Source organism: Drosophila yakuba, chromosome 2R (genome assembly GCF_016746365.2).
Source record: "Drosophila yakuba strain Tai18E2 chromosome 2R, Prin_Dyak_Tai18E2_2.1, whole genome shotgun sequence".
Taxonomy (NCBI): Eukaryota; Metazoa; Arthropoda; class Insecta; order Diptera; family Drosophilidae; genus Drosophila; species Drosophila yakuba.
Genome location: NC_052528.2, coordinates 3,492,232 through 3,563,844, shown reverse-complemented (window position 1 = coordinate 3,563,844; position 71,613 = coordinate 3,492,232). Strand labels below are relative to the sequence as shown.

The 71,613-nt window shown below is 38.2% G+C and overlaps 4 protein-coding genes across 15 annotated transcripts; 2 read left to right on the top strand and 2 right to left on the bottom strand.

The window, feature by feature from the left end:
- Positions 1–3,577: 3,577 nt before the first annotated feature.
- LOC6529204 (cullin-2) lies at positions 3,578–9,535 on the top strand. 2 transcript variants are annotated; one of them, XM_002090175.4, is made up of 9 exons: positions 3,578–3,705; positions 3,947–4,124; positions 4,807–5,031; positions 5,090–6,167; positions 6,331–6,448; positions 6,509–6,615; positions 7,797–8,165; positions 8,222–8,335; positions 8,394–9,535. In XM_002090175.4, exons 2-9 carry the CDS (start codon positions 4,006–4,008, stop codon positions 8,523–8,525), a joined length of 2,262 nt encoding a protein of 753 aa, XP_002090211.1. In that variant the 5' UTR covers positions 3,578–3,705; positions 3,947–4,005; the 3' UTR covers positions 8,526–9,535. The 2 variants fall into 2 exon arrangements, with proteins under 2 accessions (XP_002090211.1, XP_039229100.1); XM_039373166.2 differs by lacking the exon at positions 3,578–3,705 and having other exon boundaries at positions 3,927–4,124.
- A 920-nt stretch (positions 9,536–10,455) lies between these two features.
- Positions 10,456–23,428, bottom strand: LOC6529203. Of its 4 annotated transcripts, none has more exons than XM_015196763.3 (11): positions 23,337–23,428; positions 21,662–21,995; positions 21,130–21,309; positions 19,844–20,006; positions 19,146–19,751; positions 17,653–18,199; positions 16,562–17,501; positions 16,375–16,505; positions 11,747–12,064; positions 11,602–11,688; positions 10,456–11,079 (listed from the first exon to the last, which is right to left on the bottom strand). In XM_015196763.3, exons 2-11 carry the CDS (start codon positions 21,856–21,858, stop codon positions 10,946–10,948), a joined length of 3,303 nt encoding a protein of 1,100 aa, XP_015052249.1. In that variant the 5' UTR covers positions 21,859–21,995; positions 23,337–23,428; the 3' UTR covers positions 10,456–10,945. The 4 variants fall into 4 exon arrangements, with proteins under 4 accessions (XP_015052249.1, XP_015052248.1, XP_039229099.1 ...); XM_015196762.3 differs by lacking the exon at positions 23,337–23,428 and adding an exon at positions 22,993–23,252; XM_039373165.2 differs by lacking the exon at positions 23,337–23,428 and having other exon boundaries at positions 11,747–12,061; positions 17,653–18,197; positions 19,111–19,751; positions 21,662–23,253.
- A 351-nt stretch (positions 23,429–23,779) lies between these two features.
- Positions 23,780–27,921, bottom strand: LOC6529202 (eukaryotic translation elongation factor 2). The gene is made up of 5 exons (XM_002090173.4): positions 27,784–27,921; positions 27,097–27,311; positions 26,510–27,037; positions 25,220–25,916; positions 23,780–25,149 (listed from the first exon to the last, which is right to left on the bottom strand). The coding sequence occupies exons 1-5, from the start codon at positions 27,784–27,786 to the stop codon at positions 24,058–24,060; spliced, it is 2,535 nt and encodes an 844-aa protein (XP_002090209.1). The 5' UTR covers positions 27,787–27,921; the 3' UTR covers positions 23,780–24,057.
- A 4,419-nt stretch (positions 27,922–32,340) lies between these two features.
- LOC6529201 (protein madd-4) lies at positions 32,341–71,123 on the top strand. 8 transcript variants are annotated; one of them, XM_039372018.2, is made up of 19 exons: positions 32,343–32,872; positions 40,443–40,530; positions 46,831–46,941; positions 47,013–47,338; positions 48,601–48,775; positions 50,935–51,079; positions 52,169–52,298; positions 53,226–53,328; positions 53,473–53,568; positions 55,672–55,869; positions 55,933–56,207; positions 60,041–61,209; positions 61,272–61,383; positions 61,762–61,888; positions 62,690–62,812; positions 66,646–67,011; positions 68,341–68,697; positions 68,758–68,908; positions 69,925–71,123. In XM_039372018.2, exons 1-19 carry the CDS (start codon positions 32,835–32,837, stop codon positions 70,062–70,064), a joined length of 4,230 nt encoding a protein of 1,409 aa, XP_039227952.1. In that variant the 5' UTR covers positions 32,343–32,834; the 3' UTR covers positions 70,065–71,123. The 8 variants fall into 8 exon arrangements, with proteins under 8 accessions (XP_039227953.1, XP_039227955.1, XP_039227956.1 ...); XM_015196743.3 differs by having other exon boundaries at positions 32,344–32,868; positions 66,628–67,011; XM_039372017.1 differs by having other exon boundaries at positions 32,344–32,872; positions 47,016–47,338; positions 66,628–67,011.
- The last annotated feature ends 490 nt before the right edge of the window (positions 71,124–71,613 follow it).

The window sequence follows — 71,613 nt, the reverse complement described above, 5'->3', positions numbered from 1 at the left end:
AAAATCAGCAAATTATTTGGAATAACAGATCTCCACAACCTGTAAGGTTCTGCAGGCCTCTTAAAATCTAGTATGCAAAGGATACGATTTTTTGAGTTGAGTACTGAACGTATCCTATAGGCTCCAAATTCAAAAGTGGCGCATAGCACAAGCATACAAAATCAAAATAATGTTTCGGAAAAAGACATTAAAAAAATAAAGTGGACATAAATGGCAGTTCCAAGAATAATAATTATGGAAACACGGCTAGAAGAGCATTTCGGAATTACCAATTATTTTTATCAATCACAAACTTTGATCAAAACATTTTATACAATTTTAATATACATAGTTTTAATCACTAGTTTATGTGAACATTGCGTTGATTTTGAGAAATTCAAGATATTTTGTAAAAAAACATTTTTGCTATATGTAAATACGTATCCTTGGTATCCGATGTCGCCGACGGTTCATAAAATATTAGTACGCGGTTGGATGTTTAGGAGAAAATGCTTCAGAAGCAAGGATCAAACACTATAAAAACGATAGGAAATGGCCATAAAATAGCTGATTAAACAATATGGCTGATTATTTTTATAGAGCTATGGATTCCTCTGATCCATACATATCAAGCTTAAGTTTAAATGAAAGGCAAAAAAATTTAAAAAAATAACTCTGCCGGCAGATGCAGGGTTGGCGACAAAGTTTCATTTGGAGTGGGGAATGGATTTGCTTGGACAAACACTGGACAGTAAGCCTCCTGATCCAAGGTATGAATTGCCTTCACGAACCACCTTGAGAAATGTTTTGATGGCAAATGCATACAATTAAAAGAAGTCTAATACCAGCAAACAAAAACTTCGTTTTTGATATTACAAACGATTGTTTTGCTGACTTTAAGCGGAAAAACGTCCAATTTCAGATTCAACAAGAGGGAACGCTACAGTCGAGTTCCCCGACTATCAGATACCCGTTACTTTTCAACACTGACAGTTTTGGGCGGTTTGTGGGCGTTAGAGTGGGCGTGGCAGCATGAAACTACAAACTAACGCTGAGTCAATGTCTCTGGAGTCTGTATGCTTAATATCAACTTTCTAGCTTTTGTAGTTCCTGAGATCTCAAAGTTCTTACGGCCGGACAGACGGACGGAAATACGAACATGATCCCGATCAAGAATATATATACTTTATATGGTCAGAAATGCTTCCTTCTGCCTGTTACATACTTTTCAACGAATCTAGTATAACACTTTACTCTACGAGCAGCGGGTATAAAAACGATACTTATGTTAATAATCTGTCAGGGGTCTTATGGCAGCGAAGCTATCATTTTCGAAACCCGAAAAGTTGAGTTTGCGGACATTTTACGATAACAAATGCGGGTCGATTTCCATACCATTCGCGATACTTTTTTAATATTATTTACGGGACGAATTTGGTATCTTTTGCGATACGTTTATAATATTATTTACGGGACCTTTTTTTGTATCTTTTGCGATACTTTTATAATATTTTTCACAAAACGGATTTGTATCATTTGCGATACTTTCGTAATATAAAAATACTACAAAATACTGAAAATGTTCTAAAAAATAGTAATTTTTTTATTATATTTACTAATAATAACAAATTTATAAATTATAGAATAGTTTTTATTTTTTTTATTTTTGGTTTTCGCCGCCCCAGCAAGTTTATTAATTCTGTAAAAATAAATTGTTAAATTTTAATTATTGCAAACAACGTACATTATACCCTACCAGAATGTTTTTAATCCTCAGCTGACGGCTGTAGGGCTGCCAAAGTTAGAGAGGCTCAGGTTCAGAGTCATCGATATTCCGGTTGTTAGTGGTATTCCACACTATCTCTTAGTCATGAAAACTACACTCCAGACTAAGGTAGGTCGAATGTCAGGGGGTCAATAAAAGATTGGTCGCCGATGAAAATCGTACAGTGACACGAATGATCACATTTTTAGACCCTCGCTTTAAAGAAGAGGGAATCCATTGTTGGAATCCATTTATTTCCTCCTAAGGAGTTAAATCGCCAGAGGAGGCGATCAATGCTCAAACAAAATCTTCTACATCCTCAAGCCCGCCAACACCAGAATCCACAGCAGAGTCCAACCTGTTATTCAGTTTTTTACAAGCCAACAAAAATCAAAAAATTCAGAGCGGTCGCGTGGAGGCCATACTAGCTCTGCGACAATATTTGAATGCTACTAATTTGGAGCCTATACAAAACCCTTTAGATTATTGGAGTTCTAATTTCGTCTTTCAACACCACACCACATTCAAAACATGCATTATGAAATTCTTCTGCGTACCGGCCACCACTATTGGAAGTGAGAGGATGTTTAGCAAGGCAGGACTTGTGAGCAAAAACGACAGGATACCTTAATTTTAGTATACAGCTTTATTCTTTTTTTTTTGTTTGAGAAAAACTCGATGTTATTTTTATTTTCGTTTAAATGGAATTGTTATTTCATTAAAATTATTGTGTTGGACGAGAGATAGTTTTAAGTTTAATTTTGATTATCAAGAAATAAAAACAGGAAACTGTGGATCTCAAATAAAGCCAAATTTTTTAAAATAACTTTTAACCATTTTGATTTGGTTATGGAATAGATTTATAATTTTAAATAGGCAAAAATATATTAAAAATAACACCCTACAAAATTTCAATGTATCGATACATCGATGTTTTTGTCTAAAAATCATGAAATCATCGATGTAGGTAAACATCGATGTTTTTCCAGCTCTTTAAGAGGTGATCACCGAAACTGAGGTATATTTAAGGCAACAGAAAAATCGTACTAATTAAAATTCTATCGATATATTGGAGGGTCGCTGTACCAAAGACATAAGAATAATTAGAATAATTATTATAATGTCTTTGTCCCCCCCTATGGGGGGAACTATGTATAGTAAAAACAAACAATTTTGCCAAAAAAATATTTTTTACTATGGTAGGCCGGGGATTTTTCAATTGACCTGTTAAGTACTTTAAAAGTTTGGTAAATTTCAGTTACCTTGGGCTTAAATGATATTTTCTTTGATTTCTTAGCCTTTCTTAACTTTTTTTTTATAATTTAACGTGTAAAGTTTTTGTTTTCCGCACATCTAGGCACTCAAAGGCTTGGACCTTTAAAACTCGATTCGCTCTAAATTATAACTTTTTTCTAAATTAAGCCTATACTTCTTAGAACCCAAAAATATATTTAATAATAAAAATATATATTCAGATAATCGTCAAGCAGATAATCGAATTTATAATCGGGTTTGAGCAAAATTACTCACATACGTATAAGCAACCGATGAAAACGAAAATAAAAAAGTTTTAATATGCTAATACAAAAAAGAATTAAGAATTTCAACTACAATATTAATATAGTTATATTAAAAATTAATCTATAACGTTTGCGCATATACAGTTTTTTTAAGGGAAACGTTGAGAAGATGGCGTTATCCAGTTCTTAGAAAAGAAGTTCAAATGATTATCTTAGTTTCTCAACGTTGACGTTAACCTAATACTAAATAAAAGATAACGGTTTGGCCAGTGGAGACACGACATCGAATTTTTATGTCGTGTTTAAATATCGATATATATATATTTTTTTTTATATCGATATCGTCTTCGTCTGACAACCAATTTCACGATACCAAAAAAAAGTGCAAAAATAACTAAATTCTCGGCGTAATTATTTAGTAATAGCGTAGTTAAGCAGCAGGTGAGTAGACCGCAAGCACACGTCCTTTCACGTTTTATCAAGGGGTTAACTGGGCCTGGTGTGAAATTGCTCGAGGGCAAGGCCATTTACCTAGTAGTCCACACGCAAAAACTAAGCGATTATGCCAAAAACCAAAGCAGAAGTGGGCTTTGCCAACGTATGACCCTCGGTCGCCCGTTGTTGTAATCGCGAAAACGGAATGAGTTTGACGTTCTAATCAGCCTCCGTCCTGTCCCACCAGGAAACACTTCCAAATCCATCTCCAGACGGACCAAGGATTAGGACTAAGACCCAGTTGTCATGTCGCTCAAGCCCAAAATAGTGGAGTTTGTCGATGTTTGGCCGCGCCTGCGCTGCATCGCCGAGTCGGTGATAACGCTCACCAAAGTGGAGCGCTCGGTGTGGAACACAAGCTTTAGGTACGTATTGGACTACCACGGCAACGGTCGGAGTAATTAGATAGCCTGTAATAGGTTACTAGGGGCTACAAAGTCACTCAACACAGAACAAACACCATAAAGCATTGTCATAATAGTAATTCTAAAAACCTGCTTAATTCACTAATTTGAAACAAAACAAACTTGCAAATTAATGTTAATGCGGCAATCCAACTAGAGAAATGGTTTCCACTACATTATTTTGCATTTTCTTCTGTAAACTACGAATGTACTAGTACGCAACGGTTCAGTTGTTTATTGTATTAAAGAGGAGATTTCACAAATATAGCTGCTGGAGAGCTTCCAATGATTTGGTAAACTTCGTAGTGTTGAGTACCTTGATAAATATGAGTGCATATTTTTTTTAACGTGTAGATAATAAATGCTTGTTTGATTTTAAATATATTAACCAAAACTTTACGGACCTGTCTAGTAAACTATACTCAATTAAATAAATTGATTAGATCAATGACATCTCTTTTACATTGTTTTTAAAATTTTTGTTGTGACAAACGACAACTAATCAAAACGGTTTAACGCAAGCTGATTTTATTCTGACCGCAATGGTTCGTATGTGTGTAAAACGTGAATTGCCAAAATAAAATTTATAAAATAACGCGCACTAATACAACGGTCTATCAAAACACCTTCCTTAAACATATAGCGACGTTTACACACTGTGCGTGGCGCAGCCGGAACCGATGGCTGATCGCCTTTATGGCGAAACAAAACATTTTCTCGAGCAGCACGTCCAGGAGATGCTGTCCAAAAAGGTGCTGATCGAGGGCAAATGCTCGCATTCTAATGGTGGCCCAGACCTCCTCCAGCGCTACTATACCACCTGGATGGAATATAGCCAGGGCATCAAGTATCTGCACCAATTGTACATGTAAGAATACATCAGAATCTGTCATAACGCAATAATGGTTGTAATTTTTTTCCTTTAGCTACCTGAATCAACAACACATAAAGAAACAGAAGATTACCGACACGGAATCGTTTTACGGTAATCTATCAAGCGATGCTGCGGAGCAGATGGAGATTGGCGAGCTAGGTCTAGACATTTGGCGTCTGTATATGATTGAGTACTTGTCCAGCGAATTGGTCCGTCACATACTCGAGGGCATTGCCGCAGACAGAGCTAGCAATGGCACCTTGGATCACCATCGCGTGCAAATTATTCATGGAGTAATACACAGCTTTGTGGAGGTGCAGGACTATAAGAAAACAGGCTCGCTTAAGCTCTACCAGGAACTCTTTGAAGGACCCATGCTGGAGGCCAGTGGCGCCTACTACACAAACGAGGCTAACAAGCTGCTTCATCGGTGCTCAGTGTCGGAGTATATGCAGGAGGTTATCCGGATACTTGAATATGAGAGCCGGAGAGCCCAGAAGTTTTTACATGTCAGTTCCCTGCCAAAGCTCCGTAAAGAGTGCGAGGAGAAGTTTATTAACGATCGGCTTGGCTTCATTTACTCGGAATGCCGCGAAATGGTTTCCGAGGAGCGGCGTCAAGACCTACGCAACATGTACATCGTACTAAAGCCCATACCCGACAATCTCAAGTCTGAGCTCATTACCACCTTCCTCGATCACATTAAAAGTGAAGGTCTACAGACCGTGTCTGCGCTTAAGGGCGAAAACATCCACATTGCGTTTGTAGAGAATATGTTGAAGGTGCATCACAAGTACCAAGAGCTGATAGCAGACGTTTTTGAAAACGATTCTCTATTCCTGAGCGCATTAGACAAGGCGTGCGCCAGTGTTATAAATCGCCGCCCCACCGAGCGGCAGCCTTGCCGTAGCGCCGAGTATGTGGCGAAATACTGTGATACGCTACTTAAAAAGTCTAAGACCTGCGAGGCAGAGATTGATCAAAAGCTTACTAACAACATAACCATCTTTAAATATATTGAGGACAAGGATGTGTATCAAAAGTTTTATAGCCGACTGTTAGCCAAGCGCCTAATCCACGAGCAGAGTCAGAGCATGGATGCGGAGGAGGGAATGATCAATCGGTTAAAGGTAAAAAATGTACTTCACAGTAAATAACTACAGATATTTTATTTAATTAATGTCGCTAACAGTATAATTATGTTAATTGAATTTTTTAATTAACTTTTTACAAAAACTCTTTTGGCTTAAAGAAATCTTGTTTTTGCCTTAAATTCTTTATGAATATTTACAGCAAGCCTGCGGTTATGAATTTACCAATAAACTTCATCGCATGTTTACGGATATATCGGTATCTACTGACTTGAACAACAAGTTTAATACTCATCTTAAGGATAGCAATGTGGACTTAGGTAAGACTGGAGAAATATAATCATTAAAGCTAGTTTATTTTAATGTATATTTTTACGCAGGTATCAACCTTGCCATAAAGGTACTGCAGGCGGGCGCTTGGCCTTTGGGGTCTACTCAAGTTATACCATTTGCAGTACCACAGGAATTTGAAAAATCTATTAAAATGGTACGTTTTTCGTAAACAAATATAGTTAACATAAACAGTAAAGTAACATCACTTTGACAAACCCTGTAAATTTTTCGATTTAAAGCTTACAAAATATGTTTTTACTTGTTTTATTTAATCAATTATTTAAAGAGATGCCTTTAAACAAAATTCAAAATATTATATACGGTTTTAAAACCTTGAGAAATATATTAAGCAGCAAAATAAGGAATTTCTAAAATACTTTAAAAAACTATGCAAATACATAAAGAACTTCATGTATCTCTTAAAATGCGTGACTCTTAAAAAGTTCAAAGTATCCCCCTATTTGAGGAGGAAACTACCTTTAGAGGCTGGAAAAAAGGTCTTCTTACACTCGCTTTTGTGAGGAAATGAATACAGTTCATTTTAATCCATATAATACTTTTAAAGTGCCTGAGGAAAAAAAAATTACGAAAGTAAAAATTGTAATTTAACAAACTTTTCAAGGATTTTGTAAGTCATATCGCCGCTGACATCGTTGATTGTGTAAGTGATGCAGGACAACACATTTTTAGTCTGAAATCAACAAAACAATAATTTTCTTTTTTTTTGTCGTCGAATAACTAAAATGTTTTCGAAATTCAACAAGAGAGAACGCTATAGTCGAGTTCCCCGACTATCTGATACCCGTTACTCAGCTAGTGGAAGTGCGAAGGAGAGTCTTCAACACTGACAGTTTTTGGCGGTTTGTGGGCGTTAGAGTGGGCGTGGCAAAAAGTTTTTTGGCAAATCGATAGAAATTTACAATTCTAATACAAAAATGAAAAAATATCAAAACATTTTTCAAAAGTGTGTGCGTGGCAGTTTTGGGCGGTTTGTGGGCGTTAGAGTGGGCGTGGCAACATGAACCGACTTGCGCTGCTTCTATGTCTCTGGAGTCTGTGTGCTTAATCTCAACTTTCTAGCTAGGAATCGCTCCCTTCTGCCTGTTACATACATTTTAACGAATCTAGTATACAATTTTACTCTACGAGTAACGGGTATAAATATATATTTTGTAAGAGAAGACACTCGCTATTAAATAAAGTTTTTTTAGTATACCAAATCAAAAAGCAACTTCTTGCGGTCCAGATACATTTTAAAACGAGTGACTGTCGTAGATACTTTCGAAATTTTAAATTTGTTGTTTTAATCCTGAACCTTATGTTATTCTTTTGCAGTTCGAGGATTATTATCATAAATTATTTAGCGGTCGGAAGTTGACATGGCTACATCATATGTGCCATGGGGAATTAAAGTTGAGCCATTTAAAAAAATCGTACATCGTGACTATGCAGACATACCAGATGGCGATCATTTTGCTGTTTGAGACTTGTGATAGTCTGAGTTGTCGGGAGATCCAGAACACCTTGCAGCTAAACAACGAAACGTTTCAAAAGCACATGCAGCCTATTATCGAGTCAAAGCTTTTAAATGCCAGCTCAGAGAATCTCGCCGGTGAGACTCGAATAGAACTAAATTTGGATTACACAAATAAGCGTACGAAGTTTAAAATAAGTTCGGCTTTGCAGAAGGAAACGCCACAGGAGGTAAGTCTTTTAGATTTCAAATGGGGCCTGGTTTCCTAACAACATTTTTTGTATAGGTGGAACACACGATTAACTCGGTGGATGAGGACCGAAAACTCTTTCTACAAGCCGCCATTGTTAGAATTATGAAAGCACGTAAAGTCTTAAAACACAATGCGTTAATACAAGAGGTAATACCTATCACGCCTGACTGTGAATTTAAACTACATGCCATATTGTTTTCTATAGGTTCTTTCTTTATCGAAGGTAAGCTTTACGCCTAACATAGCAATGATCAAGAAATGTGTGGAGTCATTAATTGACAAACAATATATCGAGCGAACTGCGAACTCGGGCGATGAATATAGCTACATGGCATAGACTGCGGTAGAAATTTTGTATTTTTAAACCAGATCCTTCCCGGACTACAACCGCCCATACCCACAACGAGGAATTGCTAACCAAGCAGTTTAATTTGTTTGTAAACAAACATTAATGTTAAAAAAAAAATCAAAAGGTCAAGCAATTTTGTTTTGTTTTTGTTTCAAGCAATTTTTATGATCATAGCATATTGGTATGAAAGGTGTGTAAAGATCAAACGATGTTACTGATACTTTTAATTTAGCTTAGTTATCTGCGCCATTTTGATTTAATGCGTGTGTCCTATTCAATTGTAGATATATATTATATTCCTTTTATGTATTGTATATTTATCTGGTTTTATTCACACGCACAAAGCAAAACAATTTGCTACAAAATGTATAATAAATCCGAACAAAAATGTTTAACTCAATGTCTTTCAAATGATTTATGTCTTGTGCGTCAACAGAAAATTCACAGTCGATATCGGGTAGACGGTGTACAGGAATATAAAACGCTTTTCGTACATGTCCCGGAGTCGTGAGCATTTTTAATACCAATCTAATTTTATAGAAATTAATGCTATGCAACAAGCAGTTGCCATTTGAAATCTCCGGAGATCTGTACTTTTATTTGGTCGGCCCGGAAAAAATACTAGGGTTACTAGCTCTTTGTTGTAGTTTAATAATTATTTTATTGACCGTTGGTTTCAAATATTTAATTCCCTTTAAATAATCTTAAAATATTGATTTTATTAATTTCGTTTATAGTATACAATACAATACCATTTAACTTTCGCCTTTACCAAGAAATCCAATATATATAATATGTATATAAGCATATTTATATATGAAGAACACAAGGGCCGTGGATTATATTTGTTTTTAGTCATTTTTATTTCATTTGTGCTACTTTTCTAAAAAATATACATTATAATATTAAATAAAGTAGTTTTACATATTTAGTTAAAATTAAAGACCACTAGTTTATTGAACGAAATAAATAAAAGAATGCTTCTATGTCGTTGATAACACTTCTTTTTTTAATAAAGAACGTGAGAATGGAATTTAAAATTTGTATCACGATATAGATTTTTAGAAAGATTTGTAAAGTTTTACAAATATATTTTTGGCTTTTATTTGTGATTTTGTCGTATATCTCAAGTCATGAATTTAAAAAAAAGGACCCATTATAATATAGTCGACACTTTTAAATTCATGGTCATACTCTGCCTTCAACGGATTATTAGCATTTTGGCTGTAATAGCTGTAACTAATGTAATACAAATTGTTAATAATACTGTTATCTTGTTTTTGGGAAACTCGGCTCCCGCTGATGAAATGATTCCAATATTTATGTTCTTGGCATCTCACTGAGTGCTAATAAAAAATATGTTATCTTTCTTATACATTTTCTGTGGTTCATTTTGTATATTTATTGACTAGTAAACGTTTACATATTGCAATTTTTCTCAAATTAATTTTGCTCAAAATTTTAGAAATCCCTTCTCTGGTAAAATCGCCTTGAGCATATATTACACTTTTAACGATTTTATGGATTACATTACTTTCATTTTTATTATCAAACATTCGTTAAAATGTGGAGGGCTTAACTTCATTCTGTTTCAGTTTCTGGAAATTCAATACGTACCATCAGTTGTGAGATTTTTGTTTGTCATTTCAACTTGATTTTTCTGGGTTGCACTCTGGAGCTTGGTAAAGAACCAGAAGTTCGATTCAAATACATACTTTAAAATTTCTTTATTGCTCATGTCCCGTCTCCAGCTCCTTAAAATCTCTTGCCCAGATGTAAGCAATTTAACATAATAATAATATAAGTAGTGTTGCCTAAAACCCTAAACGGTTTAGTTATAGTCCAAACTATATATGTTTTTGTATATATATATATCGCTCATACATACATATGATTAAATTAATTCAGTGCTTTTAAATTTCTTGTTGAGCCAATGCTATGTGTATTCGGTTGGATTTTTGTTATTCGATCATTGGCCATATAACTACAGTAATAGCTTTAATAGTATTTTAAAAGTTCGGTGTTGACCGTACAATTATTTTACACTGCATTTTCTTTAACTTGAAAGAGTGAAATTTTGTTTGTATTTTTTAGGTTTATTTTATATACTTTCTCATATTTTTAAATTTAATTAAATCTTTCTAAACGCTTTTTTCATTGTCAGTCTTTACGATTCACGGCTTTTGTGCATTTGAATTGTTCAATTGTCTCATTACTATATGACCAATTACGATACTTTTGTGTGTTTCAAGATAAACAAACACAAGCGTTCTGCTGAGTTAATAAGCAGGTGAGTCGTCGGGCTTTTAACCCAAAAAAAGTTAATGTATGTGCAGGGTTATAATACTATAAACATATGGTGTATATAAAGCAAGGGGCAGTGGTTGAGCTTTCAAGGGTGGGTTTCACTACTGATCTAAAGAGGCAGTTTTGGAGCGTTTCCAAAGAGATTTAAAAAGCCCCTTTTTTTTGGGTTTGTTATTGGTGGCCGCCCCTGAGACTCCATTGTCTTTACGATTGGTATCCTTTTGCGTGGTGGATCCTAAATAAAAGAGTTTCGTATCAAAATTCAAGTCTTTTAAACAGGTTTTTTCTAATTTATTTAAATGCTAACTTAAATATTTCAGTGGTCTAACTATCAAGAAGCTGCTAAGGAGAGAAATATAAAGACATGGGGATATTGCACACGAGTTTAACTTATCTGCTGATTATATGGGCCGGCAATAATTTGATTTAGATTTATATCAAATTTTAAATGAGCGTGGCAATATTTTGAAAAAATCGATTTAATGCATACGCGTTATAAGAGTATATATCTTAATTCATTACGCTCTAGCTCCTGGGATCTCGACGTTCCAACAAATATATGTACAGCACGACGCAGGTAAAAAATTAAACAAAAGATTTATCGTCCTTTCACACAACCTTTAAATAATCTAGAATACTCTGCTCTCGTGTATTTAAAAAAATATCTTTACATTATTTTATAAATTGCTTTCGCTATTTTTTGTTTTGTTACTTTAATATAATGTATACTCTTCATAAATGTGTTTTAAAACTTTACCCGTTTCGAAATTATAGAACTGCTTGCTTTTGGTATCATCCATAAGCTCATTGCAGTATGCCTTCGGTTTTCGATCTTTGCTGTTTTCTGATGGGTACAAGAATATCGCTTTATTATTTATTCAGTTCACTTCAGACGAACTCACTTTTCTTGGTTATCAGCAAACTGGTCACTCGCCGCAGAGCCTCGCGGGGTGATTTATTCAAGAAGGAAGGTGTAAGATTTGGTGGCAGCGTTAAGGGCTTACGAGATTGTCCGGTGCCCGACATGCCAGTCGGATTATCCCATACCCGCATGGATGCCAGCCGATCTATGTTTTCGGTGGAAACTGGGCGCATACCCCGTTGCTTCGGATACCATCCTCGAGCCGGGGCCCCAGTCATACGAAGCATTTCATTGGAAGCCAAAGCATGATTTATTGAGCGCTGGCGGCAAATTTGAGATGTACCATAGTTACCTCCTACTGATAGGGAATAAAATAAATTAACACTGTGTAAAATGACAAATCCAGTAATGAATATGGTCTCTGAAGCTGTCGAAGACAATATTTTTTTCCCCATCTTTCTGCGCTAATGGAAGGCAAACAGATTATTGGACGTTAAATAATAACCTATATACATATGTTTTTGTATATATATATATCGCTCATACATACATATGATTAAATTAACATTTGTTACATTATGTTATATTTAAGCTTTTAAAAGCTATTTCTGATTGGTTTGACGAATGAGGTGTTCATACCTAACGTTTACATATATTCATATATTTGGGCAGTCTTTAAGTTTAAAATCTATATAGTTTTATGTAGTACTATAAATTATATAGTATAGTAAAAACAAGAGAGAACGCTATAGTCGAGTTCCCCGACTATCTGATACCCGTTACTCAGCTAGTGGAAGGGAAAAGGAGAGTCTTAAACACAGTTTTTGGCGGTTTGTAGGCGTTATAGTGGGCGTGGCAGAACGTTTCTTGGCAAATCGATAGAAATTCACAAGACCAATATAAAAATGAAAAAATATCAAAACATTTTTCAAAAGTGTGGCCGTATCAGCTTTGGGCGGTTTGAGGGCGTTAGAGTGGGCGTGGCAAAAAGTTTTTTGATAAATCGATAGAAAATTACAAGACAAAAGTGAAAAAATTTCAAAACATTTTTCAAAAGTGTGGGCGTGGCCGTTTTGGGCGGTTTGTGGGCGTGGCAAAATGTTTTTTGGTAAATAGATAGAAAATTACAAGACTAATACAAAAATGAAAAAATTTCAAAACATTTTTCAAAAGTGTGGGCGTGGCAGTTTTGGGCGGTTTGTGGGCGTTAGAGTGGGCGTGGCCACATGAATCGACAAACTTGCGCTGCTTCTATGTCCCTGGAGTTTGTATGCTTAATCTCAACTTTCTAGCTTTAGTAGTTCCTGAAATCTCGACGTTCATACGGACGGACAGACGGATCAAGAATATATATACTTTATATGGTCGGAAACGCTTCCTTCTGCCTGTTACATACTTTTCAACGAATCTAGTATACCCTTTTACTCTACGAGTAACGGGTATAAAAAGCTGGTTGATTTCAAGATCAACTTTCGGTTCTGGTGTTTTAGCAAGGTCCAAATTGTTAATAGCAACGGCGGGTCTGGATTGGGACCGTACGCTAGTAAAGGTGATTTTGGTTTAGGCTAGCAGTTTAGTTGGGAAAGAATAGTACCTATGACCGACCTCAATGAGATTAGATTTGTAAAAGAGCTTACATTAATAAAAATGGGGTAGTACAGTGCCTCCCAACTGAATAGGATTGACTTTTTATACCCGTTACTCGTAGAGTAAAAGGGTATACTAGATTCGTTGAAAAGTATGTAATAGGCAGAAGGAAGTGTTTCCGACCATATAAAGTATATATATTCTTGATCAGGATCAATAGCCGAGTCGATTTGGCCATGTCCGTCTGTCCGTCCGTCTGTCCGTCTGTCTGTCCGTATGAACGTCGAGATCTCAGGAACTACAAAAGCTAGAAAGATGAGATTAGGCTTACGGACTCCAGGGACATAGACGCAGCGCAAGTTTGTCGATTCATGTTGCCACGCCCACTCTAACGCCCACAAACCGCCCAAAACTGCGACGCCCACACTTTTGAAAAATGTTTTAAAATTTTTTCATTTTTGTATTGGTCTTGCAAATTTCTATCGATTTGCAAAAAAACTTTTTGCCACGCCCACTCTAACGCCCACAAACCGCCCAAAACTGCCACGCCCACACTTTTAAAAAATGTTTTGATATTTTTTCATTTTTGTATTAGTCTTGTAAATTTCTATCTATTCGCCAAAAAACTTTTGGCCACGCCCACTCTAACGCCCACAAACCGCCAAAAACTGTCCTTCGCACTTACACTAGCTGAGTAACGGGTATCAGATAGTCGGGGAACTCGACTATAGCGTTCTCTCTTGTTTTAATTTTCGAAACGAGCTCCATAAAGAGAGGTCCTATTTAAGCGAAATAAATTTTGAAATAAATTGTTGTATAACGAAAACAGTCCTTTTTGAAATAGCAAATGTTTGGTTCTGATAGTTTTTTTTTATATAATTTTTATTATTTCTTCAAAATTATTGTTTTTGACTGAAATGGTTTGAGTACTAAAACTATTAAATAAAAGTATACATTAATTTTATACAGCAAAATTTCAAAAAACTGGTCATCTCAAAAAACTGGTCATTTTATATAATATAATGTCATTTTATATAATGTTTAGGCGTTATTTAATATTTCGTTTATTTATTTTGTTATTAATTATTTCATATATACGGTTTGGTAAAGAATAAAGAAGGAAGAGTTTCCGACCATATAAAGTATATACATTCTTGTCCGTCCGTCCGTATGACCGACGAGATCTCAGAAACTATAAAAGAAACAAGAAAGAACGCTATAGTCGAGTTCCCCGACTATCTGATACCCGTTACTCAGCTAGTGGAAGGGAAAAGGAGAGTCTTAAACACAATTTTTGGCGGTTTGTAGGCGTTATAGTGGGCGTGGCAGAACGTTTCTTGGCAAATCGATAGAAATTTACAAGACCAATATAAAAATGAAAAAATATCAAAACATTTTTCAAAAGTGTGGGCGTGGCAGTTTTGGGCGGTTTGTGGGCGTTAGAGTGGGCGTGGCAACATGAATCGACAAACTTGCGCTGCTTCTATGTCCCTGAAGTTTGTATGCTTAATCTCAACTTTCTAGCTTTAGTAGTTCCTGAGATCTCGACAGACGGACGGACAGACGGACATGGCCAGATCGACTCGGCTATTGATCCTGATCAAGAATATATATACTTTATATGGTCGGAAACACTTCCTTCTGCCTGTTACATACTTTTCAACGAATCTAGTATACCCTTTTACTCTACGAGTAACGGGTATAAAAAGTTGAGATTCAGCATGCAGACTCCAGTGGCATAGACGCAGCACAAGTTTGTCGATTCATGTTGCCACACCCACTCTAACGCCCACAAACTGCCCACACTTTTAAAAATTTGGTTTTTTTATTGCTTTAACTAGAGTACCAGGGTCACTAAACTGCATTCCTCCTTCGTATACCCTCCTTGACAAGAGTCCCCAAATGTTTTCGATAATATAAAGGCGGCCAGTCGAGCGTTGTCATGCTGGAACGTCCATGGAGTATGACCATAAATCTCAGAAATCGGCGGAAAAGCCTTTTGAAGTACAGTTCAGTACGCATTTGCGTTTATCTTCATAAAATGATGCTCCATAAAAAGATACGGCTTTACACACCACCAGGACAACTGAGATGTCGACTTAAGAAAAGTGGATCCTTTCTCATATCGTGGAAATAGTAATTATAACCATCCGGTCCATCAAGGTTAAACTTCTATTCGTCGAAGAAGGCCACTGTCTCTTACTCCTTGTTCCACCTCATGGGTTCTCGGGAAAATCGATGTTTTAATTTTCTTCGAATAGTTCGTTTTACCGTAGAAACGCTAGCATTTACCCTGCATTCTTCCCAAATTTTACCAGCAGAATGGGTGAAATTTGAGGCAGCTCGTAGTGTGCCTCGTTACAAAGAAAATGAATATATTGACTTCAAGCTATTTTCTTAACTATATAGTGTTTTAATCAAGATTTCATATAGCCTTTTATTATAGTACCTCAAAATCGGTTAAAGCTTTTCCACGGCCCATTTTCCAAAAAAAATGATAATAAATGCCTTAAATTATAGAATACATACATTAAACTCTTTTTAATCACACGGTCAAACACGAAGTAAAGCCAAAAGCGTAAAACATATTCAGTTGAGCCAAATACAATGGAGATTTGTTGTTGGTTTTTGAAAAAATAATTTTAAATCGGAGTGTTATTAATGGATAATAAAACGTTTCGAAAATTGAAAAAAAAAACCTATTCAGTTCAGATTGTTATCTCGCGCGTAAAGCTTTGCATGTACTTGTGGGTTTTGGTATTTTTATTGATATACCTTTTTTAAAAAATCTTAATATTAATTGGAAATATAAGCTAAAATGCTTAAATGTGGCACATGCCTGGAGATTTAAAAATTTATTTTAAAAGAATTTGCCTGTTATTGGAGTTTAGTAATGGTTGAAAACTGGACTTGGACTAAAAAATGGATGAAAATGGACTTTATATTGAAAAAAAATATTTTAAGGCTTATTTCGCGGAAACTTTGCTTTGTTAATAAATAAATAATAATAAATTGTTGGCGTTTGTTAATAAACTGCCCATCTATGTGTATATTTTTATTAAAATATTCAATATTACTTGCCTCCTATTCCCAAAATTGAAGCGCCCATGTTAATGCTGGTCGATGTGCTCGATCTGGGCGCTGTGCGGGAACCACTGACCACAGGTAGGGGCTCATTTTGGCGTCGATATGGGGTTCGGGGTATGTCACAGCTACCGGTATATTGTTACTTTTCTAGGTCTTATGTAACTTGTATGTAATTACTCACCCTCTGGCGAAAATTGGCGTTTCAGGAAGACTACATGAGGTTTGCAGGCGATGCTCTTCACGCGGCGACTGCTTTAGGCTACGTTTGGTGCCATAGTTAATATAACGTCGATGGTAGGACCCAGATCCACCTGCCATTCCGTCGAAGTGCGGAGCGGGCAGTGGAGGCATCGGTCCCAGACCAGTAGGTGTGGTTATCCCACTGCCACCGCTGCTATAGTGACCAAAAAGCTTTGGTGATTTCTTGCGGTATTGCGAGTCAATACTCCAGGATTTCATTGTGTTGGCCGAATGACCTCCAGTGGCTCGATGTGGGGGGACCGTAGGCGGTCCGGCGTGGCCCTCTAAAAAACTGGCGGATTGGTGGGCAGGCGCTGGTGGCGGTGGTAGCTCGTCAGTAAAGTGACGCACAGAGGAGATATTGTCTCGACTGCGGCGAGTGTGGCTGTTGCTACTGTGCACCGCCGTACCGGAGGCGGTAGCATGTACCTCCACTACGGTAGTACCCCGATTCGCGGCAGGGGCCACTGCCGGGAGCTCTAGCTGCTTTCGCACTTCCACCGGCGACGGTGGAAGTGGGGCATCGTAGTCAAATAAATCCGGGTTAAAACTTGGCGGCGAGGGGGGCAGTGGGCCCAAATGGGGGATCTGTGAAAGCAGCATCTCTTTGGCGCTTTCAGACTTGTGAACGCCATGTCGAAATTCCAGTACTCGCTTTGCATGCAGCTCGGCAGCTGTCGTTGGGGCACCAGTAAGTCCACCACCATTACATTCAGCCGGTTGGCCAACAACTGGAATGTCTCCACGCAACAAAGCACTGATGTTATGCTCTATTTGCATCAGTGGAGCACACCCATAGCTAAAATCGGAAAGTTCTTCGTCCTCCTCCAAAGTTGGAGCCAAATCTGTATGAGGAGTGGTGGCGTTTGAAGCTCGCTGATCTACATTGAAAACAGTTTTATATATTATGATTTCAAATTTTCTTTGAAATAGTCATATAAAATGGTTAAGATTATATCTGCTATCTTTATATAATTTAATCCTGATAACATTTTAAGAAAAGACAAAATTAATTGTTTTTTTTTTACTCACCGTTACCGTTGTATCCATACAACTCGTAGCTGCTGGTTCCGTTGAGACGCGCCTCATCAAACTCTTCGCTGCTGGATGTGTTGTCCGGCATGGACTCGGCACTCAGGCGCTTTTCTGTTAGCATTGCCATCTTGCTCTTCACTGGCTTGCAATAGCCGAGTTGTTCTGCTGCCTCAATATCAAGAGATAAGACCGCTCGGTGTGCAGCGGCCATCTCCAATCCGCGGCGTGTATGCTCCGCATTAGCCTCACACTCCTTGTACACGAAGTTTGTCTCAGATGAAGCTGGTGGCAGTGGTAATGGTAGCGGAGTGGCATCGCTTTGCTCGCTATCGCTTGCGTAGAACTCATTACTGATCGCCCCCGGGCCAACTTTGGGTTCGGGTTTGACTCTCTCGGCCAACGAGGAACGTAGCGGCTTTGGTATACGAAACACATCTGCGGCACGAGGCGGTTTTTTGGCAGTGGAGCGACGGATAATAAAAGTTCCATTGCCCAGCATGTTTTTATCGTTGGAAATAAAAATGTCATCTAAATGGTTGGTTATCTGTTGATGGAAATGTCAAAATTCATAATTATTGAACAGTGTTGTACACGTAGTAGGAACTAGTATGTAAATCAAGATAGAACGTAATAGTCGAGATTATCGACCCGCTACAGCACTCAAGGGAAAGTGGCGGAAATACGTATGCAAGTAGAAAACAAATATTTTTAATTTATCAGCCTTCGACGATTAGACAACCAGTGGGATTGATTCATCAGGTGACTGCAATAACGCCTGAAGGGGTTCATTTAACAACTTGTTTATAAAAGCACCAACTTTTGTTTTGCAATGTTCTCCGTTAGCATTTAAAATACTAATTATAAAACTAGTGACGATGTATGCATGTTGTCCTGATATTACCTTATGTAAAGGAAAATGATTTTTTATTTACTAAGATGTATACTCTAAAGATCTTAAGTTTACTAATGCATTTTCTATTGAAGCGAGTGAAATAAGTAAGTTTTAGATTGTTAGTGCTAAAGGCGTAACAAATTTAGCGATTTATAGAAGTTTTCCAGCTATACTAGTCCGTTTTTTTCAAAAGTTGTAAATCTAATGTTTTTCATATTTTTGGGAATATATTTTGAATAAAGCGTCAGACTTTAACATATATCTTCATATATATATTCTTCATATTTTAAAATTATCACCTTTACAATTTTACTGCCTTTTCTCCTTAATCATATAATTTGTTTTTTAGTAACCGTATGCAATCGCACTTTATTTTTTGCGTAACCTTCAGATTGGTGTATCACTCGCCCACTCTCTTGGTTTGATTCGTAACTACTTTTTTAATAATCTCAATGAGCTTATGGCTTATGTAATGGCTTAGTGTGATCTGGCTATATAAAAAAAATTTGTAAATCATACAGATATGTAGGTGCGCGCTGATGCTGTAAAAAATTTTGAAATTCCTTTTAATAAATATTTTATTGTAAATAGCTCTAACCGTTTTAGAATCAGAAGTATTTTTTAAGCCACTTGACATCTTCTTGTTGCTCCTAAAGTGAATTTCCCAGGCGATTCCGTTCTGTTTAACGGGTGTGAGGTCAGTCGAGATGTTGGACTCCTCTAGCGAATCTTCCGAATAGTCCTCATCCCTGGCAGCCGCTGTTGATGTCGCCACATTGACGTGAGACGCAGCAGGTGAAGCCTCCGCGGACGAAGAGTTTGAGCTGCTGGATAGTGGATTCAGAATGTGGCACACCTCCTTGTGCTTTTCGACGGAGCTGAGTAACCGCTTGCCACGAGCCCCTTCCCCTACGGCCGCCTTGGAAGAGGGTCCTGGGTAGATCGTCACCGGATGCTCGTTGACGAATGGCTCCGGCAGCTTTGCCAAATTACCACGAAGAACTGCGTTATGCACAGCGCTAATGTCGATGCCCAGGGCATTGCGACCACCGGTGCAGCTTGCCGGGTGTCGGATGGCTAACAATCCACTTGAGGAATTGGCAGCGGAAGCTCCACCCAAACTCGAACCTTTGGCACCACAGCACGGTAAACTGGAGTAATTTGAGCTTACGGCAGAAGTCGAGCTCGAACCCCGAGCCTTTGGCTGGAGGGATGGTAGAAAAATGTGGGTTTGGGGTTAATTAATTGGTGTGCCATTAGCTGTGGGGCTTGCAGGCCTAAGCTCCCTAAACTCACCAGCGTTGTCTGAATAAGGGGCGATGTAGTTTCCCGTTCGTGTACAACCTCAGATAATTTAGTTATGTTCTCAGCAGTGTCATTCACTTCGTTGAAGCTTCTCTCGGGCACAGTATCTGTGCTGGGTGTTTGGGGTACCTCTTCGGAATCTTTTATGGACATGCTGACATGTAAAAGTTAAGATAAATGTTAAAGAATAAGTTTAAAAAAAGAACAAAAATGGGTAAAGCACTATAACAACCATAAAAATAATATTTAAAAAAAAGCAAGAGAGAACGCTATAGTCGAGTTCCCCGACTATCTGATACCCCTTACTTAGCTAGTGGAAGTGCGAAGGAGAGTCTTCAACACTGACAGTTTTTGGCGGTTTGTGGGCGTTAGAGTGGGCGTGGCAAAAAGTTTTTTTGCATATCGATAGAAATTTACAAGACCAATACAAAAATGAAAAAATATCAAAACATTTTTTAAAAGTGTGGGCGTGGCAGCTTTGGGCGGTTTGTGGACGTTAGAGTGGGCGTGGAAAAAAGTTTTTTGGCAAATCGATAAAAATTTACAAGACCCATAAAAAAATATCAAAATTTTGTTCAAAAGTGTGGGCGTGTCATTTTTGGGCGGTTTGTGGGCGTTAGTGTGGGCGTGGCAACATGAATCGACAAACTTGCGCTGCTATGTCTCTGGATTCTGTATGCCTAATCTCAACTTTCTAGCTTTTGTAGTTCATGAGATATCGACGTTCATACGGACAGACAGACGGACATGGCCAGATCGACTCTGATCCTGATCAAGAATTTATATACTTTATATGGTCGGAAACACTTCCTTCTGCCTGTTATATACTTTTCAACGAATCTAGTATACCCTTTTACTCTACGAGTTACGGGTATACAAATAATTGGTGCCATAGACTAGCGATATTTGGCGTTAAAACAGGCACAGCATATTGGATTGACAAATTATATCTGGGTCAAAGCACAAAATCCGTTTGACATATCACAGCTCTGTATCTCTTATACATACTTAAATCCCAAGATCTAAGCCTAAATTCCAAGATAAGACAGGCAGACTAGTAATGATTATTAGTCGTGCGATTCCAATTTCACTTCAGCACAGTTGTAAGATTTAAAGGTAAATATTTCCGGAAACCAGTTAAAATATATGACAGCGAATGTTATTTTATGATAATTTTATCCTTTTTTAAAGTATAAACCTATTCTAGAAAACCGAAATTTGACACTAATTACATAATTGTTTTAATGCTGGCACTATTGTACTGATCTTTTACTTACTTTTTGCGACTTAGGCTCATGTAGCCATCGTCCTCAGACTGATTTTCGCCACCGTTGCAGTTCAAGGCCACTGGTTTCGTTGCTGCCTCCTCAAATTCCGAAATAATCTCATCAAGGACTTTAATTGGCTCAGGTATATCATCCAAGAAAATGGGTTCCAACGACTGTAGTTGATTATCGCTGCATTAAGTAAGAATAGACAATGTTTCAAAACGCATGTTGTTTAGGTGTCACTCTAATAGTACTATTAGTTCACGAGACCTCTCACATGCACGGACACTCGGACTTGGGTAAATCCACTAGGTTGTGGCGCCTCTGGCGGTTAGCTACTACGTTACTCAGGTTAAAATATACAACATTTAACTTAATTGCATTTCATTTCGCTTAAATATATCGGTCGGATTAATTCTTAAACTACTTAGCTCACTTCATAGATCATATTTTAAAATCATAATTACTCCTTAAACTGCGTTGGAAAGATAGCAATTTTTCACTAACAAGTTTAATTCGTTAAACAAAGTTTTTTACTTACTTTTGTCCTTTATGGTCAGCTTCAACATCAGCAGCATCTAAATCTGGGGTTACCTTCATCTGGGCTTCCAAGGAATGGAATGCGCGATGAGATTCTGCCATTGTATCATAAGATTGCCCTGCATCCAGATAAAACGTCCTCTCGGTCTTGACGTTCGTCGAATCGCGTGCTTTAGACGATTTATGTGCCGCTGCCATTATGTGATCATAGCACCTTCGACGGTAGACCTACTCGGCGGTGGCTTCTTTGTTGATGTGGGATATCTCGATAACTAAAATGTCCCAGTCAGCGACGCTGCTGGCGTTGCTTTGTTGACGGCAGCTTCAATGTTCATCTATGCAATGAGTGAAAGTGATTGGAGGTTTGGAGGAGTTTGGCAATTTAAATGCGACCAAGTAATGGTTAATTTGTAAAGCCACTCAGTAGCCATTAATTAATATACATACATATGTATGTAAATGTTTCGCCTAAAATAAAAATAGAATTCTCCTGAGACTGAACTAGTTTTCGGATTACTATATATTTTTGTAATTTTAGCTAAAGCCCTCAGTTTTGAGACATTAAATGTGTTTTTGTGTTTTGTACCAGGCTTAAAAATATATATGTATGTACATTGTATGCAATATTTTTTATGCCACACATTTAAGTATTTTTCATCTTATCACAAAAGTTTTTTACATTATGTACATACATATGTATCTGACATTAACACCGAAAAAAAAGTAAACACACACAACTCGGGGGCAATTAAAACCTGTTCACCGAGAGATTTTTATGCATTGATTTTTCCACCACATTGGGAGAAACGGTTTGAAGAATGAGGTTCTGCGAGGAAAACGAGACAACAACCACCCGAGAGAGAAGAGTGTGGGAGCTCACTATTCGCACTCTGCCTCATCTTCATTCATATTTTCTATACACTGGGGTCCCACCGAGAAGAGTTTAAGTATGAGTCCCAGACAGGCGCACTCACAAACCATTTTCGCCAACCTCCTCCCACACAGTTTGCTGGCTTTATGTATATGTACACACAAACATGTGTACGTACGTACATACATGTAAAAACACGTTTTTCGCCTTTGATCAATTAAAAACCATTTTCAACTGCAACTGAGTTTGCCTCAAAACTTGAACTCGACGTGCATATACAGGATGAGCTTTAATAAAATTTGGCGACGATAATGGGAAAAATTAATTCCTGGTGCTATCAGTCAATTTTCATGGATTACAGGAACCATTACAGTCTTATCACAAAAACATAAGCGCGGACCACTTTGCGTAGCTGTAAGATTTACTTCTGTCGGCTTTTTTCTTTTCAGTCTATTCCTTACTGAATTAAGTTTTACAGAGCTGGCATCGATTTTTTCGAATGCAGACACATGCACCCACTCACGGCGACGAAAGCAAACCGACTTTTTCGACTGCCTGGGGTTGTTCTGCTGTCGGCACCAAAAAGAGTCAAACAGAAGTTTTTCAAAGCAAAATGCTGCTAAGAATAGGTTACGCATAGCGAGGGGCAGGGAGGCCACAAATGGCAAACGCCGCGACTACACTGTAAGCAACGGTACCAGCGTCTTTTGACGGTTATGTTTAGGCCGAATATATTCGAATTTTGCAAAGACCTTTTGACTTAAGCACATATAAAAATGCTCATGCCAGAGACCAGAGAACCTACTTTTCTCCGACTTTTCTACAACACGAAATCGAACTTTTGTTTATGACAGAGCAACGTTCGCTCATCTAGGGATGTCAAAAATGTATCAAGATATTGTATCGATATCTTTCGACCCGCGCAGCATTAATCGTTGACTGCTTTAAGAGAAGTGCTTTTTGCAACACGACGCCAATTGTGCATTGCTTTAGTTTAGCAGTTATAGGGAAAATACATAGATGGATCATTACAGAAAGAAACGTAAGACCTAAAATTGTATTACTTGACATTCCACGAAGGCATATTATCGGATATCGATTTCAATTTCACTTTTTACATTTAGCTTGGCAAGGACTCAAACCCAAGCGGTAGGAACGTATGATGTAAACGACGCCCGAATAAAAAACATAATTAAAATTTTCGCCAGAAGTTTTTTTGTTCGCCGTAACATTTGCAAACAAATCTACTTTCGTTTCAGTGGCGCTTTGGTTTCATGTAAACTGAAGCATTTAATCATTTACTTGATTTATTGTTTTTTTTTTTTACTGTTATACAATTAATAATCATCAAATTTTTGTTTATTGTTTAGTGTTTTTATTTATTATAAAACACTGTTGGCGGCCGAAGGCGATTTTTCAAGTGCCTTGCCGAATGAAAATGTTGAATTCGGTCGCTCCATTTTTTCCTATGTTTTTTCCCTCAGCCAGCTGCACATGGATGTTGTAGGGGATCGGATGGTGGTGCTTTACAACTTGTCCAAGTACTGGGATAGATCGGGCAGTCCTTCCTTAAGACCCTTGCGCTTACGAGTATCCTGAACGATGGCATAGGGCTTACTTGAGGGCTCGCTCGGGTCGCCGGGCAACACCTGCCAATGATCGAAGACACACTGAGGGAAGGCCTGTCCACCAGTGTTAGAGCGCAGATCGGCGGTAAAGCCGAATGACTCGTTGACGGGCAGATATGCCTTCACCACGAACATGGGAGTGCCTACAACCTGGTTTTCCTCGAAGACGTGGCCACGTCGCCTGTTGAGCACTCCGTAAATTCCTCCCACAGCAACTTCGGGGCACTGGATCTCGCACAGGTAGACAGGCTCCATTAAGCGCGGCTTGGCGGTGATTGCGGCAGCGTACAGACAACGACGAGTGGTTGGAATGATCTGGCCACCACCACGATGGATGGCATCAGCGTGAAGCGTCACATCGTAGATGTTAAAGCGGACTCCACGCAAGTTTTCGTCGGCTAAAATACCCTCCTTTGAGGCCCATTGGAATCCAGCGACAACCGAGTCCTTGATTTCGTTAAGGTACTGCACGGACTTGGTACAGTCGAGGATGAAGTTGGGTCCGGTTCCGTCGGGGCCGAAGCACCAGATCTTACGGGCTTCAGTCACATCATAGTCGTACTTCTCAGACAAATAACGGGCACGAGCCTTGAACTCATCCTTGGAACTCACCTCGCCGTTGTCAATGTCCTCGGGAAGACCGTCGGGCATGGGAAGGGCTTTCATCAGCAGACGGTTGTGCTTGTTGGGCGACTTAGACAGACACATTTGGTCTGACTCCTCAGACACAGTTTCACGATAGGAGACGACGGGATCAGACTTCTTCAGTGGAATACAAGCATGGTCTTCCTCCAGATCCTTCAAACAAATCTCCAAATGCAGCTCACCGGCACCGGCAATGATATGCTCGCCAGACTCCTCGATGATGCACTGCACCATAGGATCGGACTTAGCCAGACGCTTCAAGCCCTCGACCAGCTTAGGCAAATCGGCGGGATTTTTTGGCTCTACAGCCACTCGCACCACAGGGGACACGGAGAACTTCATGACCTAAAATTGACGCAAAAAATTTACATTTCAATTAGCATTATATAGTACCTTAAAAAAAAACGCTGCAAACCTTCATGTTGTGGGCGTCCTTGAAGGTGGTAATAGTACCGGTCTTAACCAAGAACTGATCGACACCGACCAGACCGCAAATGTTGCCAGAGGGCACATCCTCGATAGCCTCGACGTAACGACCCATCATGAGAATTGTACGCTGAATGGCCTTCTCATATAAGTCCTCCTTTTTGCCGGGGGTGTAATTGGGGCCCATGATGCGGCACTTTTGCCCGGTGGCAACCTTACCGGCAAACACACGTCCGAAAGCATAAAAGCGACCCTTGTCAGAGGTCGGCACCATCTTAGAAATGTACATCATTAAAGGACCTTCAGGATCGCAAGACTTAACGGCGAGAGCGGCCTCATCGTCATGGGGACCTTCGTACAGCATCTCCATGCGGTACTTTTGGGCAACCACCGGTGACGGCAGATGGATAGCAATCATCTGAAGTAGAGCCTCACCGGCTGGCAGCCAGGTGCGCATCACAGTCTTCAGCAGAGCTTTGCCATCCTTGTCCTTGTCTTCATGCTTCAGAGTCACACCGATTTTCTCTAGCAAGGTTCCTATCTCCTCCTTCTTGTAATTCATGATGGCATCAAACACCTTGTAGATCGGGTCCAAGATGTACATGCAGAACGAGCGTTTGTTGTCAGCTTCCTTCTGCTTCTGCCATTTCTTGGTCTTGGCGTTAAAGAAGTTTTCACCCCACAATCTGTAAACAAGAAGTTGAACTATTAGTTGTGGGTTATTTTAAATTTCTTATTTAATATAACTAGTTCTAATCGCTTATAGTACGAAATATACTATCTTACTTTCTAGAAAATTCCGTATAATACAAAACGCTTCGATTCATATTATTATATTGTACATTTTTTAATTGTTTGCACTTAAGTTACAGTCTAACATCTCCTAAAATGTCTTTAAAATATTTCGATACTTTATTTAATTTTTCGCTTTTAAACAATTTAAAGCCAACAACCATTATAGCTTAAAATGTACTGTTGGTAACAATTAATTTCAAATGAATTTGTATATAAGTAAAAAATTGTTTAGTGTATGGTAACTGCCTTAACATGACTCGTTAGAACATTAAAAAAGCGGTTCCCAGTCAGCGTTTAAACAGTATCCGAGAAAGTTTGATCTCCTTCTATTTATGGTCCACTTGTGGCGCTTTCAGCACGAGCGACTTTAAAAAGAATGCCCCCCTTGGGGAGATGTCTTTCAAGAAGCCGCCCGCTCAGTGCCACACGTTTTGTGGTAGAAGTTTAAATAGATTTAAAACATTCCCTATAAGACACGACTCACCTGTTCATTAGCTTGACAACATCGATCTTGAACTTCTCGGAGTACATCTCGGAGAACTGCTTGAGAGTAAATGCCCAGCCGTGCAGCCCAGAACCGAAGCCGACTGATCCCTTAGAGGGGTCCACGCGCACCTCACCCATCGGACCACCGTCATCGTTATAGGTGGCAATAATAACGTTCACGTTTTCGACGATGCGCTGGAAGGTCTGGTAAAGCTCCTCGGCATCTAGTTGCAGCTCGAGCAGAGCGCGGTCCATTTTGTTCATGAATAGGATGGGCTTGATACGCTCGGCGATGGCCTGACGCAGCACGGTTTCGGTCTGCACACACACACCGGAGACGCAGTCAACCACAACGAGGGCACCGTCGGTTACACGAAGGGCGGCGGTCACCTCCGAAGAGAAGTCAACGTGACCGGGTGAGTCGATCAGGTTGATCAGGAAACCCTTGCACTCCTTCTCGCGCTGATCGGCGTGAGTGATGAACACCAGATCCTTTTCCTCCACCTCGAAGTACATGGAAATAGCACTGCAATAGGGTAAGATAGTAGAAAAAGGGGAAGGGGGCTAAAAAGTGACTGGTCTTACGTCGACTTGATGGTAATGCAGCGCTCCTGCTCATCCTTGCGGGTGTCGGTGAAACGAGTCTCACCCGCCTTGGCTCCGGCAATGATACCAGCCTTCGACACAAGGGAATCGGTCAGGGTGGACTTGCCGTGGTCTACGTGTGCAATCACAGACATGTTGCGGATGTTCCGCTTCTTGTCCATGAGGCCACGGATTTCGTCGACGGTGAAGTTGACCTAAAAAGAAAGGCAGCGTTATGTATTATAACAAGCTATTTTTTTTTTTTTACTAAATCTATGCACATGTGCTTATTAAAAATGGCGTCCATACACACACACACAATTTTGTGAGTCGTGCGAAGGTCTTTGAGGTTAGATAAGAACAGAAAACCACATATCACTCACACCCGATCTTCATCATTGATATATATATAGTTAGATATGGCTGTTGCTCAGGTATTTCACAACATGCACATTCTCGCCAAATTTATATAGAAAATTGCATACGTCATTCGTAGTCTTTGTCTTGAATTTCACCACCATACACACAGACGCACCCATACGTGAAAATACGTCGACACATAATTTCACCAAGTAATTGTGGGCACTTTTTATGCATTTTGCACTGGACATTAAATATATTAATGCAGGTCGGCTATAGGCTTTTACTGTAGCTTTAAGGCTATTATTTCGAACTTTGGCCACCTACCATTTTGGATGTTTGGAGATTTTCTCGCGAACCAAAAAACACTACGCCTTTCAACGGCGTTTCGACAGGAAAGAGCGAGGCGCAGCAGCGACCCTAGAGCTGGGACAATTTTCGATATTCTCGTTAGTCGGAACCAGTATTGTTCGATAGTAGTTCACGTAACAGATTTATTAGATAGATTTTTTGCATGCTTACTTTATAATATTAAAATTTGTATTTTACACAATGACATATTTTTATAATTAGCCTAATAAGATAATTCCCGATTATGATGAAAAGTTCGAGTTAATAATATACGTTGAACTCAGTTTTCCATTATCCTTTACGGTCTTGGAAGATATGGAAAACCAATTTTAATAACATAGGATCGCGGGCAACGTGACGATCAGTATCGAGAGAATGGTTATTAGGGGAATACCATATTCAGCCATATATTTGAAAATTGTATACCATTGATAGCTCCCTTAATTTACACACTTCCGCCATCTAAAATATTTTCGAACGTCACAAGGAGAGCTTGTGAGTAGCGACTTGCCATTGTACTTATCTTGCAGTTCCATTAACCAACTTTTCACCAGTGTATCACAACTCATAAAATTTTCGAGCGCCTTATCAACTTGTATGAAAGCAAGCGATGATTTTAGCATTGGCATGTCTTAAAAAATCATCGCTATGAGAAATAACACATAAACACCGCTAAAAAGCTCAATATCACCGCTATTAATCACCGCTTGTTTGGCGCATTTTAATGGGTAAATCATCGCTCTATTCATCGTTTTTTACAGCTCTTTCTAGAAATAAATTTACATCACCTTTTCATCATTTTTTTTTTTTTGGATTTTTTTTGTTTTATTTACTTTATTTTATTTATTTGCTTCAATGAAAAATTAAGCTTATTTAATAAAAGTTTATTTTTTTATAATTTACCCGTTATTGATGGAGTAAAAGGGCAGAAAACAGGCAGAAGGAAGCGTTTCCGACCATATGAAGTCAATATATTCTTGATCAGGGTCAATAGCCGAGTTTATCTGGCCATTTCCGTCGGTCCGTCCGTCCGTCCGTTTGTTTGCCCGTATGAAATTCGAGATCTCATTAACTATAAACGCTAGAAAGTTGAGATTAAGCATGCAGACTCCAGAGACATAGACGCAGCGAAAGTTTCTATCTTTTGTAAAATGTCTTGATATTTTTTTATTTTTTTATTAGTATCGTAAATTATGCATAAAAAGTATGCATATCTATAAAATTGCGGAGACTCAATTTACCTTAAAATAAATATTAGTATGATGCTTACGAAAATATCTTAAAACAATTTACCTTGATCACTTTTGTGAGTTGTATTTGTATTTTTTGGCATATCGATAAAAATTGTAAAAACAATAATAATATACAACAAATTATAAAATGTTTAAAACTAAGGTCCTGGCAGTTTTAAGTCTGCGTTAGCAAATATATGAATAAAATCTATATAGAAATCTTCATTTTCAATTTTTGTCTTTGGTTTAACTTCTGGCAAAGTGTTAATGTTCTTTATTTATTTATGTACATATGTATATCTAATATTGTTTGGACATTTTTGCCATACTCTTCTGTTGATGCTTTGACAATTCTGCTAAAACGTTTTCTTTGCCTTTTATAAATGTTATGTTAAAATCTAACTCGTTTAATCCAATGTTGTAGCTTTAGGGTTGGGCTTCTTTAGATTATTACGCCAAACTAGGGACCTATAGTTGATTTTAATAATATACTTTCTTTAATAAATATAATATTTAAAGAATTTTTTTCTATTGTACAGTAATTAAGTTGATGAATTTTAAGTGAACGACTAGCATAAGAAAATCCTTTATTATCTTGCATGAGCACGGCACCCAATGCATAGTTTCTAGCGTCTGTAACTAAAGTTAACTGTTTCTTAAAATACGGATACACGACAATCGGATCGCTTGTTATTAGGATTTTAAGTATTTGAAAAGCTTCTATTTAGTCTTGATCATGTGTGTTTATTTTAGAATTTTTCTTTAAGTATGGGCCATTTTGGAATAGTCATGTATGTAGGAAGCGCCGAAGAAAAGCCTGTGATGCGTAGAACACGCTCAATTTGTTTTTGGTTTTTGAATAAATTTCTATTACAAATTGGCTAAATTTTCTTCTGACTTGGCTTAAGACTTTCTGAATTAATGGTGGCAAACTCGCATTTGTCTGATTGGAGTTTTATATTTGCCTTAGATAGGCAACTGAAGACACAGCTTAGATGATTGATGGGTCACCCAATTTATCTATAGTTGGTATCGAAAATCGATCTTCGCTGGTTTCTTATTATTAAGCCACTTTTGCTTATACGACTGGTCCGTTTTCTTTTGAACGTCCCACAAAGGACTATTGTATGGACTTTTTGGAAGTCTTATATTACCTTGAGATAACATGTCTGCTATTTGCCTGTTAGCTACGTCTGTGTTTCTGGGTATTTGTATGTCTGCGAATAAATTGGAAGATCATTCTTTGTAACAATCCTGTGTTTAATTTAATTTGTGAAACTTGGGTAGTTGTCCTTCTTTATACAAAATATGTACAAAATTTTTGTAAATCTTAATTAACAGATCTGCTCTGTAGACTAATTATGTTTATTGCAATTAAGTTATTTATGTTAAAATCTAAGTGATTTTCTTGAACGAAAAGATCTAAATAAAAATGATTGAGTTAAATCTTTTTGTTTGAATTATCAATGACTGCATATACATATGTCATTAAACATGTTAAATTATACTCTAGAAATTCACAAATATTACCCTCAGCTTCAAATTCTTAAAAACAAGGAAATTACAAATTTTCTATTTTAATTTTGTTTCTCATTGCTTTCACTTCTATGTCAATGTCTGTTTCTCCCTTCGGGTAACACAAATTCTGAATTAATATACTGAATTCTGCTCCAGTGTTATTAATAAATATTAATGGCCTCTTTTTACCTTACCACTGCTATATGTGGTATTCATCTTGATCCTCCCTATATCTGAAACTTTACACTTAATTGATTAAAATCCATTGGCTCGAAAATACGCCTGCTTTGCTCAGATCTTTAAACATTTCGACTATTTGTTGAAACTCAAGCAGAATAAGAAGTTTAGCTATTATTTGGTTGATTTTGATCCCATGCCTTCTATTATTTATCCTAAACGTACCTTCTGTCCTTTATTTTCTTGACATGAATTACAATGCTTGATTGATCCCTATTTGCTTCATCAAAACTACTTTGTGAAACGAATGGTTCGTTTACGTTTCTATTAGCGTTATTGAAATTCGATATTAAGTTGAATTTATTGAACCTATTATTCCTTTGAATTGGTCCGTATAATGTATAGCCTTAATGCCGAGCATCTTATATGATTTTATAGGCATCATCTATGGATTGTGGGTTTCTTGCGAATATTAACGTTTTTGTAGGATTAGGAAAGATTTCTCTGAAAACGCAGAGTGCAATTCGTTTCACTTCTAGTGTGGTGTATGTTATGTCGTTATGGATTAGTATCCGGTTGTGTACCATATTAGAAATTTAATAAATTTTATTATAATATTCTTCTATGGTTCCCAAATTTAGGGAACCTACCTAAGAAGCAGGAAGGAAGCGTTTCCGACCATATATAGTATATACATATATCAACAATATCAGGATCAATAGCCGAGTCAAACTGGCCGTGTCCGTCTGCCGTCTATCTGTCAGTATGAACGCCTCGATCTCAGGAACTATAAAAGCTAGAATGTTGAGATTAAGCATGCGCTTTCACAGACATAGACGCAGCTCAAGTTCCCACTCTTAACGCTCACAAAACGAACAGAACTACCACGCCCACACTTTTGTATATTTATTCATTTTTTGATTAGTCTTGTAAATTCCTATCAGAAACTTTTTGCCATGATAACAAAAGTTTTGATGTTTTAGTTTTATTATTAATCTTGTAAATTTCTATAGATTTGCAAAAAAATTGTTTGCCACGCTCACTCGCCCACAAACAGCAACTAACAACTAACACGCCCAAAGTTTTAATTTTTTTTCATTTTATTATTTTTTTCCTCAATTTTTACCATTATTCCAGAAAATGTTAAAATTTCTCATTCGCATTTTTACTTCCTGAGTAATGGTAACCAGAGCTTCACCTAACGACGGTTACATAACAACTTTTAAATAATTGGTCTGCCTAGAATTATTTTAGATTTGTAGATTGATATTGGTAAGCAAAACAAAATCCGATTTCACGGAATGGTTGGGTGCCACACAGAATTGGTTGTATCGATAGGCATCAAAAAGATACACCTATTTAAAATTGTACTGTTTTGCACAAAATGTTGCACCATATATAGACAATGTTTATATACAAAGTATTTTGTAAGTTTGGCAACTAATACCCCTCACGAACGGAACTTCCTTTTCTAGAACTCACCACTGCGAACTCACTCGAACCAAGTTGCTGTTCGACATCCCACCGACCAGCTCAAACCGACCACTTCTACTCGAACACGTTCTCATGTTGCGGAACATGATGCCGATGCGGGCGAACAGTTTTCAAGTGATTTTCGGAGCTCGCGGGCTGTGCTAACGGTAAAGGAAAATTCAGTGCTATGGATTTTTACAGAGCACAATTGCTTGGTGCGCGACGGTGCTTTGTTGTGGTGCGAAAGCAATAAATATCCAAAGGACGTAAGACAAATGATTAGGTTGAAGGATTAAACACTAAAAATGTTTTGCAAATAGTCCTATTTCCCATTATTATAAAAATAAGTCATTGTAAGCTACAACGCATAGAAAAAGGAGTAAAACGCCGAAAATTCTTTAAGGCCACCAATGTATTCATTTTGGAAGAGTCTTTTTCATTCCTTATTATAGCACAGCGTTGTCGATTTGGTGATTTTTAGTGAAACACGCGAAGTTAAAACGTTAGTTATTGTGTAAAGTGTGGCAAGTGCGGCAATATAAATATTTAGTTTGAGTGTATAACAATCAGTAGGAAAAGAGTGTGAAAATCCGAAAATTTTTGAAATGGATCTTGGAGATATATTAGATGAGCGTGTCAAATCATTTAATTTATAGTGGCCGTAAGTCTTACAATTTTAAATGTCTACATATAAAACTTATTTAATTTCGTTTGTTTTTCAATTGCATGACTTGTGTAGCAAAATCGGGAAGCTTAGTTAACACTGATTCTATCTTGTTAAGATTTTACTTTCGGGGAATTCTTGCCGAACGAAGTGCATTTAAAAGTTCAATGCATAAGGAAAATTCAATATTTCTTTTAGTGACCTACAAACTGAAATTAAGAGATTCAAGAATCTTTTGTTAGTTTGTACGTAATTATCCAAGCCCTTATTAGTAATAAAGAAGTTTTATACGGTTCAGGTGAGAATTTGATGATATTCAAGAAAATATATATTTTATTTTATAAGAAATTTTACATTTTTACCGCCGAAGAGCAAATATTTTTATGCTCGTGTCGAAATTAAATTTGATGATAATAACGTAATGAAATGCAAGGACCCAATGTATCCTGGAACACAAAAGCTTAATCGCCATAATAATCCGAAGTGGACATGCTTCCACAAATCAATGTAAATGTGCATTCATGTCGGCAGTTCTTTAATAAACGGCAAATGCATAAGATGGGTCCAGACGACCCACACAATAAGAAATACGCCAGATATGTTGTCGTACTTTTAAAGCAAATTGTAAAGCATCCAAAAGTAATTTTGGTTGATCGAGGGCTGGCAAAACAAGTGTAAATAAAGTAAAGCGGCAAAAGTAAGCAAAAAGCCAACGACAGTTAAAAGCGGTGACCAGGCAGACTGACGGTTGTGCGGTGGGGGTTAAGAGAAACTCCAAGGCATACATGAAAATTTAGGCAATGTGGAACATGTCGGCGTCTGTACATATGTACATATGTATGTTTTTCGCCTCGAAGTCCTGGTCGTACCTGTACCTGTGTGGTAATCGTTTATTACTTCATCCAGAATTTATTTTCCAACTTTCATAATTTTTTTAATGGCTTTCCATTCATTTTACAAGATGGTCTGTTCAAGATGGTATATCAATTTATAATAATTTATATAAGTACTTGTAACTACAAGTACTATTCAACTCTAATCTACTACAACTAAAGTTGTAAATGTAAATGAATAATTACAAAATATTTATATTATATTTATTTTTCATCTATGTTGTACAACCTATTAACACGATATACATGTTCTCACAGATAATTAATACTTAAATTATATTATAACTCTAGGACTGTACCTTTAAGATTATCTTTCAGACCAGCGTCACCCCAAGTAATACGAATATACTAATAAAGTCAAGTGCAAAGAGTTTGTATATAACTTTTGTATATTAAGAGTTTCTTGTTATAGCCGCTACTTGTAGAGTAAAAGGGTATACCAGCTTCGTTGAAAAGTATGTAACAGGCAGAAGGAAGCGTTTCCGACCAAATATATATTCTTGATCACGATCAATAGCCGAGTCGATCTGGCCATGTCCGTCTGTCCGTCCGGCTGTCTGTCCGTATGAACGTCGAGATCTCAGGAACTACAAAAGCTAGAAAGCATACAGACTCCCAAGACATAGAAGCAGCGCAAGTTTGTCGATTCATGTTGCCACGCCCACTCTAACGCCCACAAACCGCCCAAAACTGCCACGCCCACACTTTTGAAAAATGTTTTGATATTTTTTCATTTTTGTATTAGTCTTGTAAATTTCTATCGATTTGCAAAAAAACTTTCTGCCACGCCCACCCTAACGCCCACAAATTGCCAAAAACTGTCAGTGTTTAAGACTCTCTTTCGCACTTCCACCAGCTGAGTAACGGGTATCAGATAGTCGGGGAACTCGACTATAGCGTTCTCTCTTGTTTTTTTTCGCGCGTGTTCCACGGCTACACCTTCTGCCCAACCGACCGAGGGGCGCTGCCGTGTATCGTACGGCTTGAATCGCGGGAGGATAGACGCGATATAGAAGACAGTAAAGAACGAGGAAACATTTATATATGTATATATAGTAAAGATAGAAAAACGCCAACAAAGCGTGCAAAACTAAATGTATTGTTTATTTTCGTGTTATTGTTCGTTTTTCCAATTTCTATCGATCTGCCAAAAACATTCAGAAAAACTGAACAGTCCCACAATTTGTATTATTATTATTAATAGTAATATTATTATTAATATGTTACATTTTTGTTATATTATAATTTATTTATTTATTTATTAGAGATGATAGTATAGTTTACAAAACTAATACTAACGTAGCGTAAATAGTACTAGCTACGAGGCCATCGACTATGCACATCTATAGTTATATACAAAGTTTAATATAGTTTTAGGGTTTCAATGCTATGACTTAATTAAATTGTACAGCATAGTTTATTTAAGAATTTTAGTATGGTTGTGTTGTTGGATCATTAGGTCGGTGGTTTTCGATTACTTAGCTATTGTTATGATTCTTTTGTAATGTGCATCTTTTGTGCATGTTTCCAGGATGTGCTCCATGCTAACGGGGGTTACGGTTCGGCATAGGGGACAAGTGTGTGTGACTTGAGTGACCTCGTCGGAGTCTTATGCATTGGATTTGGTCCCTTCTACTAAATTCTTCTTGTATTAAGTTAAAAAAGTTTTTTGTGTGGGTGTTGCTTGTGTTGATGCTTTTGTACCATGTGCTGCATTTGTTTATTAGCGATCTCTTTTTTTTTTAATTGTTGTTTTAGGAGTTTGTTAATGTCTTTTATACTGTCGTAGCGGGTATATCTAAGAGACATTTTATTATACCCGTTACTCGTAGAGTAAAAGGGTATACTAGATTCGTTGAAAAGAATGTAATAGGCAGAAGAAAGCGTTTCCGACCATATAAAGTATATATATTCTTGATCAGGATCAATAGCCAAGTCGATCTGGCCATGTCCGTCTGTCCGTCCGTATGAACGCTGAGGTCTCAGGAACTACAAAAGGTAGAAAGTTGAGATTAAGCATACAGACTCCAGAGACATAGAAGCAGCGCAAGTTTGTCGATTCATGTTGCCACGCCCACTCTAACGCCCACAAACCGTCCAAAACTGCCACGCCCACACTTTTGAAAAATGTTTTGATATTTTTTCATTTTTGTATTAGTCTTGTAAATTTCTATCAATTTGCCAAAAAACTTTTTGCCACGCCCACTCTAACGCCCACAAACCGCCAAAAACTGTCAGTGTTGAAATTTCTTCTTCGCACATCCACTAGCTGAGTAACGGGTATCAGATAGTCGGGGAACTCGACTATAGCGTTCTCTCTTGTTTTTATTTTGACTTCAAATTCATTTCCGTTAATTTTTGAGTGTCCTTTTTTCTTAAAGGACTTTAAAAAATCGTCTTCTAGTTTCAAAGCGAACGGTCGCGTTCTTTTTCTGCCCTTCGAATTTATATTTGTTTTTGCCAAATGCAGCGGTGGTTTTTATAAATTCATGAAGATTCAATTTCGTACTCAGTACTACTTAAAATTCCGTTCGCTTCGCGTGTGAATCTCTTGTGATTTGTGCATTATTTAAAAAATTAATACCATCTGTTCTCTTTCTGTCTTTGTGTTTTGTTCACTCTCTCTTTCGTGCGTTGTCCATAGTGCTGTTGGGTGTAGTTTTTGTACTTAACTGCACGGTGTACCCGCTCTCTCGTTCTCCCACACAAAATCCTAAAGTTCTAAGCGTGCAGACTGCGCTCTTGCGGTACATTTTTGAATTTGTGTTTTGGTAAAGTGGTTAGAATCCAATTAAATATGGAAAGCAATGTTGTCTGCTTCCAAAACAAATGCCGTTAGGTAATAAAGCCTGAGCAGTCAAAAATGACCTGTTGGCTATGTGATAGAATGGTGCACACTAAGTGCGCTGGTTTTTACGGCCGAACAAGTTATGACCTAGCTAAAGGCCCAAATCTAAAATACTGTTGTGATACTTGCCTAGGAGTTGCGAATGAAATGAAATTGTTTATGCGTTAAACTAAAGGTGGCTTGAAAGGACTGATCAGCAGTTTTGGCCTGGCTAGAGATAGTTTTCGTCGAGCTGATGATCTTCTTTCCGCGCTAGATTCACAAATTTGCCACGCCGACTCTAACGCCCACAAACTGCCATTAAACCGTCAGTGTTGAGGTCCCTCGTTCGCACTTCTACTAGCTTAGTCTCTCTTGTTTTCTTCTGTACTTTAAATCCACTATTACGTAAATGGCACTTACCTGCGTGTGAGCTGCATTTCGTTGATGCTAGAGGCAGGACGTATTATCACCCAAGTAGTGTACACTCACAGGTTGTGGCCTGCCCAGCCAAAATAAGAAGTGGCCTTGCTAATGCGTTTTTTTTTTGCCGATTCTGATGAAGAAGACAATTGCTACTGTTGCACGCTGGTTCCATCAGCCGCTGTACATCGCGAAATAATCTGGCTGCTGAAGATAGCAGATAGTAGAAGAAGATAGTATTCTGGTCTTGAAACAAGGTGGATAACAAGATATCGTCTGACTGTGACATAAGCCGAGCCTTGAAAGTCGATCTAGCTTGTCTCTAGAAAATATGTCCATAATATATCCAAGTATAAATATATCCGTTACTCGTAGAGTAAAAGTAGAGAAAAGTATATTACATGTAAAAGGAAGCGTTTACGACCATATATGTAAATATAATAATATATTCCAGAGACTTAGACGCAGCGCCCACTCTAACCCACAAGTCTAAAAACCGCCCAAAGCTGGCACTCCCACACTTTTAAAAAGGTTTTGATACTTATACCCGCTACTTGTAGAGTAAAAGTATATAACATGTAAAAGGAAGCGGTAACGACCATAAAAATAAAATAATAGTTTCCAGAGACATAGACACAGCGTATTTCCTGATGTTTTCTAGCCCACTCTAACCCGCAAACCGCCCAAAGCTGGCACGCCTACACTTTTAAAAAGATTTTGATATTTATACCCGTTACTCGTAGAGTATAAGGCTATACTAGATTCGTTGAAAAGTATGTAATAGGCAGAAGGAAGCGTTTCCGACCATATTAAGTATATATATTCTTGATCAGGATCAATAGCCGAGTCGATATGACCATGTCCGTCTGTCCGTATGAACGTCTAGATCTCAGAACCTACAAAAGCTAGAAAGTTGTAGTAGATTAAGTAGATTAAGCATACAGACCCCAGAGACATAGACGCAGCGCAAGTTTGTCGATTTATGTTGCCACGCTCACTATAACGGCCACAAAACGCCCAAAACTACCACGCCCACACTTTTGAAAAATGTTTTGATATTTTTTCATTTTTGTCTTAGTCTTGTAAATTTCTATCGATTTGCAAAAAAACTTTTTGCCACGCCCACACTTATTGAAAATGTTTTGATAGTTTTTTCACATTTTTGTTAGTCTTGTAAATTTCTCTCGATTTGCCATGCCCACTCTAACGCCCACAAACCGCCAAAAACTGTCAGTGCTCGCACTTCCAACAGCTGAGTAACGGGTATCAGATAGTCAGGGAACTCAATTATAGCGCTCCCTCTTGTTTTGACATTTATGAGCCCCTGGCTCACCGTTTTCTGGCTTCCGAACAAAGTCAAGCCATGTGTAAATATAAGTAAGAGTTGCATTACTGTTGTAACTATTCCCTTTAGTCGTATACTAGATTTGTTAAAAAGTATGTAACAGGTAGAAGAAAGGTTATTTTAAAACAGTTTATTTCTAATGCCCACAAGCTGCTCAAAACTGTAATGCGCAAATTTTTGAAGCGGTGATTTTCTTGGCGTTGGAAACTCAAATCTTTAAAACTACCCTGCAGTTCCACAATTCAGACGACAGTTCAGCCAAAATAGCCAACTTCGCGCGCGCTCTCTCCTAAAAATTTAAACCGATAACCAAACGATGTTTATTTGCTTGATCATCGATGAAAATGGTGATGTTATATTTAAAACAAAATCATCCATATTTCATTTCTAGGGACAAGCGTATAGGCATTGTAAGAAACATTCAATTTGTGACATGCAAAGATAAATTGTGTGGGCAACAGGGACGGGGACGCGCAGAGAGAAATAACAACAAGAGTACAAAATAGATAAACGGATTCCTTATGTAAAAGGCACGCACCTTTTTCGTTACTTGTGATTTGATTTTTTTGAAAAGTAGACGTGATTTTTATTGATTGCCAGTTTCTAAGAAAATGGTAAGTAAATAATTAAAAATTACATTTTTAATCATATTCGAATTTAATTCATTACTTATTCCAGGTGATGGATTAATTTCATAAGCCACCACAAATACAATTCACAAATGTGATCATCTAAGGTAAATTGTGTTAATAAATTTTCGTATACACCATACAAATATTTTGTATATTACGGTTAATTAAACATGTAGGCCCAACGCAACCAAAACGAAGCTGGCCCAAACTCCGTAGGACAAGAAGACGCCCAAGACTCTGGGATTTTATTATCAAAGGATTCATTAAATAGTAGGTCAAATTTAAGCAATGTATATTAATATTTGATTAATTAAATAAGTTTAATGTATAATTGATAAAAGGTTAATAAAAATAGATATAGAAAAATCCCTAAAGAATCTTTTTAAAGGTGATGAAAACTTCTTCTATAAAACTTGGTGAAAGATTGATGAATCGAGCAATGTTTTGTTCTTTAAAATGCTCTTAGGAAACGCTCTTTTAGCAGTGTTTTTGTGATGTTATAAAAGTGGAAAAATTTAACTTTTATTACGCTAGGGCTATTTCTTAATTTTTTTTATCATGTAAGTTTATCTAGATTTGCCAAAAAACGTTTCGCCACGCCAAATCTTACGCCCACAAATTGCCATTAAACAGTCAGTGTTGAAGTCGCTCCATCGCACTTCCACTAGCTGAGTTCTCTTCTTTTCTTCTTTACTTTAAATCCACTATTACGTAAATGACACTTACCTGCATAAGTGTGTTTTTTACATCAATGCTTTCCTAGGACATGCCAATGTTAAAATCATCGTTTGCTTTAATACAAATTGTGATCAAGCGCTAACAATTTTTATTGAGCGGTGATACACCGAATCAAAGTCGGTGAATGGAACTGCAGGGTAACACTGCAATAAGCAACATGTCTACATTGTTGTAGCAAAATCAATGAATGGGAATAAAGAAGGGTAAGGGACAGAAACATATTTTTTGATTAATTGCACAGCCTTGTGCAAGTATATAAATAATTTTTTAAGCAAAATGTATTAAATTCAGAAAAGAAGTAGGAAATGTCATTTAATATATATTCAATCTGACCTTATGCTTGATTTCGACCCGAATATTATTATATTGAATGTACAAACACTAGTATTTCTCCTTTGCGTGCCAGGCAGTCGCTGAGCTAGAAGCTTTTCGTGTTCATGCAAAAGGGACACACTCCTGTGAACACGTGGCCATATTTTATTCGCATTCTTGCTTGGCATTGTTGTCTGCCATTAGCTGTCATTTTGCTTGATAATTATTTAAGGCTTTCTTTTAGGATGGGGCTCTTAGTTAACTGGTTTCCCCACATTAGCTTTACTTCTAACAGTGGTGCTACAATACTTTAGAAACTGGATGACACCAAAGAATCTGTAAACACTTAGTGATGTACATATCTATATTTGAAATCATTGTATTTATTTATAATTTTGCAGAAAAAAACATGATTACGAGAAAATGCAGACAAAAATGTCGGTGAACATTAACTGGATGTCTTCAAAAATATGGGCAGCTTTGTTTGTGGTAAGTACAATTTGTTGAATTAAGTTTAAGGCTTAGTGGTGTTATGTTATATACATAAGTATTCCGCTAGATTACAAATATATGTATATTAGTGCAATATTTGTACCTTTAAGGTCTTTTTATACATGAATGAGGTTCTGAAATAAATCAGAAATCCATATTTGCCGTATTCAAAAAGTATTTGTCATATATGCAACCAACAGTTGCTGTACAAAAAAAAAACACATTATTTTGTTGGGTTCTTAAGAGCAACATGTAACGGAGTTTACGAATCAAGTCAATGCGTTGCCATGGTCAGGTGCATGAACATTATGAATATATATGTACATGCTTGATCAGGATTAACACCATCGGCTATGTTTTGCCAATTTGTATCGTTGCCAAAAAATCATAATGGCACCGCGCACAATCCATTCAAAACTTCGAAGACCACATTTTTTACAATTTGTTTGGTATTTATTTATGTTATTATTTGTCTTACCATTTTGGCCATGCCCACAAACCTCCTGCAACTCTGGAGTCTTTCATCGATATCTGCGTTAACGACATTTTTTGTTACGGCTTTCGTGTAATCAAAGCGTCAACCAATTGTGTGTCGCATATTTTTTCATTTTTAAGGGTTTTATGTTAAGCTATTATGCTCTCCTTATGTAAAAGACAGTTTTGTATGTATCGGTCTACTTTATTAGGGATTCCGAATATTTGAATTTGTAGCTATACCGTCCTTACGGTCCGTCTTTGATAGGTCGAGTATAGCTGTGCTATGTAAGAACTGCTCAGTAAGCTTTTACCAAGGAGCCAAAGCGGCTCTGTTCGGCAAAATATAGACGTTAATTATGGGTAAATACGTTAAATATGGGTAAAGTCCTGGCAAAGGAATTTTAATCAATTGAAATGAGACATTACTAACATTGCTACATATTTACTTTACAAAGGGTCCATAAACATATGTAGATGGCATTCGAATGTTGTTAAGTGGCAAAAAGGTTGCAAACAGTTTTGTTTTTTTAATAATGTTGGACCTTAAACGATTGTTTTATCGATTTGGAAGCCTTTCATTGTGCAAAAAATATATTACATATATGGTAATAAAAATATTTTCATTGCTTTCTTAAAGTAAAAAAAAAAAAGAGAATTGCGATATTTCCGACTGACTAACTCAGCTAGAGGCAGTGCTAGGAAGATATTTTTACATTGTGTTGGCATAGGGATAGAAATCGGCCAGACAAGACATAAAATTTATAACAAATAAAACATATGTAGCGGTGACAAACAAAATATTTATCATATCGAATTGCGAAGACAAATGTACCAGATAAGGCATATATACATACTTAAAGAGTCGATAACGCTTACTTTTACCGCTTACTTCTCAACTACTCTAATATACCCTATTGCTCCACAAGTAATGGCTCTAAACAGTACAACACGAAGAACATTGTAGAAACTCATATGGGATTACATTATTGTAGATGGCAGCAAATTCAAATGCCGTTTTCAATTACCAGCTTCTGGTAAGATAGAAGCAGACTCCATTTCGTCTAACAACTATTAATTATAATAAATAATTCATGATTTTCCGATAGTTTTTCTTCCAATTCCATTTTAGTTTCCACATTTTTATTAAATCATCTATTTCTTTCTCTGAACTTATCGAGGTATACCTATTTAATCTTACTCAAGAAAAGGGCGTATAAGTGCAGTCACAATTTAGATTTAGGTAAAGAACTGAAGTCATATTTTTAATATCTATGAGAATTTATGTATAAATTAAAGTGTACTTAAAATGTAAAACGGTGGAGGAAAAATGCTCTAATAAGTGATTTCGAATTCTAAAATTAAAATACTGCTTCTAGGTCTATTTCATTCAATTTTTATACCTGTTACTCGCCCACAAACCACCAAAAATTGTCAGTGTGGAAATTTCTCCTTTGTACTTCCACTAGCTGAGTAACGGGTATCAGATAGTCGGGAAACTCGACTATAGCATTCTCACTTGTTTTTATAGTGTTTTCATTAAAATTTATTTTAGGCATCCAGTTATGACGCACAAAAACATCACTATTCAATATACAATGGCTTAAAAGCTTCAAGGTTGTCTTGTGTTGTAAAGGTATATAAAATCAGGTTATGGGATCACTCCATCGCACTTCTTCTGGTATGGTATTAACTATTTGATTATGCGTACTTGTATTCTTTTTAGTGTCGATACGTAAAACGGAGAAGATAAAGGAAATTTTAGAAATCGCAGCTGGAATCGAAAATAGTAATCGGCCACTCGAAAAACACTTCTTTTCTTGGTTCGTGATCAACTCGTATTCGACCAATAGTTGCGTAATTAGTTCATCTTTGCATACCAAAACACCATTCAGCAGCTCTTGCTTTCTGATCCTTGTTGGCTGTGCTGATTGAATTTGCAAAGAGCCCATCTTTGAATCAGACTCTCAAAGATGAATAAGGTTCTTCGATGGATGTGACTTGTTGAAAGAGCCTTATTGTTGTAATGGGGAAAGGGTGCAAACCTCACTCCCTTTTCAGCCGCCAATTCTTTGTGGTCTTTGTGCAAACTTTTCCAGTTGTGGTTCCGCCTTTTGAAGTGGATTTTTTTTACGGGTAATACCAAAGATATTAGAATAGCTAGGTGCGTAACGCCATATAATGTTTTTGCACACAATCTTTTTGCTCAATAGCCAGAGGGCGAGGACTCTAGAGCCTCTATTGTACACTTACTGCAACCGTATACCACTGCATGTGTGCACACGTATGCTCATGCATTGTAAATTTGACAAAATATGCCCTTTACTTTAGAAGTTGTTACACTTCGAATCTATATTATCTTTGCTCAATTGCCACCACGTAAGAACTTTAGTTTTTGCATTACCTTAACATAATTCAAATACAGCATAGAAATAATCTATAAACATTACAATACATAAAAAAATTACTTAAAATTGGAAAAATTGGTATTAGAGTATTCAGCTTGCGACGTGTGAAAAATATAAGAAGGCAATGATTATTGGGTGCACTTCGTGCCTCAAGAAATTAATTTTGCAATAAACAGTTTACCATATAAAGTATATATATTCTTGATCAGGATCAACAGCCGAGTCGATCTGAGGAACTATAAAAGCTAGAAAGTTGAGATTCAACATGCAGACTTAAGAGGCATAGACGCAACGCAAGTTAATTGACCCATGTTGCCACGTCCACCTTAACATACGTTTTCAATCTGATTGAGTTCGGGACTTTGCGCTGGCCACTCCATCATCCTTAAATTTTGGTTTCCGAGACATTCTTTAACATTTTTTGCAGTGTGCTTGATATCTCCACCTTGCTAAAAAGTCATTTCCTGCTCTTGGTACGCAAACTGCTTTGCAAAATGTTCAAATAGTCTTCCTTTCGAATAATCCCGTCGTTTTCAGTCTTCTTGCGTTCATTTTTTGTATTTTTTTGCGATTTTTAATATTTTTCTGGGATAAAACTGGTTTGTTTTATCCTACCAAGCGATTTTTTAGCTGTCCATTGAGTCACGTCTTTATTTATTTCTGTAGAAGCTTCTTTTGGCGTTGAAAGTATATTTTTTCTCATTTTAGACATCATAAGTCGAGCCGTCCAGAGTCTGTTAGAAGGCGACGGCGACCATCCAACTTCTTTTCAGCACAAGCATTTTGTCTTTTCTGGACCTTGACAAGCACTGACTTTAACTATAACTTTTAGTCATGAAAATAATACTATTTTCCTCATCAGAAGACAGCTTCTTCATTTTTCCGTGAATAGTTAGAGACTAAGTTCCAAACTTAACAAATAAACTATAAACTTAAGGAAGAAAATGATTTTTTGCATTCTGACAAAGAATAATATATGCAAAAATCACTTTATGGTTAATCTGCCGTTATAAGAAAGTAAGAAGAGCAAAAATTTGAGCGAATAACGGATGCTGCAAAACTGAGTACAAGCCGCTTGTTTTGGTTTTTGAATCATAACATTCCATTTACCTTTTTTCTATTTTGCTATATACACCTAATTGTACAAAATAAACAGGGTGTTCAATAAAAAAAGTTTTTGTCATATACATTATTTGTATAATATTTATGTGAGCTCCAAGACACCGGTTTTCAACTATTTGTCTTAATGTCTGTCCCGGGTGATATTTGTTGGCCAGTTGTGTGCGTGTTTTTCTCTTTGTGTGCAAGACAGTGTTAATGGCCTAGGCGTAGCTGACAAGTTTTTGTGGTAAGTGTTTCCTAAGAGTACTTGAAGAAGTTGGAGAGTTGAAGCCTGAGTTGTACCATTTGCACAGATGATTAATAGCTTTGGCGAGTGGTCGCGTGGTAAGGGCTTTTAGGTTGGGCAGGCTAAAACAGGGATACATACATATACATATATAGGAGTTTTAATGATAGTGATGAGTTTTAGATAGCATAAAGGTACATTTAACAACTATCAGTTCGGCAAGGCTACCTTTCAAAGAATTCAGTTTTCGTAGTTTCACTTAAAAAAAGTAAACTTTTACATATGTACATGTACATTTCCACTCTAAATTAATGATCATATACCAAGAAGTGGGAAATTTCAAAATGTTTCTTGGCAAATTGATTGAAATGTGAAGGGAAAACAATAATATCGAACGTAATCATAAAGAATAATAATAAAATTTAACAAGACAAAACGGTGTTGTGAAGTTTCTCGACTTTTAGATAATAATAGTATTAGTGGGCGTATAAACAAAAAATTCCATTTTTATCGACTTAAAATAGTAAAAAACCAATAGTAATTGTCAAGACTAATAAAAATGAAAACAATTTTGTGTTATGTCTCTGGAATCTGCATGTTAATATTCTAGTTGCTTAGCTTATATTGTTCCTAAGATCTCTACTTGACTAGTGAATTTGTATACATTATTGGGTCGGAATTTCAGACAAATAATAAACTGAAAAAAATAACAAGAAATGTCAGAATTGTGGAATTGTCAGTTCAATGAAGAATCCGTTAATCGCATTACCACAAGGGTAGATTTTTTGCATAACGCTTAAACTCCGTCTGCAGCGGCAAGCTTAATGTTGGAGGTCAAAGCGAAGCCATACGAATTCGTCCGCAGAGGCAGACTGCATATAAGGCCGGAAACAGTTAACAAAGGCTTAGTCCTTGGCCACTTACTGTCGTTAAACGGTATTAGAGAAACAGGCAGTCAGACAGACGCAAATGCGTCAGTTTCGCTTCTTACCTAAGCTTGAAGTTTTTTAAGGGATGTGGACTATGACAATTTACCTTCGCTTTCTCATGCTTTAGGTGTTGCCATCGAAAATGAATGGAAAAGTAACGTCAGTCAAATGGATTGACAATCCCAGACAATCGGACAGGCTAGACAGGGCCCGAAGTCAAAACAGATCGCAGTGGCACAATGCCATATAAGAACCATCAATTTTAAGACCCAAAATCCCAGAACCCAGTTTATTCATCTATCCCTTGTCAAGTGGACGTTTTCAAAGCTGCTGGAACTGTGACTGCTGTGACTATAGCGACACCGGCTCGACATCGTGTTAGCCATTATATACGCCGAACAAACCTGAGGGGCGCGTACCCTTGGATCTTTCTCACCAGCCCTCGCAACTCAGCACACGAAAGTTTTAGCTCATTGACGTTTTGCGCAGCCGGTCGCTGTCGCTTTAAATAAATAAATGGCATGTCGCTACATACACGCGTACTAGCGTCTCTCTCGCTCTCTCAGCGTTCATCTGAACAAGGCCTCCGACTCCATTCCCTGTCATCTTTGACAGACGGTTAGTCTGTTGGATTGTCCCTGTTCAACCCCGACCTTACTAACCATGACCAAGTTTTATTTAAAACTCGCCCGACTCCCACTTTCCTCTCCGTTATGTAGTTCCTATGATTGCTGTTGGAAATAGACAAGGCAGTCTGTTCTGGTTTGACAATTACCTGGCATGGTGAGTATTATAATAAACCGGAACCAGAAGCCACTCTATAATCAAGTGCCTCGACCATTTTGTTATTTTGCTGATAATATATATACATTTCACAAAAAAACTAAATTTTTAATATAAGAATAAATATAAAATTAATTACAAATTATTAAACATGCCATGAGTAGGCAAAAACATAATCTGGAAAATGTATACCCGGTACTTGTAGAGTACTGATTGTTAAATTTGGTTTCAAATATGGCTATTTTATTTTTCAAAAAATAATATTTAAGTATATTTAAATTAACTTGCCTTAAAGTATTCTCAATACTATGGGCAAATTACTAATATTCCGTTTCCTTCATCTTCTATTTTTTAGACCACTATATGCCTATTGAATATACAGGGTACCTGGGCAAAAAAGCTAAATGCGAGTCAAGCTTTTGACGACACGTGGAACACAGCATCCGATTTAGAAAATGAACTGGAAGTAAGTAGTATTGACTTTTCATTTGGCACTGCACAGCAGAGTAATCCACTAATGCAACTGCTAATTTTCAGCAGCAAAAGCGATCGAAGGGCCAGAGTGCAGGAGGAGGGGGTGGTGGAGGCGGTGCACCTGGCCAGTGGTCTTCCTGGTCAGATTGGTCAACCTGTTCGCGCACCTGCGATGGAGGCATCATGCATCAAATGCGTAGGTGCGGCAGTCCTGGCAGTTGTCGCGGGGAAAGCACACGGTACCGCATTTGCAACATGCAGCCTTGTCCGGAGCAACAGGACTTTCGCTCCAGCCAATGCGCCGCCTACAACGATGTTCCCTACGACGGCACTCTGTACAAGTGGACTCCGCATTATGATTATGTCGAGCCCTGTGCGCTTACATGCAGGTGAGTGTACGTTGCTTATAAAAATAGTTCGCTATGGTGTTCTAAATCGGTTCAGTGAGGCAACCAATTAAACGTTTGCCAAATCAGGCTATGTGTCCACTGTTTCAAACAGAAACGGTATAAAATATTAAGATTCTATCTTATAATTATGACTCTATACTGGTATGTTAGGTATGGCTATACCCGTTACTAGTAGAGTAAAAGGTATACTAGATTCGTTGAGAGGTATGTAAAAGGTAGAAGGAAGCGCTTCCAATCATATAAAGCATATACATTTTTGATCAGGATCGATTCGATGGCCCTGCCAGTCTGTATGTCTTTTCGTCCCTATGAACTTTGAGATATCAGGAACTATAAAAGCTAGAAAGTTGAGATTAACCATTCAAATTTCAGAGACATAGACGCAGCGCAAGTTTATCCATTGTAAATGTACCTTTAAACTCCTCTCGATTTGCAAAAAAACTTTTTGCCACGCCCACCCTAACCATTTTTGCTAATCTTGTAAATTTCTCTTGATTTGCGAAAACACTCTTTCCACGCCCACTCTAAAGCCCACAAGGTGCCAAAAACTGTCAGTGTTGAAGTCTCTTCTTCGCATTTTCACTAGCTGAATTGTGGGGGAACTCGTCTATAATGTTCTCTATTGTTTTTATACCCGTTACTCGTAGAGTAAAAGGGTATACTAGATTCGTTAAAAAGTATGTAACAGGCAGAAGGAAGCGTTTCCGACCATATAAAGTATATATATTCTTGATCAGGATCAATAGCCGAGTCGATCTGGCCATGTCCGTCTGTCCGTCCGTCTGTCCGTCTGTCTGTCCGTATGAACGTCGAGATCTCAGGAACTACTAAAGCTAGAAAGTTGAGATTAAGCATACAGACTCCCAAGACATAGAAGCAGCGCAAGTTTGTCGATTCATGTTGCCACGCCCACTCTAACGGCCACAAACCGCCCAAAACTGCCACGCCCACACTTTTGAAAAATGTTTTGTTTTTTTTTTCATTTTTGTATTGGTCTTGTAAATTTCTATCGCCCAAAAATCGCCAAAAACTGTCAGTGCTGAAGACTCTCCTTCGCACTTCTACTAGCTGAGTAACGGGTATCAGATAGTCGGGGAACTCGACTATAATGTTCTCTCTTGTTATGATTACTATTAGTCTGTCTTCTTCGTCGCCTGCATCTAGTGAGCTTAAGCGTAGCAAAATCCGCTATTTCCATCTAATTTGTAAATAAAAACTATGCAAATATTTTCCATCCGCAGAGGACATCCGGCGCATCTCGTCGAAGACATTTCGCGGGAGACTGGAGGCGGGAACGTCGAGGAGGCAGAGCACTACGACGAGCAGAGCGTCATAGTGCAATTGTCGGCGAGGGTGCAGGATGGGACCCGTTGTCGTTCAGGCAGCCTGGATATGTGTATCATAGGAAAGTGTCAGGTGAGAAATATTTGGGTACAGTTCATTGTAAACAATATTCGGGCCGTCGAAGCCTCCACTTCAAATACCATTCGCGTAGCGATATTAGATAAATTAGGGACACAATGTTGGTGTTGGAGAAGCTGGTCCTGAAGGCTTGGGCATTGGCGAAACCCCGAAGTGGCTACTTACTCTTGGAGGCCAGTTGGGAGGGCCTATTGCGTATGTACATATGTACATGCACATTGCATAGCACAAGCACCTTTGTATACATTAATTGAGATGAGTGCGTAAGGTACTGCTTGTATTCCTCAGTTGCCAATGCTACTGCCGTCAAATTTTAACTAATGTTAAAGTAAGATTCCGGTTTTGTTTACTATTCGACTCTTAAATTACTAACAAGGAGTTGTGGCAACCCAATTTGTCATGTTGCTTACGTCCTCTGCTATTTGTTGCCACATTAGACAGCATTGGGAGGCATTCTATATGTGAATATATATAAATTTATATATTTTTTTATATATTTATATCATATATGGTTATACTACTGTGAGTGGCAGTCCACGTAGTGACGAAGCGCACCACTATATATATACATGAAGAAAGGAAAATCGGTAGTAGTTCTCCGTTACGAGTTCATTACCAAGACTTAATAAAACAAAAAAAATGCTATAGTCGAGTTCCCCTCCTACCTGATACCCGTTACTTAGATGGTGGAAGTCCGAAGGATACATTTCAACACTGACAGTTTTTTGCGGTTTTTAGCGATTTTGGGCAAATTGAGTACATATTTACAAGACTAACAAAAATGTGAAAAAATATCAAATCATTTTTATACCTGTTACTCGTAGAGTAAAATGTAGAAATTCACAAGACCAATAGCAAAATACAAATATATAAACATTGTTTAAAAGTGTGGCGTTGCAGTTTGGGCGGTTTGGGGGTGTTAGAGATGGCGTGGCAACATGGGTTGACAAACTGCTGCTGCTCTCAGCCTCCTAGCTCTTATAGTTCCTGAGATCTGGACGTTTATACGAACGGATAGATCGAATCGCCTATTGATCCTGAACAATAATATATACTCGTATATGGCATTTTGGCAATGCCCTTTCTAACACCCACAAACCGCCAAAACTGCCAATCCAAACTTTTGAAAATTTGTTGGTTGTTTTCCTCTTCTTATTTGTCTTGCCTGTTTCCATCGATTTGTCAAAAATATAAGTTAAAATTTCTTGTTCGCATTTCACCCAGCTGAGTAACGGATCGAGTTTCCCGACTATTGATCCCTCTCTCTTGTTATACCCATCAAAAAAGTTAAAGGGTATACGAGATTCGTTGAAAAGTATGTAACAGGCAGAAGGAAGCGTTTCTAAACATATAATGAACATAACCTGATCGGGATCAATAACCGATTGGAACTGGCGATGTCCGTCTCTCCGTCCGTATGAACGTCGAGATGTCAGGAACTATAAAAGCTAGAAAATTGAGATTAAGGATGCAGACTCAAAAGACATATACGCAGCGCAAGTTTATTGGTCCATGTTGCCACGCCCACTATACCGACCACAAACTGCCCAAAGCTGCCACACCCACACTTCTCAGATATGTTTTGATATTTTTTCAAGTTTAGTATTTGTCTTGTAAATTTTTCTAGATTTTCCAAAAATTTTTTTGTGTCGCCAACCTCCAAAAACTATCAGTGCTGAAATTTCTCCTTCGCACTTCCACTAGTTGAGTAACGGGTATCAGAGAGTCGGGAAACTCAACTATATCGTTCTATCTTGTTTTTAAACTGGATTTAATTTTACTTTTCAATACACAGATAATAGGAATCATTATTTTAAAAGTTATGACGTAGATGTGATCTTGATTGTTGATACAGCAGAATGTATGACAATCATTAGGGCCTAAGGCCAATTTAGCAAGCTTAGTCGTGCACGTATATACATATGTACATAGTTAGTTATTTAAATGTGAATTCCAAAGGGGGCACGGAAAAAGTAGGCGATATTCGTTACAAGCGGTGCTTAGATTTCTATTTTCAAGTAAGAACTGCCGTAGATTTGGTGTGTTACGCTATTGTGTTACGTTATTTATTTACACTTTTTTGATATGTTGGGTTACCGTTTGAGTTTGTGCCTAACCTGTTTTAACGTCTGCTGTTTGTCATATCTTTATAGCGTGTTGGCTGCGACTTGAAAATCGGATCTACAAAAAGAATAGACGGTTGCGGAGTGTGCGGCGGCGATGGAAACTCCTGCTCTCAACCGCTTTTTGACTGGGAGATGGCACCAATGCCGCCGTGTTCTGTCACCTGCGGTAGTGGTAAGTTTAGTGCTCATGCAATTAGACCATACCACGACGAAATCCTTATTTGAATATGAACTAAAAACAAAAGAGAACGTTATAGTCGAGTTCCCCGACTATCTGATAGCCGTTACTCAGCTCGTAGAAGTGTGAAATGGAAATTTCAACACTAATAGCCCACTCTAACCTCCCACAAACCGCCCCAAACTGAACCGCCTACACTTTTGAAAATTGTTTTGATATTTTGTCACATTTTTGTTAGTCTTGTAAATTGTTTTAGATTTGTCAAAAATCTTTTTGTTACGCCCACTCTAACGCCCACAAACCGCCAAACCGTCACAATTTCAATTTCAACAACTGGTATCAGATAGTCGGTAAACTCGACTATAGCGTTCTTTCTTGTTTTATTTCCAGTGTCGCTCCTAGTGACCTGATCAGTGTTGGTTCGTCCGGTGGTAATTATATATCGATGTGTAAGTTAGATTATTTCAGTTTTTTTCCTGCACCTAAATGTCAATTGCAGTTGAGTCTTTAGGGGAAGTCCTGCGCTTGGGTGGAGTCAGGTTAAATTGCAGGAGTTCCTAGGGATATCGAAATGCATTACCTCATGTTTGGCGTTGTGTGCCCCTCTTGGGGCAACGACATTGAAATTCACACTCGCTCGCCGAGGGAGTACTAGTACCAAAATGCGATCCAAACGTATTCAAGGGATAGAACTTTTGTTGTTTTTTTCGACGCTTAATAGATTGCTTAGTCAACGAATGTATTGAATGTTTTCGTAAAAGAATCAAAAAATTATATTTTTCTATGCATTAACAACTTTAATAACCATTTAGAAGTGACAGTAATAATAAATTTAGCTGGTTGTAGGAGCTTACCGAAAATAATACTAAATATTATAATTGAAAGCAAAGTGGGTTTTCCTTCTCGTTTTCAGAATCTTTTTTTACATTTGTACAAGCTCCAGACCTATTTTAAATTTTAAGTGCAAAGCGAAAATAGAAAAGTAAAGAATGCGAGATCCAAGTTTACCCTTCACTAACAATTTTTACTTTTTCTCTTCTCGTCGTTTCGTCTCCGATGTTTTTCGTTATTCATCTGCCCCAGGCTACAAAATGTCCCGTCCTATATGCAGGAATCGTCTAACCAACGTCGATGTCGATGATACGCTCTGCAGCCTCACTAATCGCCCGGAGGCGTCTGTGGAACAATGTAATACACACAGTTGTCCTCCCCGGTAAGTACTCGTACCTGGAGCTTCTATTTTAGCCAGCAGGTTCAGCCCGCCATTATGCCCCATCCAGGCCGTCAAGTTACCGTAGCTACACTTGGTACATGTATTTCTTACAATGAACTACATATTGTAAAATATCAACTAAAAAAATACAATATTTGAAATGTACTTATAAAAATATTTCTTGCCAATTAATTTGTATTTTGTCACCAAATTTGATTTTAAAAAATTTGTTTGTTTAAGGTGCTATTGGCATTAGTTTTAGACGTTACCCGTATAGTAAAAGGGTATACTAAATTTGTTGAAGAGGATTTTGTCGCTATACAGTCTATGTAATTTTACCAATTACTCAGTTACAGTTGAGGAAAAGTGTATACTAAATTCGTTGTGAAGTATGTAACAGGCCGGAGAAAGATTTTCCGACTATATGTACATATATATATTCTTGATTAGAATAAAAAGCCTATTAAATTTCTATTGATCAGCCAATCGTCCACCCTAACGCCCACAAGCCGGCCAAAAGTGTCACGCCCACCCTATCCCTAGCCATGTACATATGTCTGTCTGTGTGTATGAAGCGAGCTATAAAAGCCAGAAAGTTGAGAAACGTAGACAGATGACCAATCAGGAATATAATATATGAAGTAGGTCATAAGGACCAAATGTATAACTAAAATATTTATACCCCTCCAAGGCTAAGAAAAGACGATTTAGAAAAGTTTTGGGTTGAACGCTTTTATATAACTTTATTAAAAACCTAACTTTATTAAAAAAAAAAACGTATGCTATCTTCCTACTGTTAATAGGTTTTTGTGTTTAAATTAAAAGGCGGAATCCTTTTAAATGCCACTGTTAGCAGGAAACCCCCTTAGTCCCAACCCTTTATTTATTTTTTTACTTTATGTGTTGTTAACTTCTCTAAATTCGCAGGTGGATAGCAGACGATTGGAGCACTTGCAGCCGCCTTTGTGGTCACGGCTACCGTGAGAGGATGGTTGTCTGTGCTGAGGAGTCGAACGCCATCAAGACAAGGGTGAGTATTAGGATTAGCCTTTATTATTAAAAGGTCACCGGTGTCGCCTCCGTAAAGCGGCGATGAGTTTGTATACGGCAATGGGGAACGCGTCAACACCTTATTGCCACGTTTTTTTACACGAGCCCCTATCTCTTTCAACAGGTGGCTGATATCATGTGCCGCACACCCAAGCCACCAACACAAGAGACCTGCATTATCGAGGAGTGCCCGCACTGGGAGGTCGAGGACTGGACCGGTGTAAGTACTTTAGACCTCAATCAAGTTGTGTAACAACAACACGCCTTGAGCGCTGAAGAAGACACTTTAGTAGGATCCAAACCAAGGCGGAAGGCTGGAAGATTACATTTTGCACTTTGATGATATCGAAGTCCTTTTATTATCAAATTGTTGCCCGTCAGTTTTGAGATCGAAATAGTACACGGCAAAATTAGGTAATAGGAATATTCCTAGAGTATTTGCAATTCATGTAAGCTCTTACGTTCTCGATGTTTTGCACTAGGTATTACTGTGTTTCGTGACTCTTAATAACCTGCTAGCCACTAGACGGAGACTGACACTGAGCATGAAACTGTGGTAGTTACGTTGCTAACAGGTGTCTGCTTAAGCTTGTTCTGTCCAAATCCCATTCTCAACTTACGTTCTTCCCTTTAATTTCACCGTGTATTTCCACTGTGGTTGATGTTTATTTTAACTTCCATTGTATTTGGTTCCATAACCCTCCGCCAAATGTATGCGGACTTATGAGGACCGCTTGGTCGTGTCAAGGGTTTGCGTTGCTCAATTGATTTGTTTAAAGTTTTTCACTGAATGTTGCTTAACGCTTTTGTAAAGAATTTTTGCGGACATGTAACTTGATGTTAGAAATTGTTAGCTACTATTAGAATTCTGGCTTTACATTTGGGACAACTTAAGTGCATTTCATATCCAAATATGTACATAGATAAAAAAATTGCCAAGTAAAATAAAAAGAAACTAGTACATTTTCCAAGTTAACGTTTGTATCCATTACCAAGAGAGAATGCTATAGTCAAGTTCCCCGACTATCTGATACCCATTACTCATCTAGTGGAAGTGCGAAGGAGAAATTTCAATACTAACAGTTTTTTGCGGTTGGTGGAAGTTTTTAGCAAATCGAGAGAAATTTACAAGACTGACAAAAATGTGAAAAAATATCAAAACATTTTTCAAAAGTGTGGGCGTGGCAGTCTTATGCCATATTATATATATATATATATATATATATAATATTTATATATAAGTATATATACTTTATATGGTCGAAAATGCTTCCTTCTGCCTATTAAATACTTTTCAACGAATCTAGTATACCCTTTTACTCTACGAGTAACGGGTATAAAAATTAAAAAAAAACAAGAGAGAACGCTATAGTCGAGTTCCCCGACTATCTGATGACCGTTACTCAGCTATTGGAAGTGCGAAGGAGTCTTCAGCACTTTTTGACGGTTTGTGGGCGTTATAGTAAGCGTGGCAACAAGTTTTTTGGCAAATCGATAGAAATTCACAAAACCAATACAAAAATGAAAAAGTTTTAGGACATTTTTCAAAAGTGTGGGCGTGGCAGCTTTGGGCGGTTTGTGGGCGTTAGAGTAGGCGTGGCCAAAAGTTATTTTGCAAAAATGAAAAAATATTAAAACATATTTCAAAAGTCTGGGCGTGGCAGCTTTGGGCGGTTTGTAGGCGTTAGAGTGGGCGTGGCAACATGAATCGACAAACTTGCGCTGCGTCTATGTCTGTGGAGTCTGTATGCCGAATCTTAACTTTCTAGCTTTTGTATTTCCGGAGATCTCAGCGTTCATACGGACGGACAGACAGATGGACAGTCGGACGGACAGACGGACATGGCCAGATCGACTCGACTATTGATCCTGATCAAGAATATATATACTTTATATGGTCGGAAACGCTTCCTTCTGCCTGTTACACACTTTTCAACGAATCTAGTATACCCTATTACTCTACGAGTAACGGGTATAAAAATAAAGCTGGGGTTGCATAGTTACGCGTCGCCCCATGTCCCGACGCAAGGCGGACAATATACAAATACACATTTTCATTTGTAGGCTGGTAGCGTGCACGTGGCACTGCGATAGGATGTGTCTGTGTGTAAGAGGGGAACAGAAGAGTTTTGAGGACTTTTGTGGAATTTGCCTTGTTGTTTGTGAACCGCATCACTGGAAACGTTCACTTAGAAACAGCGCATTTTGTCATTTTGCGGCTTATCCATTATGCAAACAATACCTTTTTATGATGGCGGAAAGAGTCGTATTGAAATAATTTATAATGCTAACGAAATCTATACTCCACTCTTCTAACCCACAGTGCTCGGTTTCCTGCGGACAAGGCATACAAATGCGAGGCGTTGAGTGCAAATCGACAGACGGCAGCTTGAGTGCCAAGTGTGATCCACTGACAAAGCCAGGCAGCATGCAGCAGTGCTCTACCGGAATTTATTGCGGCGGATCGGTAAACAAAGTTGGTGGCACCATTATTGTGGGCAGCAGCCGCTCGCTAAATGAAGTAAGTCCGTTAAAAAGCTTAGCGTCTCTCCCCTTCAATCGGATACTTAAACTTTGATCCTAGCGATCGGAACGACAGTTGGACAGCTCGGATGTTGATGACGACAACGAGGACGAGGAGGGCGAAGATATCGAGGACGTGGAATCGGGACAGGATACGGATGATGGTGACGGCTTATCCTACGCTGATCATCCATTGCGCTACGCTCATCGCACACAGAGTCGACTGAACCAGGAAACCCCAGATGAGCCGCGGACCATGCCTCTAATGAACGGAAATTCAAACAATAATTTCAATAGGGGAGGCGACGAGTCAGAGGGACCCTCACTAGATCCCACGTGAGTAGGGGGCGATTTATTATGTTAAGAGGGAAGTTATTTTTAAAACATAAAACAGAGAAACGGTCGATTTCCTTGACTTTCAGATACCCGTTACTCAGCTAGTAGGAGTGCTCGAAAGCATTTTTAGCAGCATTTAGTAAAACCAAAATATTTAAAAAAATTTTCTAACGATGGGGAAATCAAAAAAAATTTTGTTTCCTTGCCGAAGTTATATGTCTCATAGTGTATTAAGTGTCATTTCTCCAAATTAGTGTAGCTTGTCGTATACTTTTATAATTATTGTACATGCTCAACTGATGGCACGCCTTGAGACATGACACACTTCGCTCCTTGGGGCTTTACATTTGAGCATTATATCTTAAAGGCAACACCCTCTCCCGTCTAATCCCCGCCCCACCTAACACTTGACATATCTCAACTGTAACAAGTGCTTTGCAGTCCACGCGTCGTTCTCCCCACCACCGCCACTTCGCTGCTACTCTACGTGGAGCAATTGGCCAACACAGCAGGAAACATTGACGTGTCCATGACGCATCAATATGTCCTTGAGCATTGTCGACCCCTAAAGTAAAGGCTGTGTCAGAAAGCCACATGACTACATCCTTAGCCAGAAGTTATGAAAGTGTTGACTTAGAATTGGAGTAGATTGTAAGTTCAGAGAGTGTGCTTGATGACAATTAGCCGCATTAATGTGCCATTTTCTTATTGGAAAGCGATTAAAATTCTGGCGATAAGCCTGGGCAGACATATCGAATTAAAGACTCGCCACAACAGTTCCTCTTTACTATACGTATGTGTATACTTTATATTATGTAGCAAAGCAAAGGAAATCATTTGTATTAAATGTTTAAAGTCAAGGGCTTTTATCCGATGGTTGCCGCTTGCAGAATACTTAGGGGAACTAATAAATTACAGTTCTTATTTTAGATCCACCTCTTTTTTACGTGCTATCGTGGTCTCGACCACTAGCTCGTTAAATGCTGAACTTCTTGGGCCGAAATCGTGGTGTGCGACTAAGCCCGACCAACGATGGTCGGTTGGCTTTAGTTCCTGAAGCAGCTGAATTTTGTACTCCTTGAGACCCAAATCTTTGCGATCCACAATGTCGATGGGCAGATGTGTAACTCCTGCGCACTCTGCAAAGTTTGGTCGGTGGCCGGAGGTTCAAAAAAGTGAATTGAGTGCGAAACTTCTCGATAGTATTGCTCACAGTCTGAACTGATGGCCGATTATAAGTACCATAAAAGGGGCAAAGCAAACGGTGCACTTTCACAAACGACCTTTATTTTTTGAAATAAAATTCAAAGATTTTCTATCGCTATTCAGCTGTTAACCTATTCATCATGATTTGCCAAACCAAACTGAACATAAAGTACTCGACAGATGCCAGCTGACATCAAAGATGGCCGAACTAAACTTTATTAAAAAACAAGAGTGAACGGACAGACGGACATGGCCATTTCGACTCGGCTATTGATCCCAATCAAGAATATATATTCTTTATATGGTCGGAAACGCTTCCTTCGTCCTGTTACACACTTTTCAACGAATCTAGTATACCCTTTTACATTACCAGTAACAGGTAAAACAAGAAAGAACGCTACAGTCGAGTTCCCCGACTATCTGATACCCGTTACTCAGCTAGTGGAAGTGCGAAGGAGAGTCTTCAACACTTCAACAGTTTTTGGCGGTTTGTGGGCGTAGCAAAAAGGTTTTTTGGCAAATCGATAGAAATTTACAAGACCAATACAAAATTGAAAAAAATTAAATTATTTTTCAAAAGTGTGGGCGTGGCAGTTTTGCGCGGTTTGTGGGCGTGGCAACATGAATCGATAAACTTGCGCTGCGTCTATGTCTCTGGAGTCTGTGTGCCTAATCTCAACTTTCTAGCTTTTATAGTTCCTGAGATCTCGACGTTCATACGGACAGACAGACGGACCGACGGACGGACGTCAGGAACTACCGTCAGGAACTACAAAACCTAAAAATTTAAAAAGTTGAAAAATGTTAACTATTTTATTTTTATTTGTATTGTAAATATCTCCCGATCTGCCAAAAATCTTTTTGCCACGCCAAACTGTTAGTATTAAAATTTATTATTCGCACTTCCACTAGCTGAGTAATGGGTATCATATAGTCGGGGAACTCCACTACAGCGTTCTCCTTTGTTTTTTATTAAGGAAATCAATTTCATCCATTTCGTCGATTAATTGACCTGATATAATAATCTTGTTGTATTATATTACAACCAAATACGTTATACAAAAATAACGTAACCCAATAGACCGTTGACCAAAGAACAACGAAAATACTTATTACTTATAATTATCCCAAATTCCTTTGACGGCTTCTGGCCAAGCGATACCCGCTTGGCCAAAACTATTCGAGCCTGGCGTCGCCAAAAAGTCGCGACATTGAGCCGCCACCAAAACTATAGCCTTTGATGACGGCGTTGTAAAAAGGAAGGCCGTAAAAATATTGGAGATGGCAGCGCGCCAGTCAGCGAAGCAAATGTAAGGATACATGCAAACAATATCCTAGCCTACGCGACGCGACGATTATGAAATCAGAATCACTGAGAAAAACAAAAAAATAAAGATCTTAAAGTTAATGTAATGTTATGAAATCATTAATTTCATTAAATGGCTTTAACATAGTAATTATTTTAGATAAGAATAATGATGTCAAAAATATCGTACATATAGCAGGCATTAGGAATTGAGTAACGGCGATCTTTAGTCTAGGAAAAAAAATAAAATAAATATATATGCTTTTTTGTACTTATGAAAATTCAATCATTAATAAGAACAAGAGAGAACGCTATAGTTGAGTGTATTGAGAATCAGATACCCTTAACTTAGCTAGTTTATTAGGTTATTATTATTAGATTATTTACAAAATAAAATCTAGTATACACTATTACTTTGAGTAACGTTAATAAAAATACCGACAATGACCATTTTTGGTATTAATTTTTGTCTGTGCAGCCTGACCTACTAAGAGCACCACACTAAAATGCTTGCATTCAATTCGATCCAATTGCATCTGCATCCCCATCTACAATCCGCATCTAGTGATCAATGAGGTGTATAATGGATTCTGTCCAGCGAATTTGTTAGCCCCTTGTAGGGACAAAGGACCTCAATAAGCCCATAACAAGGTGTAGAACGATTACGACATTCGGGTGGTGGAGCCGTAATTGGGAATTCTTGGCAAAGGAAATGTTTAACAATTGTTAAAAAAAGTAAATGACAGGCAAAACAAGCCGTTGAAGTTGGCTTAGCAGGACTATCGCAATTGATAGCGTACTCAGTACTGAACTAACTCATGGAGACATGTTTGCGTTTATATAGGCAGATTGCGATAGCTTAAGAGCAAAGTTTAAGAGAATTAAGTTATAATCATCTATTCTCCCGTAGAGAGAGGAGCTCCCGAAAAATAGGAGTAATTGGAGAATCCTAAGATAATTGCGTGGGCGAAAGTATTTGTTATATAATTATATATATTTGTTATATATTATATATTATGCTCGCCAAGTGATCGAATGTTTAGGGAACATTGGCTCGCCACAGAGTCTAGACTTAGGAACATGACGCTGTGCGTAAATAACAACCAAGCTTAATCGAAGGCCTCTCGATCTTTGATTACATTTTGTACTTTGGCATTAATGTGTGAGTTTTTACAATAATGTGTGGTTGGGGAGTTGTGGGTCTAGAATGGATATGTAACTATATACATATATATTGTTATTTGTCAGACAAACAACGGGTATTTTGTTTTTCTCAGTAGCAAAACTATCTAATATATTTATTTGGTTTCATAATACACAGCTACATCAAGGACAATGAGTGGTCTTCATGTAGCGTTACCTGTGGAGAAGGAATCCGCCGGCGCACCCACAACTGCAAGATTTTCCTCGAGTACTCTAGAACGGTGGCCACCGTTAATGATTCGTTGTGCGAGGGAAAAAAACCACATGACGAAGTAGAGCGATGTGTGGAAAATCCGTGCATGCTGCCTTCCCACGGCTTCGACGACCAGTTCCCCCGTGATTCTATTAAAGTGGGTGTGTCGGAGCCGGGTAAGACGTATGTCTGGCGGGAACAGGGATACACTTCCTGCAGTGCCTCCTGTCTTGGAGGTGTCGAGGAGCTGATCATCAACTGCGTTAGGGAAGATAATGGTAGGGTGGTGTCGCCCTTCCTCTGTTCCCCGGAAACTAAGCCGGAGGCCAGGGTTCGTACCTGCAACGACCGTCCCTGCCCTCCGAGATGGAACTACTCAGACTACTCGCCATGCTCCAAGAGCTGTGGCATTGGCATCAAGACCCGCGAGGTGCAGTGTATCCACGAGGTTACGCGCGGAGGTGACAACACAATGGTGGTGCCGAACAGTATGTGCCCACAGCCACCACCAGCTGATCGGCAGTACTGCAACGTTCTCGATTGCCCCGTACGTTGGGAAGTAGGTGAGTGGAGCAAGTGCTCCCATACCTGTGGCTATGGGTTTAAGGATCGCAAGGTGGAGTGCAAGCAGATAATGGCACAGGAGCACAAGATCGAACGACCCGAATCTATGTGCCCGAGTGTTAAGCCGGCGGACAAAAAGCCCTGCAATGTAAAGCCCTGCCCGCCGGAAGATCCAAAGCCAGTCATCCAGATCAACAACTCAACACACATTCAGCACGACCCCAAGAAGACCAAGATCACCCTTAAAGTGGGCGGCGCTGGAGTGGTTTTCTTTGGCACCCAGGTAAAGATCAAGTGTCCCGTGAAGCGGTACAATCGCACTAAAATCAAGTGGAGCAAGGATCACAAGCCGCTGCAGCGTTCACGAAAGTACAAAGTGTCGAAGAAGGGCGCCCTACGTATACTTGACATTACGTTCCGCGATGCCGGGGTCTATTCCTGCCACGCCGGTCTCAGCTCCGCAGAAATAACCATCGATGTGAAGGCCAAGCCAGGACAGCAGGCTGAGGAGCCGGAACAACAGGAATCTGGTTGGTAATCTGTGCTAAGTCTAATCTGCTCTTTAGTTTATACCCTACCCCGCTTTTTTCAGAACGATTGGTGCGTGAGAAAAGTGGCACAAAGGCTCTCACCTCGGCGGATATGAAGACCGCTGGTGGAACAGGGACTTCCGCTGCTTCCGGCACTATTAGCCACGTTAATGGGTAAGTAATCGATCTGCCATGCCACAGTATGCAAAGCTTTTTTGAAAATTATACCCGTTACTCGTAGAGTAAAAGGTATACTAGATTCGTTGAGAAGTATGTAACAGGTAGAAGGAACCATATAAAGTATATATATATTTTTAATCAGGATCAATAGTCAAGTCGATCTGGCCATGTCCGTCTGTCTGTCTGTTCGTCCGTATGAACGTCGCGATCTAGAAAGTTGAGATTAAGCATGCAGACAAGCCGCCAAATACTATCAGTGTAGAAGTCTCTCCTTCGCACTTCCAATAGCTGAGGAACGGATAGCGACTATAGCGTTCTCTCTTGTTTTTTTTTTTGCGATTTCGTAATGCCGCTTTATTCCTAATTTTCCAGGACGCAGCAGCATGGCTCACGTCGCAGGCAGCAGCAGTCGGAGCGATTGCAAAACGGAAGAGAACGGAACCGGAGACCCAAGTCGGATGAAGTTCAGCATGCGGATAGCAGCATTATGGAAGATGATGTGAGTATCGGAAGCGTTGTGATATCGATCAAAGTTTAGGTTTTAAGTATGTTTCTAATTTCGTTGTATATGGGCTTTGCGGCTTTAGACGCTTTTTTTTATAGCGTACCCACATCTATGTAATTTGATAGTTTTTCTCATATCATTGGAAATAATATCTGTGCCAGCTGTTGACAGATTTGTATCTGACTGTCTCTTGTTTCCTGCTCTTTTCTATCCGACAATGTAGACATAACGTATGCACAGCTAACACGAGACAGAGAATGCATAAACATATGTATGGCTAGAAAACAACAAAAGCTGAGCTATGGATTGACAAAACGTTCTTGCTGTGTTTCTGATTTGGGGAGTGAAGCAAAAAGTTTCCAAGTCTTTATTCGACTGATTTTGCCAACTCCTCCTGGTCAAATCTCTATATGTTAGCTGCGTTTGACTGTCATACTACTTCATATCTTGTTGTACAAATATTAAAGATATTTATACAGACTTATTTGTTAATATATGATACGATAATACATTTCTTTCCAAACTTAATGCATTCGCTTTCAGGTTGAACCGTTTTAACTGCACCACAGAGTTCCCCTTTTCCCTTTCCCTTTTAACGAACCTGACTCGCTCAACACAATCTCTCATAATATAGTACGCTCATATCCATATCCGCAAATTCATAACTTTAAGTCGAAGCATATTGCTAATAAATATCGCCACAGTTAATAACTATTCTCGCCATATTTCTTTCTTAACCCAACCCAATCCCCGTCCAATACATATGTATCTTCCTGTGAGGGCGTGCATATGCAGCTCTCGCAATTAGTGCAATCTGATGACAGAATACCACAGCCAGCGAGCGCCAGTAGCGGCGGTAGTCGCACCAGGACTCTGCTGGCTATGCCATATTTCCAGGCTCTTCTAAGCAATCTCCAGGTGAGACGCATCTATTTTGCATCCCTAGATCAGCTCGATTTCATTATTAGGGCATCCGGCCGCACTCGCTGCGCCCTATTCCATTTTAGTTTGACTTCGACCTCACATTTCGTTGCCATATTTTTATTCAGTTCATTTTGCTTTTATTGCTATGCTTGTGTTAATTCTACGAAAGGAACACACACATTATTGGTTTTAGGCCCTCCATAAACTCTGACTAAACTCTGAGAATGAAAATTAAGAACTTATAGCACATTAAATTGTAACACACCCTTCTATGCACAAAGTTTAACATTATTTAAACAAAAAGCAGTTAAATCCTTAAAATAGTTTTATTACTCTTAACCAAAATATAATTTTGTAATTCTCTTAAATAATATATAAGAATACACAACAAAATAATAAGCTTATAGAAAACATAAAGTTAACATTTTTAAGTCAAATTTTTTTTTAAACTAGATTTCTTTTTGAATCAATGTTTCGCCAGAAGTAACGACTAATTTAGAAAAAAGTGTTTTTTTATGCCTAACGCGATATAATTTTGTATGAATAAAAAATCACACGTTCAGCGAACAATCACAATTATAACAATAGTGAGTGCTTGCTAACGAAATACAAATTTTATTTATTTTTGCGGGTACAAGAGTGATAACCCCCAAATACGAGCAAAGTAAATTATTAATTATTTAATTATTATTATTATTATTAAATATTTGCATGCTTTCAAATTATTTTCATGATTTATTGTATGTTTTTTAGTGATGTTTCTATGTTTTCCACTCTCCACAATAACTTACCAACTTTGCTGTTCTATTTTAAAAATGTGATCATAAATATGTATATTTCTTTACTGTTCGGTTTTTTCGGGCCCCTGTGAAAAATATAACACAACACATACAACATCTTAAAATAAATACGGAAACTATTTTCGAATATACCGTTAACATAACAAAACAAAACGTAGGTAAACTTTTTACAATTACCAATATATTGCTTAATCCCACTCGACAAAGAGCTTTTTACTCCACTTCCAGCGCGTAAACAGTTTATCTAAAACTCAAATATTTTCTCAGTCTTGAGGAATGAAATTGGTATCAAATCATTTTAATTACGGATTTCTAATAAAAATGCCTTTTTTGTCTGAATTTTTCGCGAGAATTTTTTGCGCGCTTTCCATTTAAGACATGTCTAGCTTTTGTTTATATGCATTTTGTACCATAAAAAATTGGGAAAACTAAAATACTTTTGAAAAAAGACAATTTAAAATTTATTGCAATTTAATTATCAGGTATATATTATATATTTCTCATTTTTTTATTACTTATAATTTATTCCAGTACTGCAGTTTAGTAATTCATGATTGTAAAATTTTTAAATAAAAAACACTTAATCAATTTGTGTAATTAGAGACAAAGAAAAAATAAAAACATGATTTATGGAAAATTCTTTTTTATACCCGTTACTCGTATAACAAAAGGTAAAGATTGTAAAGTATGTCACAGGTAGAGGTAACTGATACCGACTATATAAAGGATATGTATTCTTAATCAGGACCAATAGCCGAGTCGATATGACCATGTCCGTCTGTCCGTCTGTCTGTCCGTCCGTATGAACGCTGAGATCTCACGAACTACAGAAGCTAGAAAGTTGAGATTAAGCATGCAGACATAGACGCAGCGCAAATTTGTCGATTCACGTTGCCACGCCAACTCTAACGCCCACAAACCGCCCAAAACTGCCACGCCCACACTTTTAAAAAATGTTTAGATATTTTTTCATTTTTGTATTAGTCTTGTAAATTTCTATCGATTCGCCAAAAAACTTTCTGCCATGTCCATTCTAACGCCTATAAACCGCCAAAAACTGTCAGTGTTCAAGACTCTCCTTCTCTCTTCCCCTAGCTGAGTAACGGGTATCCGATAGTCGGGAAACTCGACTATAGCGTTCTCTCTTGTTTTTTCTTGTTTTCATCCCTGCATGCGTATGTAAATGCATAATTCAACATAAATGTATTGACACTTTTATAATTTTCAAAAATAATTTAAAGAAACCTTATATTTATACCCAAGCTTATCGTTGGCTTGCTATGGTTTTATATGCTGCAAGGTGTATTCGTGTAATCGGCTTCTCCCCGTAAATGTTTCTGAGCTGGGTGGAACTCATTTTTTTCTAGTAGTTTTCACTAGTAAACTAATTTTTTGTTAGTAAAGCGCCTCAAGGTTTTCTATAACCTTTTCCACTACCAGATACCTTAAACAATACCAACAACGTTGTACGGGCTAGGATGCCTATGACTATATTCGTTGTGCTATATTGAAAGTATAGTAAAGTATATTTACTAATAGTGAAATTGTAATAATGGACTAGATAACTATCAATTTTACCAATTATTTTGACTAAATCACCAATAATACTACCGTTTGAAATATATTGTGTTATCCTTTTGATAAAATATTACTACACAAACCGACCGAAAGTTTACTAAATGTTCTAATACCACTATGCAGATTTGCACAAATAATTTATAATTCATAGCCATGAATATCGCAGGATCCGACAGACCAGCATTGATGCGGGTGCTAGTCAGTAGGAAATGGGTTAATTTTAAGACCATTAAGATCATCAATTGCGCCATTACTAAAATGGCCTACATTTTTAGGTAATGTATGGACTTCAATTTAAGGTACCTGGTGGCCTTTAAAAATGTCTATTGTGGTCTAAAAATATGGAATGGAACTACAAAAATCTTCCCTTCTGGACTAATTTATAATATAAGACCTAAGACCTTTATTTAATACCTATTTTACCTTATTTTACCCTAATATGGGGGAACCGCACACCCTAAAAATCTACGTTATTTACTTGCTTCTATTTTACCAAAACCAAATAAAAAAATGAATGCATTTTAAACGTACAATTCATAAATTTATTTAAAGTAAGCTTAGCTTAACACCACAAGAAAAAGTCCAGCGGGGTCAAATCGGACGATCTCCGCCAGTTCACTTCGCCTCCGAGAGAGATGACCATTTCCGGAAAATTTATAAAGGTGCCTAGAAAGAAATCAAGAGAGTACACAAAAAGTATATAATTTTAATTAGTGTGCCATTGCTTTGGTGGCAATGACCGAAATATATGGCAAATAGTATTTGCAAACTGATGGCTCCATTAAAACCAATGCTGCCAGCATATTATATGCGGCTTTTTGCGGCGAACCACCAACAAGTAAACCACAAAATAAGTGCAGAGCTTGATTTTCAACAGATACGCACTCATTTTGCTACATATGCCAGGTTTTGGGTGACAATAAATCAATTTTGGGTCGAGAATTGGAGGCGTTTTGATTAAACGTAAAATGTAATATTGATAAGATCCTAACAGCAGCAGCAGGAATAACAGTTACATTTTCGGTTGCTGTAACAATAAAATGCGTCGGCGGGGGCGTCATAGTCATGGTCCTACTTCTCTGGGGCTGCAAATGGCGAAGTGGTGCAGATAGTTAAAGCTGGGATAGGCTTACGTTGCTCGCAGGTTCAGTAGCCAGTCGGAATTTGCAAATCAGTAAATATGATGCAATGTATGATGGCAATTCAAGTGCGCATTGATGGAACATCATACCCATCCTCACTGCTCTCCCTTCCAACGATTTATGCACCTGCGTACCTCGTGTATCGATGCATAGTGCTGCAGTAGATTTAGTAAACCGGAATCACGCTGGCTGTCAAGCACTGAAATTTAGCCTGGCATATAAAACAAGCGAAATACGATTGGCTTGGATCTGAAGACCAATGGCTAAACTAATAATATTCCGCCCACAGTTGCTATGGCCGCTACAGCGCTTCAAGGACTCTCAAGGCCAGCACATACTCCTAGGCGAGGCGCTCAAGTACGGCCTCGATTTAACAGGCAACGACTATGACCAGGACGAGCCGGAACGTGTTACGGCCAAGCAGTTGCTCCCAGAATCGGTATCAGTGCGAACGCATTCGCCCTTGGACCCAGAGTACACTACGCAGTCGAAAACTAGTGTGGAAGCGGAGGACATTCCGTCACACATGCCGCATGCTCGATGGGAAACAACAGCTGCAGCTTCGACTACGGCGGTGCCAAGCATTGCGAGCGGCAGATTCGTCTACAAATGGAGACTGGGCGAGTGGTCCCAGTGTTCACAGGAGTGTGGAGCGGCCGGCAGTGGCTTGCAGGTGAGTGAAGTGGTTGCAGTGGATGTCAGGACCGTTTAATGCCCTCGCAAGCAATATGCCTGTCTTATACACAGATATGCAGGTGGTGCTTTTGCAGGTGGGTATATAATTCAGAGCTGGTTAAAGGAATAATCCACAAATAAAAGTACGAATCATCAGGAGAGAAAGCCAAGTCTATTTTACTGGCGTTAGGTTTTTTGAAGGAACCTTAGCAATCGGGATAAAAAAAAATCATTAAAAATAGCCCTAAAGTCTGATGTTTGGAAATTTTCCGATCGAACTGAGTAGTTTTCGTGGAAAAAAAAGGACAGGCAACAGACGGGCAAACGGCAAATCAAATTATTTGTATACCCGTTACTCGTAGAGTAAAAGGGTATACTAGATTCGTTGAAAAGTATGTAACAGGCAGAAGGAAGCGTTTCCTTTCCTTATAAAATAAATATATTCTTGATCGGTATCAAGAGCCGAGTCGATCTGGCCATGTCCGTCCGTCTGTCCGTATGAACGTCGATATCTCAGGAACTACAAAAGCTAGAAAGTGAGATTTAACATACAGACTCTAAAGACATAGACGCAGCGCACGTCATTGACCCATGTTTCCACGACCACACTTTTGAAAAATGTTTTGATATTTTTTAATTTTTTTATTAGTATTGGAAATTTTTATCGATCTGCAGAAAAACTTTTTGCCGCGCCCACTCTAACGCCCACAAACCGAGGTCAAACTGTCAGTGCTTAAGTCTCTCCTTCGCACTTCCAATAGCTGAGTAGCGGGTATCAGATAGGAACTCAGGAACTCGACTATAGCGCCCTCTCTTGTTAAAAATTGTGGGCGTGACATCTTTCGGTTTTTAGAGTTCGTCTGGGTGTGGCCAAAATATTTTTGTCTTATCTATAGAAATTGACTAGACAAACAATAAGGATGGCGAAGCCATTTCTTGAAATAAACTGGTTCCGTTGTCGTCTTTAGAATCTTTCATAGTTCCTGAGATCTCGTAGGTCACGTCCAGACAGCTCGATTCCGCTAGTAATCTTCAGTCAGAATATTTTCAGTGACCGGTTAAATTTACCTACGGGCGTGTTTGGTTTTCGTTTAAACTTCGTTTGCTCACGTACTTTGAGTATTACCACTGCACTATCATAAGAGGGGAATGCGTTTCAAGGCAGTAACGACGTTTAAGCAGTAATTATCAAATTGCACAGTACTCTATAAACCGCCTCCAATGGTCTTCTAATTTAAGAATTAGGATTAATGCAGCAATGATCAAAAGTCCTCTTTCCCGGCCTAAAGCCACTTACTTTATGGTTATTCTTCCTCTACTCCTCAAGCGGCGCACGGTGAGCTGCCAGAGAATAGCAAAGGCCACCAGCTCCGGCAGTACTAGCGACACCGAAAATAATGTCGTGGATAATTCAGAATGCTCCGCACACGGCTTGGAGCTGCCAGATTTTTTCCAGAGCTGCGGCAACGAGGCCTGCCCGCAATGGAGCAAGACCGACTGGACGCCCTGCCAGCGATCCCCCTGCCACGGAAGGAATACGGCTATGCAGCGCCGCGAAGTGACTTGCCGCTACGCCAATGGGACGTCGGGAAACGTCTGCGACGAGTATGAGCGACCTGCGGCGAGGCAGGAATGCTACAATGAGCGGTGCAAGGGAGTGTGGCGCGTGGAGTCTTGGTCCGAGGTTGGTCCTGGATCGCCTATTAGCCGTGTTAAATATTAATACCTCCTTTTCTCAAACCAGTGTAATGCGCCGTGCGGTCGTCAGGGCATCAAGTACCGCATCCTGCAGTGCGTCTGGTACGGAAGTCGCCGGTCAGCCGGCAATGTATGCAAGCACCAGCCACGCCCGATGGTTATGAAGGTCTGCAAAAGTCCCGCCTGCCAGGCGCAGTGTGAGTTTCGACCTCATGGTCGTAATATTACTAAGATAATTTAAGTTTTTCTTTTTAACGGGTGTCGTTTCTTGTAGAGTATAAGCATTATGGCAATACGGGTCAACAAACATGTACTGCGTCAATGTCTCTAGAATCTGTATGCCATAACTATCTATTATAGTTCGTAAGATCTCTTTATCAAGACAGTAAAGAATCTCAGTCTAAGGTCTCAGTACGGGTTTGGTGCAGTCTTGTTGCAAATGTATTCTGGAGGCAGTTATTTTCATCCAGTCCAATACATGAGAAGAAATACGTTTTGTACAAGTTGTAGGCTGTTATAGGATCGCTAGTCACCAAGAGAAATTACAGCCAAGCGCTACAATTACATCACATTGTCATATTTTACGGCCCTCTCCATGTGTCCATAATCAGATCGCCGTAGAAAATGCCACACAAAGTGCTTAATAAATTAAAGATCGCCTATTCATGCGCGAGTAGTAGGAAAGTCGTCGTGAAGACTAGAAAGGGAAAAGAAGTGTACACTCATATTTGTCAAACCCAAAAAATAGCTTTATTAACCTAATATATAGGGGTGCTCCGTAGATCAGTTTAAAAGCCGGGTAAAATCAAGTTTAATAAAACTTTAAAGAATAAATAGTCTCAAAATCTATTGACATGCCGAAAAAAACTGTCGCGCTGCGGGCATGAAAATACATAATACAAATTAGGTGGGGGTCGTGTCCAATCTAAAAAAATTTCTTTCATTTTAGCACTCATATTAGCTGACGAACGCCTACCTAACAGACAGCTTATTTTTTCATATCAAAGTGTTTAAAGAAAACCGTTTTCCATACAAGCAATACTACACTTTAAAATCAAAGATTTGAAAAGTATTTTTCGAATTATGTATTTAATGGAAACACGGTGAACTTTAATGTGCGATGTAATGTGGTATTATACGCCGCTTTTCTGTTAAAATTTTTCAATTGTGTATATTCTAAAATTCCACTAACGCATACTTTTTTCTTCCGCAGTGTCGTCCTCCCAGTACTGTCGGGATTCCTCACGCTATTGCAGAAATGCCAGCTCCATGGGCCTGTGTCGACTTCATCGCTACAAGCAGAAGTGCTGCAGATCCTGCCAGCAGCAACATAATCAACATCTTATTCTCTAACTCCGCTGAGGCTTACTAAAATAGGTATCGTAGGTACCGTAATAAAACGTCTATAGCAATTAGTAAGTATAACTTATCCATGTGTATGCATCGCCAGGAAAATCAGCACTTACGTAAATTCACCTTAATATACATATGTGCTGTCAAAAGCCAATTATAAACAAGAACGTATTATTTATAAAACATCCAATGCGAAAACGTGACATGACACTTGTGTCTGAAGTAAGCATTAACATTGCAAGATCTGCTTCAGAAATGATTTTTAAGGGCCATCAATTACACATTATGAACTATTATACGTGATCCTTTATGTATATCAAGCAATCATAAGAAATAATTAAATCGCGAAAGATATTCGTAACAAGGAAATTTACTAGTTTAGGGTAACTGAGCTATTATTACCTAGCTAATCAAGAAAGATTATTAACTATGATTCGATTACTTGCTGACTTAAATGGCCTACAAAATATGTGCGACCAGCAGCAATGTTAAATTAAACAGCTGAAATCATTAAAGAAACTTAATATTATTGTGTACATATAGAAGGGGCCTCCACTGTCCGTTTATAGCACTGAAATTACTTTCGATTTGCATTTATCAATTAACCACTAAAAAGTTGTAAATAAATCGGGTTTATCAGTTAAACCACAGTTCAATTAAAGGCCAGCCGTGTATTGTAATGAAAGTCGAACTATTTTAAATAAATATATACGCCTAATTATAATTAGTTTTATATGGAAACATTGTTTTTATATATAGAAACTTAAAATGAAACACTAGATATACTCTAAATAACACTGCAACATGTAAGTTGCTAATTATAGACGAATATATCGCAATTGTTAAAGCGTAACTAAATATATAAGCTGTTAAGTGAAAGTTATTATTAATAAGCCCAAGTATTAATGCTACAGTAAACAATATCAAATGCCTACAGACGCAAGCAAAAATAAACACAATCGCAGCCCAAAATAAATTGCAATCCACATCAAGGATATAACATAATTGCGATGTATTGTACAAAAAATAAATAAATTTGGAATAAATATTAAATACGTATAAGCTAAACGTGTTTTTGTAGACGGTTGATTTGCCTTATACACAAATGACTAAGATATTATTATACCCATTGCTCGTAGAGTAAAAGGTATACTAGATTCGTTAAAAAAGTATGTAACAGGTAAAAGAAAGCGTTTCCTACTCTATGAAATATATATATTTTTGATGAGGATCAATAGCCGAGGCGATCTGGCCTAGTCCCTATGTCCGTCCGAATGAACGTCGAGATCGCAGGAAATATAAAAGCTAGAAAGATACAGCATACAGATTCCAGAGACATAGACGCAACGCATGTTTGTGGACCAATTTCGCCATGTCCACTGTAAACTGCCACGTCAACATTTTTGAAAAATGTTTCGATATTTTTTTAGTCTTTTAATTTTTTATCGATCTGCAAAAAGCTTTTGAACACCACCCCACCAAACCGCGAAAACCGCTGCCACGTTCACACTTTAAAACCAAAATTAAAAATTTTTTTCTTTTTTTACCC

Excerpts from the sequence above, each read along its gene's own strand:
- LOC6529204 (XM_002090175.4), top strand. The coding sequence starts at position 4,006 with ATGTCGCTCAAGCCCAAAATAGTGGAGTTTGTCGATGTTTGGCCGCGC. Across the intron at positions 5,032-5,089 it reads TATCTGCACCAATTGTACAT|CTACCTGAATCAACAACACA; the intron begins GTAAGAATACAT and ends TTTTTCCTTTAG. Across the intron at positions 6,168-6,330 it reads GAATGATCAATCGGTTAAAG|CAAGCCTGCGGTTATGAATT; the intron begins GTAAAAAATGTA and ends GAATATTTACAG.
- LOC6529203 (XM_039373165.2), bottom strand. The coding sequence starts at position 21,858 with ATGGCAGCGGCACATAAATCGTCTAAAGCACGCGATTCGACGAACGTC. Across the intron at positions 19,752-19,843 it reads CCCTTATTCAGACAACGCTG|CCAAAGGCTCGGGGTTCGAG; the intron begins GTGAGTTTAGGG and ends CCATCCCTCCAG. Across the intron at positions 18,198-19,110 it reads AATAAAATATTTATTAAAAG|AACCAACCATTTAGATGACA; the intron begins GAATTTCAAAAT and ends CCATCAACAGAT.
- LOC6529202 (XM_002090173.4), bottom strand. Across the intron at positions 27,038-27,096 it reads TGCATTACCATCAAGTCGAC|TGCTATTTCCATGTACTTCG; the intron begins GTAAGACCAGTC and ends ACCCTATTGCAG. Across the intron at positions 25,917-26,509 it reads GTTGTCAAGCTAATGAACAG|ATTGTGGGGTGAAAACTTCT; the intron begins GTGAGTCGTGTC and ends TCTTGTTTACAG.
- LOC6529201 (XM_039372016.1), top strand. The coding sequence starts at position 32,835 with ATGAGCGTGTCAAATCATTTAATTTATAGTGGCCGTAA. Across the intron at positions 51,080-52,168 it reads TTCTGTCACCTGCGGTAGTG|GCTACAAAATGTCCCGTCCT; the intron begins GTAAGTTTAGTG and ends CATCTGCCCCAG. Across the intron at positions 56,208-60,040 it reads GGACCCTCACTAGATCCCAC|CTACATCAAGGACAATGAGT; the intron begins GTGAGTAGGGGG and ends CATAATACACAG.